This window comes from Pelodiscus sinensis, chromosome 2 (assembly GCF_049634645.1).
Source record: "Pelodiscus sinensis isolate JC-2024 chromosome 2, ASM4963464v1, whole genome shotgun sequence".
Lineage (NCBI taxonomy): Eukaryota > Metazoa > Chordata > Testudines > Trionychidae > Pelodiscus > Pelodiscus sinensis.
Window position 1 is genome coordinate 138737764 of NC_134712.1, and position 72089 is coordinate 138809852.

A 72089-nucleotide genomic window follows, 5' to 3' on the forward strand; every position below is an offset into this window, starting at 1 on the left:
GAGTCCTCCTTTCCAGTATTTCCCTTCTTGCAGGGACTGCAGCCCGAGAGTGCCTTACCTCCATGAGCTGTCAGGGATGGTGAGCTTCCAGATGGCGATGGTGACCAACTTCTCCAGGGGGATGGCAGGCCACAGGTCGGTGTCCCATCGACGGTGGGCAGGGACAAGCCAGGCATCCAGCTCTATGAATATGGCCTTCCTCATACTGAAATTTTGCAGCCACTGCTGGTCGTCTGACCGCTCCATGAACAGCTGGTCCCACCAGAACTGATATCCAGCCTCCAGAACCGTCTCTCCACTGTGGGGTGCGGTTGCTAGGGGCTTGCTTCTGCACATAGGGAGAGGGTCTCGCTGATGAGCTCAGCATTGAGCTCCTGCAGGGCCATGAAGGCAGCCTGCACAAAGTGCTACAGTACGGCCGTGTGGGAACATTGCATGCTCATGGGCAGCTCTGGCTATATAGTGAGGAGTATGCTGTGGCGTCCAGAAGCTGGGCAACCAAAGCATGTACTGCAAATGCTTTGCTGTCCCTTGGAGAGGTAGGCAAGCACATAGCAGAAGCTGAGAAATGGCTGTCCAGGGGGTCCCTTTAAGTGTGCATCTCAAATAGCCTTAGGCAACAGTACCCGGAAGCAACTGCTGACCTAATGCCCTTCCTGAAGTGGTTTTGGGTGGCCTTAAATGGGAGATAAGTGTCCAATCAATGTGGATACTATCTTTCGAAATAGCACATCGCTATTTTATTGCACTTTTTGTCTGTGGACGCTCTCTTTTGAAATAAGCTTTTCCAGAAGATCTCATGCAGAAAAGCTTATTCTGAAAGAAGCTTGCAGTCTAGACATAGCCTTAGCGTTGTTAAAACACACTGCAATGCAGGGACACATTTATTGTCCCATCTTTGCTACAAAATGGAACCCAGGTCAATGCTAGTTCATAATTAGAATAGTTAGTTTCAATGGGATTATCTAGGGAACTAAGCATTATGTATGATAATATCTGTAGTAAAACTGAAGTACAAGAAAGATGAACGAGGAGATCACCTATATGGAGCTGACATTTTGGATCTGGCTGCTCCCTGAATAAATTCACTCTTTCTGAAGCGGAACTTGAGGCAAATTCTGAGAATTCTTTAATCTATGAGGCTTCTGAGTGTCTGAGATCTGTTTCTAGATGGCTCCTGGAAATGTGTCTCCATATGAATCATAAGCTATTACTGCTATGGTTTCTCCAATTGTGTAGGATTTCACCAAGAAACCTCTCCATTAACCCCATGGTCTCTTTACCAACATCCATATTCAGTTTTGTGACCTTCTCAATCATGGAGTTTGTCTGCTTAGAGATGAATTCCACCTTCAAACTTCCATTTTCTTCAGAAGATACAGTTTCGGAGAGGTTTTGGAAGGGTTGAGATAAAATGGTATTTCAGTACAGACTGCTACATCTTCCCCATCACAAGATGGCACCAAAGGAAGCTCAATTATCTGGTCATTTATAAGTAGGCTTGTCAGAATTCAATTTTAATAATTTTGATGGATAATATCAATGTATATGTTTTGCTTTTTATTTAAATGTTCACACTTGTGGAGAAATTATAGGGAGGCCAGACAATGAAGGATCAGACAATAAATACTTTATGACAGTAGACATCAAAATTTAGAATATTAAAGCTTTATAATTGCTAAACCACAAATTGTCAACTTCACATGTATATGTATACAAAATAAATAGACTTAAATCAAACTCTAATAAATTCTCAAGCAGCATTTTTCTTACTTTGCTTATCTGTATAGTACAATTATTGTCAATAGAAATACTTTTTCATTGGTTTGTGTGTGTAGGCTGAAATAGACATTTACAGATAAATACCTAATCCTTCCACACCTGTAAAGAAGAACTTCCAGGATCTCTTATGTTGGATTATGTAGGAATTGGGAGTTGAATGCTCCATTGTACAGGAGAAATCCCTTTGATGTCCTGAAACTTAGAAAGGGGAAATGGCCAGTCCTATTGGAGAGGGTCTCATTGGGCCACCTCATGATCTATGACAGGTATTTGCCTCTTTGCACATGCGTACACACACACAAAGTGGGAGGAGGGGGGCTTAGAGGCTATATCACTTTCAATGGTATGGTTTCAACTTTTTTGAACACTCATTCTATACCAAAAGCTTTGGTTGTCACAGCTGTCACAAAACGGACAAGGCTAAGGAATGTCTCTTGTTTCACTTCATGAAGGAAACTGACTTTTAGGACTGGGAATCCCAATCTTTTTATTGAGCCCCTTCTGTGTCATATATTAGAACCCGGGTAACCCCATGATTGCTTCCCTTGCCACAGTTTGGCACAGACACTGTTTCCTAACCTCCTTTTTGTCCATTTTCTCACTCTTTTGTCATTTTATCTTTTACTAGCATTATCCATCCCGTTCTGACGATAGAAGTACACGTGGCCTCCTCCCTCCCCGCTGTTCCCGGGGGCAGGGAAGTGTGGGCTGGCTCAGGCCGCATCCCTTCCCACTACTCCGGGGCCAGGGAGGCTAGAGCCACGTGGTTTCCTCCCTCTCTGCTGCTTCTGGGGGCGGGGAAGCTTGGGCCATAAGTCTTCCCTCCTCACTGCTCCAGAGGCTGTGGGGGGGCAGGGATTGTGGTTGTGTGCCCTCTTCCCTCCCTACTACTCTGGGGATGCTGGAGTGTGTGCACAGTCTTCCTCTCCCTGTGGTGGTGGTGGTGCGCTCCGTACGCTGCTCCTCCTTCTTCCCTTCCCGTGGTCCTCAGCAGAAGGGGTGGGATTGTAGGTGGTGCCAGGGGGCTGCCTCACCCTAGAAATTTCTCTAGTCTTCTCAAATGTTCTCTGTGACAATGACATGATGGACACCTCTGCTTTTATAATAGTTCATTTTTTCCCCCTGTAAATCTGTTTTTCTGCATATGCTGTCCATTTTTATTCTAGCTTCCACTCCATACTACCTCTTTCCCAGTTCTCCTGTTCCTCCTCCATCTCCCTTTCTTCTCCTTTGGTCTTATCAAGTAGAGTGGGATAATTAGTATCCGGTGCTTCAGCAACAGTGTACATGCGCAATCACAATCAGTAGGGTAAGTGCGATTGAAGTCAAAGCCCATGTGTTTGTCTCTAGATATGCCTGTGACCTTAGGAGCGATCCAGTGTAAGACAGCAACAGGCTCCCTGGTATGTAACAGTAAATCTCAGCAAGCCTAATCAGCTCAATACATCTCATACACCTTTGTTTGTTCATTTTGTGTCTTGTAATATATAATTTGAAAATTAATAACTGCTTATTAATATAATTGTGAATGTTGTGCAAACACTGCATGTAAAAATACTTTCTGATGTTAAGGTGTGGAGATTATAAACAAAGGAAGCAAAATAGTTGTTTTTCCAGACAAAGTGGAAGGCAAACATCTCTTTAGTTGCAAACCATGCCAGGTGTAACCACAGACAAGGATGATGGGCTGGCTATTCACTTGCATCAGAGATTGCAGGAAGATTATTTGCACTGTAAAATCATAGGAGACTGCAAAAGTAACATGGCGTTAGCTTATGGTAATGCAAACAGCTGAGCAAAGGTGAAATCCCAGGAGGGCTTCTTAACTTTGAAATCAAAGGTAAACTGTGGTGCTCTGAGGAACTGTTGAAGGACACAGAGGGTGTCCATCTCTTGAGAGAACTAAGAAACCAGGATTATTCTGTGAGAATTGGATCCTAACTGGACCAGGCAGCTGTGCTGGATCACGCTGAAAACTTTGGATGAGCTATATACTAGGTTAGACAAAGCTGTCTCTTGCTAGAATTAAGTTTTAGACACTGGAAAGTATATTGTTTTTGATTTGTTTGTATCCCTTTGTATTGTTTCTATCCTTTTGTATTGCTTTCACTGGTGCTTGAAATCACTTAATTTGTGTTCTTTGTTAATAACTTATTCTTGTTTTAGTAGAAACCATCTCTGTGCTGTGTATTAAGATGTCATATACCACTCCATTGTATGTACTAGTTCTTTGGGGGAAGTACAGTTGGCTTTATCTTTGTGACTGACCTCTTAAACTGTCTCATGAGGGGATAAGTTAGAATCAAGATACACAACTTACAGCTACATTAATGATGTAACTTAAGTCAAAGTATCTTAACTCGAATTTTGGTGCCGTCCACACTGTGGGAAATCGAAGGGAACACAGTCTCCTTTCGACTTCCCTTACTTCTCCTAGAAGCAGGACTACTGGTGATGAGCGCGTCCCCTCAGTTCGAATTAGCTTGTCTTCACTGCTTTGATCTTATCCGTAGTGACACAGGACTACTCGCTGCACTTAAACTATATCTACACTACAATTTATGTCAGCACATAACTTAGGTTACTAAGGGGTGTGACACCACCCCCCCACCAACATAAGTTACATCAATGTAAGCACTAATGTGAACAGCTATGTTATTATATTGATGGGAAAACTCCTTTCAGCCCCTACAATTCCCCATTATTCCCCTTGCTACGTCCTGTCACTCTTTGGGCTGTTCCCCTACCAAGACTGTTCTTCCCTCTGCAATTTGGGAGACATTTCACCCTGTCCTGTTTGGAGACTGCACCTCTCCATTTCCCTCATGCCACAGTCTCAGCTTCTGTAGGGTTTCACCCATCCCTTTCCCTCTGCTGGTGCCACTCAGCACTGCTCTCTCTAGTCCTCTCAAGGACTTGGTATTGCATAAAGTGCTCCAGAGGCCTGGACCACTTCTTCCACTGCACTACAGATCTGAAGGCTACGTCTACACTGGCAGTTTCTTGCGCAAGAACTGTTTTGCGGAAGAGTTCTTGCACAAAAAGTCTTCCACAAGAGCGCGTCTACACTGGCATGTGCTTTTGCGCAAGAGCGTCTATGGCAGTGTGGATGCTCTCTTGCACAAGAAAGCTCTGGTGGCCATTTTAGCCATAGGGGTTTTTTGCATGAGAAATTCATGTTGTCTGTCTACACTGCCCTCTTGTGCAAGCGGGCTTATTCCTCGTGGGGAGAGGAATAACTCTTCTGGAAGAAGCCCTGTTTTCCAACGCTGTACTGTAAATTTACTTGTGCAAGAATGCACGTGCAGTGTAGACACCAGGCAAGTTTTTGTGCAAGAACAACTGTTCTTGTGCAAGAAGCTGCCAGTGTAGACGTAGCCTGTGATGTGGAGATATCCCCATAACTAAAAGGCAGTTAGGATCTTTAGCAGCAATTCCCCTTGTTTTGCCAGCTGTTTGCAAAGACATTTAAAAGTATTCTTTTATACATAAAAAGATGTGAGGAAAATGGTACTAGCTAATCACCTACCCTCTATTCTGTTTTATTTCACAGAACCTTATAAGAAAACATGAAATATGTGACTCCTAGGAAGAATGGTCACTATTTATCATGTTGAAAATAATGAGTTGAAAGGAAAAAAAAGACAGGGAATAAATCACAGAGCTAGTATCATTCCCCCAGTGGATTTACCTCAGCATTATACAGTGCTTTTAACAGAATTTTGATATGCTGTGTGCAGTAAGTGCTCTTAAGAAACTACCCATTAGCAGGAAAATCTCTCTTCTTCCTTTTAGTGCTCAGTGTTTCTAGCACTTAGTAACCACACAGGAGGTTGAACATTATTTGATGCCTAACAAAATATACTAGCTTTTTTATCTCAACAGAAACAAACATACAAACAAAAATTCAATTTTAAAAAAATCAATCAAAGACATGACTGTAAGTTTTGTGAATAGCTAAGCTCTACATTCTGCCCTTGGATGCATGTGTGTGACTCATCACTGAACAGGGATGATACATAGATCTGAGGGAGAAATTCTAATTTATGCATTTTTTTATCATGGTCGCATCCTAAGTTACAAATCAGTCTGTGTACAAAATAGAGTAAAAGGCAATTCTGTCCATAATTAGTGTTTAATTAAGGCAAGGCATACCAAATGTTTGTAACAAACATAGGAATGAAGGAGGGAGGATGAAGGAAAGCATAAGAAAAAATATGTTTTCATAGGCCAGCTATGTAAACAACTGGATGACTTTGAGGTGCTTAATTTGCCAAAATATAAACAAACAAACAAATAATGAAAAATCCCAACATGCCATTTTACTTAAGAGTCTCAGACAGTGCTAACTGTCAATTTCCCATAAGATGTTGATAGAAGTGGGTCTTGCGGAAGAGATTTAGAGAAGAGCGTAATAGCTTTATGGAATAATTGGGGAAGGATGTCCCACACAGTACATGTGGAGCCACAGAAAGCACAAAGATGCCTATGGGAGATTACGACAAAGGGGAAATGGAGGTTGGCAGCACTGGTGCCGGGGTGGAGTGGGTGAAGGGAACACAATGAAATTCTTTTATAAAATGAGTCAGATAACTTTTAAGTTTGATTAATGCATTTTTGTTTCTCCAAACGTGCTCTTATAGGAGTACTGTGTTGTACTGGCCCTACAACACTCTGATTTGTTGTTAATTCATTTGATTTTTTTCTTTCCTAATCCGTGCAGCTGTAAATCAAGCCAATACTCCACAAAGCACCACAAATAGTTAGAATAAGATTTTTTCAGTGCTGTTAAAATACAACCAGAGACTGTTCAACCATTTTGATTAAAAGCAATGGCCTAATCTTGTGTTAGGCATGTAATGGGAGAGTTCTGTAAAAACACATCATAATTTTTTTTTTACTGGACTGCATTTTACAATCAATAATGTCCCACTTTCAATTGAAAATGCTGCCAGAGCAGGCATAATGTATCAATAAGATTTCTAGTGTTTCATAGTACTACACTTATTAATTTGAAAGCAAAAGTAGCCTAAAATGATTGAATTCTTGAGGCAATGTAACGGTACTGGTGATTTTATTCAGAATGTACCCAATATGATTTTCCATTTGGAGTCCACATTTTTAACCTTTTTCATTATATTATTATAAACATTACTCCAGATTTTATGGAGCCTTATAAAGTTTTTAAATTATTGACAGACAAGGAAAATTAAATCTTAATGATTAAATAACAGGACATTTATATACATCAGTGGGTTTTCTCGAATACTGGGCTCAAAGTACATACAACGTCTGTTGAGTAAAAATAAAAAATCCAGCCATGCAAATCACCTTACAAACCAACTGTTCCACTTTCTTTGAAAATCTGACTTTACTTTGTTACTGGCACATTATCTTTAAAAGATTCATATAAGTTTTAAGGTTCATTTATGCTTTTTGGTTTTTGTATTGCCGCTGAAAAGCTGACAGGCAAACATGCTGTTGTAGGAGTACTGCATTGTACTGGGAAGATAAAAACCACTCTACCTTGAACTACTTTGAGCCCTATAGTGGGTGCATCTGGTATCTGAAATATCACCTGATCTAATCACACTGGTTGATCTCTGAACACTAGCGTACCACAATACCAGCATAGATAGCACAATTTGACCAATTGGGTGATTTCACTTAACAATTTTTCAACACCAGAATCTTTCATTGTTATAATTCTGCTTTTATGAATTAAAGGTCATATATAGAGCACAAATGAGGTCTAAATTTAGTCACAGCAGACCACAGCTCCACATAAAGACACATCTTCAAGTTATGTTGACCTGCTAGGAAACAAAGATAAACAGCACAGCAAACATGTACTTGCAATGCACTGCTTCCCTATTAAATATTAACTGCTTCATTTACATTTAAATGAACTGAGCAGTAATGGATGGAATTTCCAATACTGATGTCTGGTGCTGCTGTCATGGAAAGAGAATGAAGACAATATGGCCTGCATGGGGCAAATGACACAATCGTAACATCCGCTCTAAAGTGACTTAAAGATGACCATTCACCAGTCTTGAAACATAATCCTACACAGCATTTGTCTTCTCTCCCTCTGTAAACAGATCACATTATTTAAATGTCTCCTTGACATTCATGGTATATAACAGAAGCTGAAGTAGAAAAGGATGGGTGGTGTACAGCACTGAGGAGATGGCATAGTACTTGGTTTTGTTGTTTTGTTTAGCATTGATGTGCAGGTTGCAAACATCAGCCATCAGAGACGGGGGGAGTGACCCACCCATATTTTTCATGGGTCTTCACTAAACTCTTAAATGTTGCTTCAGCTTCCTTACGACTGAAGGACTTTTTTGATTTGCCAGCTTTTCTGCAGATCCGTCCCTGCACCAAACAAAGAAAAAAATAATTGAAAGTGAGAACACACAGGTCTACTCCGATGTAGCGCTGAACAAGTAGAAACAAAAGGCATTCACGAAAGGCATGCCATAAAACACTCCATTTTTATTAGTTATGTCCTGTGTCTGACCACAAATGCTTGAGCAGGTCTGACAGTCCAGCTAGGAGAGAGCAACATTGTTAGAAGATGGGCAGACACACAAAAGCAGCCTTTTATTATATCATCTTTAATTGCTGAATAACGGGAAGAGGGAAGAAGCTATAGGTGGCTTTCAGGGAATTTCCTACCACTATACAGGCAGATGCAAAAGCACATTTGTGAAGCGAGAGGGCTCAAGTTCTGTATCCTTCCCCCTCCACCGTGGTACTAATCTTTTCCTTTGCCCTTCCAAGTTCCCTCCTGCCAACCTACTCTGGAGCCTCCCTGAGGTGCGTCATCCCAGGGACAGGAAATGCTTTCTTAAAGACCCAAGAGAGTTTAAAAACTCAAACAGTGCCATACGTGATTATTGTCTTATACATTCATTCATAAATATTTACAGTTGATCAAATTACAATTTACAGACAAATCAAGGAGTATTAATGAATGATGTTCTTATTGAGGTTTTTAATGCCCTTCATTAAGAACCTCAATAAGAAAACCTCTCCAAATAGGAAAGATTATCTACAATGCTGTTTCTAATGTAAAAAATAGCTTGTAATATGAATGTGCTTTTACGTGTATCCTATAGAATAGTCACATGCTACCTAGCACACAATTCCTAGATATCTACTGTTAATTTTTATTTAAACAGACCATTTCCATACTAATTCAGTTTTAATATAAACATTAAATTTACCAATAAACGGCCCAAGAACATAAGAACGGCCGTACTGGGTCAGACCAAAGGTCCATCTAGCCCAGTAGCCTGTCTGCCAACAGTGGCCAGCACCAGGTGCCCCAGAGAGGGTGGACTGAAGATAATGATCAAGCAATTTGTCTCCTGCCATCCTTCTCCAGCCTCTGACAAACAGAGGCCAGGGACACCATTTCTATCCCCTGGCTAATAGCCTTTTATGGACCTAACCTCCATGAAATTATCTAGCTTCTCTTTAAACTCTGTTATAGTCCTAGCTTTCACAGCCTCCTCTGGCAAGGAGTTCCACAGGTTGACTATATGCTGTGTGAAGAAGAACTTCCTTTTATTAGTTTTAAACCTGCTACCCATTAATTTCATTTGGTGTCCTCTAGTACTTCAATTATGGGAACTAATAAATAACATTTATTTATCCGCCCTCTCCATACCACTCATGATTTTATATACCTCTATCATATCCCTCCTCAGTCTCCTTTTTTCTAAACTGAAAAGTCCCAGTCGCTTTAACCTCTCTTCATATGGGACCCGTTCCAACCCCTAATAATTTTAGTTGTCCTTTACTGAACCCTTTCCAAGGCCAAAATATCTTTTTTGAGGTGCGGAGACCACATCTGTACACAGTATTCAGGATGTGGGCGTACCATAGTTTTATACAGGGGCAGTAAGATATTCTGTTTCTTATTTTCTATCCCTTTCTTAATAATTCCTAGCATCCTATTTGCCCTTTTGACCGCCACTGCAGACTGCGTGGAAGTTTTCAGAGAACTATCCACGATAACGCCAAGATCTCTTTCCTGATTTGTCATAGCCAAATTAGCCCCCATCATACTGTACATAGTTGGGGTTATTTTTCCCGATGTGCATTACTTTACACTTATCCACATTACATTTCATTTGCCATTTTGTGGCCCAATTGTACACTTCTCTAGTATGTTGTGATTTACCAGCACATGTATAAGGAATTTATGCAGAGTCATAAGTGTCAGTCCTATTATGATTTTTGTGGGGAGACTGGAATCCTGTTTTTGATTAGCTCCTGTGCCTGCATGCCTTTCCTGCTGTGAGCTAAGGCTCATATACTCTACAGTGTGACAGCCCCACATTCTGCTGCCATGACCCATTAGGTTACCAGATGGTTTCAAAAAAATACCGGACACATTTGATCCTAGATCGGGCAGGGGGTAGAGACCAGCTGGGAGGGGAGCGGGGCTGGCTGAGGGAAATCGGGGGGGGGGGGAGAACCAGCCGGTGGAAAGCAGGGCTGGCCGGGAGGGTGTTGAGAGAAGTGGGGCTGGCTGTGGGGTGAGAATGGGGGGGGGGGGGGGGAACGGCTGGGGAGGAGTGGAGCTGGCTGAGGGGGAAAGAGCAGGGAGTGGGTGGGAAGGGAGTGGGGCTGGCCCAGATGCACGCAGATCTCAGGGTGCTGCCTGTCCTGCGCATGGTCCCAGTGGGGCACACAGGTGAGTTGGCCCCGGGGATTCCAGCCCGCCCCGGCTCTGCCCCCCTCCTCTTACTGTGTAGTTGCGTAGTGCCTGGCTGGTAGACACGCTCACGCAGTATGAGTGTGTCTACCAGCCAGGCAGTATGCAACTACGTACTGATACTCATGATAATAATAAAACTTACTTAATTAGAACATACCGGACATTTATATGTTTCTCAATTTGTTACCCAGACAGAAAGCTCAAATACCGGACTGTCCGGTTCAAAACTGGACACCTGGTAACCCTATGACCCGTCCTTCTGTGGCAATGTGGTATGTTTGACTAGTTCCCAGCTTCACTGAAACTTTTGTTTTCAACCAGCGCAGGAGCTCACATTTTAAATATTCATCAAATCACTGATATTCTAATTGACGACTCAGAAGTGTATTGCAAAGTTATTATAAGGGCAGTTGACGATTTTGGAACCTGGAAGGTATAGGATGCAATTTAATACTATAGAATGAGCATATCAGCTGTAAGTTTCTGCTTAAATGGTCAGTAATGTAATAAGCAATTATGACATGTAAAATATTATCCTATGGAATCAGATTTTACAGTTCAGTGAGATAAATGGGCAGCTTACAGCTGTCAGGATTACTGTTTCAGGTTGTCTGAAGACCTAAAAAAATATTTTATTTTTTTGTCAGCCTACATAGGCTGACATTTTAGTCTTGTTTTAAAGGTTATACTCACAGATGAGAAGACTAGAGAGATGCTTTTATATTTTGTAATCAAATTTTAGATTTTGGAACTCAATTCAGCAATAAATTCCACTTTAGATTTATACTGGTCTGAAGATGGTCAGTATTGGGCCTTACATATTTGTAAAACTAAATGTTTGCTGTTTAATAATATAATATAAGATTTTATCTGACTGGCATTTTCACTGCTCTTAGGGTATGTCTACACTACAAAGTTAATTCGAACTAACGGACGTTAGTTCGAATTAACTTTGATAGGCGCTACACTAGCGCTCCGCTAGTTCGAACTTAATTCGAACGAGCGGAGCACTTAGTTTGAACTAGGTAAACCTCATTCTATGAGGACTAAGCCTAGTTCGAATTTACTAGTTCGAATTAAGGGCTGTGTAGTCCCTTAATTCGAACTAGTGGGAGGCTAGCCCTCCCCAGCTTTCCCTGGTGGCCACTCTGGCCAACACCAGGGAAACTCTATTGCCCCCCTCCCGGCCCCAGACCCCTTAAAGGGGCACGGACTGGCTACGGTGCCCATGCCAGGTGCAAGCCTGCCAGCACCCAACTAGCAGACCCTGCACCTGGCACGGCTCGAGCCACCCACCCGATGCCCCCCCAGCCCTCTGCCTCTTCCCGGGACCAGGCTGGCGGCTCCTGGGAGCTTGCCCGGGACCGCAAGAGGTGGGCACCCGCCTGGTCTAGTGCAGACATCGTGGACCTCGTACACGACCTCCGCACTAGGCACAGGAAAGTGGCCGACTAGGGCAGGAGAGCTGCCAGCCTGGCCACCCAGGAACAGGTGTGCATGAAAATCAAGGTGGTCCACTGAGACCCCCGACCCTGAGTTTACAATGGCCGTACTGGGTCAGACCAAAGGTCCATCTAGCCCAGTAGCCTGTCTGCTGACAGCGGCCAACCCTAGGGACCCTGGAGGGGATGGAACGAAGACAGTGACCAAGCCATTTGTCTCGTGCCATCCCTCTTCAGCCTTCCACACTTTATCTCACTTCTCTTTAAACTCTGTTCTAGTTCTAGCCTTCACAGCCTCCTGCAGCAAGGAGTTCCACAGGTTGACTCTTTGCTTTGTGAAGAACAACTTTCTGTTACTACTTTGAAGCCTGCTACCCATTCCTTTCCTTTGGTGTCCTCTAGTCTTTCTATTATGGGAACTAATGAAGAACTTTTTTTGATGCACCCTCTCCACCCCACTCATGCTTTTATAGACCTCTATCCTATCCCCCCTCAGTCTCCTCTTTTCTAAACTGAAAAGTCCCAGTCTCTTTAGCCTCTCTTCATATGGGACCTGTTCCAAACCCCTGATCATTTTAATTGCCCTCCCCTCTCCCACCCTCTCTCTTCCCCTCTCCCACCTCCTTTTCCCAGTCTCCCCCAGTTTTGTTCAATAAAGAGAGATTCTATTTTTGACCACACATATTCTTGATTTTGTACATCAGGAAGGAGGACTAGGGAAGGGTAAGTGGAAGGAGGTGAGGGAGGAATGGGGTATGAGCCCCGGATGGGGAGGACTGGGCTGGCTCTGTGGGCTTCTGGGGCTGGAAGCTCTCCTGCAGCCCCTCAATTGCTCCCTCTCCCCAGATGGCAGCCTGCGGCAAGTGCAGCCGGGCTGATGGCCGAGTGCTGTGATGTGCCCAGTGTGGGCACTCAGGGCACTCCAAGCCAGGACTGATTTGCAAGCGGGACACCCCTGAGAACTGTCTGTCCGGGGTGGGGGTCGGGTCCCTTTAAGCACAGCCCTCGGCTAGCCTGAGGCAGCAGCTCCACGCTCTAAGTCCTCATCTGATGCCTTGCCAGCACTGCTTCCGGCCATCCTTTACCCCGGTTCAGGGTCCACTTAATGTGGACATGCTAGTTTGAATTAGCAAAACGCTAATTCAAACTAGTTTTTTAGTCTGGATCCGTTAGTTCGAATTAGCTTAGTTCGAATTAACTAATTCGAACTAAGTTAGTTCGAATTAGTGCTGTAGTGTAGACATACCCTCACTGTCATAACACTGTTGTAATGATGATAACATATGTTCATGTAACAGCAAAGGGCCTGATTTTGCCTTGCAGATGCGCAGACTGATCTCTCTCAACAGAAAGTGAGGGGTAGAGGAAGAAGTTCTCAGAGGTGCAATTGTGTTGCCATCCAATTACAGAGAAAGACTGCTGAACTGGAATTAACTTACAAATCTGACACTCTTACCCTGGGCTGAAATAAAGACATTCACTGGTTGGGGCATTACAAAGCCAATTTCTCCTGCCTTTAACATACACATTTTCACATCAAATGCTATGAATGAGACACCTCCAGTCCACTTAATTAGCCTCATTAATACGAGTCCTACAATTGACAAGTACTTTTGCTATTATATATGTCTTGGTTTCTGTTATTTCTACTCCAACTTTGATGAAGTGAGTTTTACCCACAAAAGCTCATGATTCTGTATATTTTTGTTAGTCTCTAAGGGTACGTCTAAACTACATGGCTCCGTCGACGGAGCCATGTAGATTTGTTTTTTTGGCAAAGGCAAATGAAGCCGCGATTTAAATGATCGCGGCTTCATTTACATTTACATGGCTGCCGCGCTGAGCCGACAAACAGCTGATGAGCTGTTTGTCGGCTCGCGTGCTAGTCTGGACGTTCCCCCTGTCGACATCAAAGCCCTTTGTCGGCAGCCCCGGTAAACCTTATTCCATGAGGAATAATGGGGCTGCCGACAAAGGGCTTTGATGTCGGCAGGGGAGCGTTTAGACTAGCGCGCGAGCCGACAAACAGCTAATCAGCTGTTTGTCGGCTCAGCGCGGCAGCCATGTAAATGTAAATGAAGCCGCGATCATTTAAATCGTGGCTTCATTTGCCTTTGCCTATGTGTCTAATCTACATGCCTCTGCCGACAGAGGCATGTAGTCTAGACACAGCCTAAGGGTATGGCTACACTAGCCACTCTAGTTCGAACTAGGGTGGCTAAAGTAGTCATTCGAACTTGCAAATGAAGCCCGGGATTTAAATATCCCGGGCTTCATTTGCATGTTCCTGGGCGCCGCCATTTTTAAATGCCCGGTAGCTTGAACTACCTGACCGCAGCTACACACGGCATGGGCTAGGTAGTTCGAATTAACACTCTTAATTTGAACTACTGTTACTCCTCCTCATTGCAGTTCGAACTAGGGTGGCTAATGTAGCCATACCCTAAAGTGTCACAGGACTACTCGCTGTTTTCAACTACTCACAGATATGCTCCAGAGGAAACTGCCAACATGGTAAATTGTCCCAGTGATAGCATGGTAACATCACTAAATGACAGAACATGTTTCCTGCTGATTCAACATAGCATTCCCCTCATAATAGCACATGCAAAAAATAAATGTAGCAACAGGACACTATTTCAAATGTATGCTTGGTAAGGCTATAGGTTAACAACATCTTATCATTTATAATAAATATAGAATAATTTTTCTCATTTAGTGTGGATATGAATTAAATTATTTCTGAAATCAGTAGGCTACACAGTAACTAAACAGTAATGTAGCTACAATGTTATTCTACTATATACTAATACTACTCTTTAAAATGCTACTTTGTATTGCATATACACAATTTTATTTAGATTATTAAACTACCACTTTATCATAATTGTTTGACAGTCTGACTTGAAAGCCTTTGTTATAACAAAAATGATCTGATAAGCAGCTACTCTTGTGATTAGAAGGAACCAAGTAACATATACTCTTTTTCGACACTTTACTGAACATTAAAGATGTCAATGAGCAGTCTATGACTAAGGCTATGTCTAGACTGCAAACTTTTTTTGAAAGAAGCTTTTTTGAAAGAGCTCTTTCGAAAAAGCTTCTTTCGAAAGAGAGCGTCCAGACTGCATTGATGCTCTCTCGAAAGAAAGCCCTGATTACTATTCACAGAATGGCCACCAGGGCACCTGTGCTTTTTTCGACTGCCTCTTCTTTCAAAAAATGTCACTGTTCTGCATCCACACACCCCTTTTTTTGAAAGAGCTCTTTCAAAAAAGGCGTTCTTCCTCGTAATTTGAGGTTTACCAATGTTGAAAAAAAATCCTGCCTTTTTTCGATTTAATTTCTAAAGAACATGATTGCAGTCTGGACACAGGTGAAGCTTTTTCGAAAAAAGGGCAGTTTTTTCGAAAAAACAATGTAGTCTAGACATACCCTAACTGATAAGAGTAGGCTTGTCAGTTAATCTAATTGACAACTTGTCTTTTCCTCCCCCCCCCAGCCTTGCTACCTCTTTATCAGAAGCAGTGACGCAGGAGGAGGGGCAGGAGCTGGTGCTGGGGGGAGCCAGCTTAAAAGCTGGTTCCCCCCAGCACTGGCTCTGCAGTGGTGCATGCCCCTAGCGGGAGATGGGGGGGAGCAAGGGAGGTTACTGTGAAGCAGCCCCTATCTGTGGGGGGTCCGAGCTCCCTGTGGACAGATGCTGGCCCCTGGCAGCAGCTCCTGTCTGCAAGGGGTCTGCAAGCAGAGGCTGCTTTGTGTCACCAGCCACTGTCTTTGGGGGGTCCGAGCTGGTTTTTAAACTGGCTCCCCTTGCAGACTGGCTCCTGCCTGGCACCCTGCACTGCTGCCTCTGTATCAGAGCAAGGTAGCAGGGGTTTCACCAGGAATTGGGCCAGAGTGCACTGGCTGCCAACCCTGCCCCCGAGCACTATAGAATAGTCAACTAACTGCTAAGAATTCATGCAGTTAGTCAACTATTCTATTACCTGCCATCTAATATCCCTACTGAAAATCAAATGTAGATCACAATTTTTAATTCCCATATTTTGTTTTTGATTTATTAGCTCTGTGACACTCAGTTGATAGGCAGACAAATGGAAATTGGTAGCAGGGAATTAATGTTCTTTGGATGAAGGAAAGATTAAAGGTTTTAGTGTTATAATACTTAATATTTATTGGCAAGTCTGCATTTCTTGTTGACTTTTAACAATAACTAAATAATTTGAACTGAAAATTGCCATATCTAACTACTTTCTATAGATAACACTGAATAAACAATTGAATTTTGAGTTAAAATCAAGAGTAAAATCAAAATTGAACAAACAGTCCCTTCCCACCAAAGACCTACATCCCGGAAATTGTTAAAAGTGTTTTAATACTCATAGGGTACGTCTAGACTACAGGGTTTTGTTGACAGAAGTTTTGTCGACAAAATGCGTCTAGACTACCTCAAGCCATAGACAAAACTATTTGCTTTGTCGACAGAGAGCGTCCAGACTGCAGGGCACTCTGTCAACAGAAGAAAGTACCCGGAACTGCTTTGCCAGGTCACAGGGGCAGCATGTACTTCCTGGTGCTGCTGCCTGCACTTTGCAGAGATGCATGCTAAAAGGGACACCCCCCGCCTCTCCCCGACTAGCCATTGTTCTGCTGCTGCAGCTGCCTAGAGGGATAGCAAAGGGTCTGCAGTGCCTGTTTGGAGTGCCCTGCTTCCTGGCACAGCACAGCAGTGTGGGGTTTTTTTTTTAAGGTTTTTCCAAGCCTTTGTTTACCATGGAGCGAGAGCTTCCCCTGGCCAGGCGCTGGCCCCACTCCACGGTGCTTCAAATGCTGCTGCAACTGCATGAGACTATCATGCTGTTAATGCCTGGTCCGGAACCTGAGCCCAGACTGGAGCCGCTTCTTCAGGATGCAGCAGCACTGTTCCTGCCTCTGAACTTTTTCCCGGACAGGCGATGTTGGAGGATGGAAACAAGTACGGACTGGTGGGACCGGCTCGTAATGGAGCAGTGGGATGATAAGGCTTGACTCCAAAACTTCAGGATGCGGAAGTCCACCTTCCTGGAGCTTTGCAACTGGCTTGCCCCCACCCCGCAACAACAGGACACCCACCTGCGCCCTGCCATCCCGCTGGAGAAAAGGGTAGCTATTGCCCTCTGGAAGCTGGCCACTCCTGATAGCTACCGGTCAGTGGGACAGCAGTTTGGTGTAGGGAGATTTACTGTAGGTGCTGTGTTGATGGAGGTAAGTCCCTTCGGGACAGGGGGAGAGCAGTCCGTAAGGGGACTGTAACCAAAAAAGGGTGGGTGGGGGTTAATGGAGGGGAGGTAGTGGAGGGCTCCTGTGTCTTACACCATGATACTACTGGGAGCAATCACTGGGGGCTGGGTTCTTGGGGGGGCGGATGGTCGCCAAAGGACTTGGGCAACCCCTCTACTTCATAATCTGTGTTTGTTTGTATGTGTCTATTTTTGCAGGTGATGAGGGCCATCAACTCACAGCTGCTGAATCGGATTGTCCGCCTCGGAGACCTAGACACGATCATGGCTGGTTTTGCAGGGCTGGGATTCCCAAACTGCGGAGGAGCGCTCGATGGCATGCACATTCCCATCCGTGCACCACCCCATCAAGCCGCCCAGTATATCAACAGAAAAGGGTACTTTTCCATTGTGCTGCAGGCCATGGTGGACCACCGTGGACTATTTACAGACCTGTGTGTGGGGTGGTCGGGCCAGGCACATGATGCGCGGATCTTCCGCAATTCACACCTGTACGAAAGGCTGCAGACAGGAACCTTCTTCCCCCAGCGAACCTCTGCTATCGGGGACGTAGAGATGCCGGTCTGCATTGTGGCCGATGCGGCGTACCCCCTCATGCCCTGGCTTATGAAGCCATACACAGGGCATCTGACCCCGAGCAAGGAAGTGTTTAATGCGCACCTGACACGCGCCCGTTTACAGGTAGAATGCGCATTTGGCCGGTTGAAGGGAAGGTTTAGGTGCCTGCTAACTCGCCTTGACATGGGGGAACACAATATCCCAGAGGTGGTGGCAGCATGTTGCATCCTCCACATCCTGGTGGAGAGCAAAGGGGAGGCCTTCCTCCCAGGTTGGGGGCCAATGGCTGAAGTGGAGGGCAGGCGGTTTGCGCAGCCTCGGACAGCTGCCATGTGCCAAGCCCATCAGGTGGGGGTTCGCATCCGGGAGGCTCGGCATGAGCACTTCTCAGCTGGAGGCCTATGATTCCCCAAGGTATCCCCAATGGGGTCTGTGGGCCTTCCCCCCCCATCCCAAAACCTTCCCCACAATCCATCCCTGCATCTGAACAGTTAAGGTGCACACACCATGTTAAACAGTAAAAATATGTTTATCAAGGAGTAATGTAAGAAATTAGATCTGTTATACAAAATATAATTGTTCAACAAATGTGAAAAATAAAGTTCTTTTTTTAACTAATAACCTGTGTTTATAACTGTGGTAGGAGGGGGGATTTCAACCTGGAGGAAGGGAGGGACGGAGGGAGGAGGGATTTCCAACATGGAGGGAGGGAGGGAGGGAGGAGGAATTTCCAATATGGAGTGAGGGAGGGAGGGGGGATTTCCAACATGGAGGGAGGAAGGGAGGGCAGACAACTTAAGGGTAATGGCGGCCTCGCCTGGGCCGCAAGGCTTTGCCACCCCTGGTCCGTGGACCCAGCCGTCCTCGGGCTCGAGTGGGGGCTGACAATGACTCGGCTCTAGCGGGGGGGAGGGGCAGGGCTGGAGGGGTGGCAGGGGCGGAGGGAGAAGAAGGGGGGTCAGAGGGGGCTGAGGGGAAGGACGGGGGGTCAGAGGGGGCTGGAGCTGGATGGGCAGGAGGAGTCCCCAGGGGGAGAGGGCCTGGCACAGCCAGGGACTCCTGGACGGTGGCACACATTCTGCTCCACTCTGGGAGGAAGTCCTGCAGCAGGCGAGTATGCCACCGAGCCTCCTCCCTCGCTCTTTCAGCCATGGTCTCTTGCATTTTGGCTATGATCCCCTCCATTTTTTCCATGGCCTCCACATGCCTCCTCAGGAGGTCATTGTAGGTCCTCCAATGCCTGCGGGTGCTGTGGGACCGGGTGGGTGGTGGCACAGGAGTTGCTCGGTGGACAGCAGCAGCAGGTCCAGCTGTGGAGAAGAAGAGGGAGAACCGATCAGTGTTAGCAATTCACACACAAGTCCATACAACAAGGGATGGGAATGTTGTTACTGGTAGGCCACGTCTGGCCTTGCCAGCCGCCTTGGCTGCACAGGGGACCCGTTGTGGCTAGGACAATGTCCACCTCCACCCCCTAGATCCTCCCGCCCTCCACTGTGACCGCCCAGGCCAGATCAGTGTGCAGCCACAGTAGGACAGGGGCCTGCTGCACCTTGGGTCTCCCATGCCCCCCACCCACATACCCACCATCTGCCCGCCTGCTTGTACATGCACAGAGAGATGCAAGCTGTCCAGGAGGGAGGACCAAGATGTGAACACTGCTCTGCATCCTCTCTGCTCCCACCTCCCCTGTGCTGTGTCTGTGATCCTGCCTGCACTCACCTGATGTTCCTTCTCCTGCATCAGAGGGTGCCTGCGAGGCTTCCTGCATCTCTGGGACAGGCTGCAGAGTCAGGGTAAGGGTGTCCTCCATCTGCTCCTCCTCCTCCTCCTCCACATCTTCCCTGGGGACCTCCTGCCGGCTCTGCTGCACTGGTGTGTGCAACCCTGTCTGCACGAGCACTGGTGCAGACATAGGTTCCTGGCCTCCCAGGATGTGGTCCAGTTCCTGATAGTAGCTGCAGTGCACTGGGGCTGCACCTGAAGCCGAGCTCTGCTCTCGGGCCTTCATGTATCTCTGGTGAAGTTCCTTCACTTTGGCCCGGACCTGTTGGAGTGTCCTGGGGTGGTGCCCTTTATCGGCCAGCCCCATAGCCATGCGGCTATAGATGCTGGCGTTCCTGCGCCGGGTGTGCAGGGCCTGGACTGCTTCCTCCTCCCCCCACAGTTCAAGCAGGGTCAGGACCTCTGTCCCTGACCAGGCTGGGGCTCTCCTTTTGTCACCTGTGGGCACCAGGGCTGGCTCCCTCAAAGGTTCTTGGGGGCCTTGTGGCGCTGGAGCTGCACACATGGCCACGTGCAGGTGACGCTGGGAGAGCTCTTGGCTGACAGGCTCTGTCTGTGGCCAGCTTCCTGTCACAATGCCTGCCAGGGATGTCTGTGCCTTTAAAACATGGCTACAGACAGGACCAAGAAGAGGTTTTTCCTGAAGAAGGACTGTCCAGCAGGGAGCTTGCCTGGAGGACTTTTTCTGTCGACAAAAGAAACCCCCGCGTCCAGACTGCCCTTTCTGTCGACAGAACTCTGTCAACAAAGACGTTATGCCTCGTAAAATGAGGTTTACCAGCGTCGACAAAACTGCTGAGTTCTGTCGACGTTATGTCGACAGAAAAGGTGTGCAAATTGCGCCCCGTCTACGCTGGGACAAATTTAGGAAAATCCTCCTCTTTTGAAAGAGCCCTTCATCCTCGTGGAAGGAAGAAGACAAGGCTTCCAAAAGAGTGCAGCTGCTCTTCCGCAAAGTTAAGCAGAAGAGCAGATGTGTTCCCTAGACACAGCGGAGTTTTTCCAGTATCCCGGAAAAACCCTGTAGTCTAGACGTAGCGTGACAGTTAAACTTCATCCAAATATTCTATAAAACATAAAGCAACATAAAGCAAGGAAGCTTTTTATAAAAGCATTTAAACAAATGTAGCTCCTAAAAGAGCCATCAGCTCTTTCCATGTACTAGTAAAATATGAATGAATCGTTTTTAAGCATGTGGTGAGGTCCTTTTCATAATGAGTTAATCAAGATTAAAATACAGAAATATAAAGATGAAAAGCATAGAGTGGTTTGTCCATTTATTTATTTAAGCAGAACTTGGAACAACTAGCTGCTTTTTAAAAAAAACCCTAATTTAGAATATTTAAACACAAGTCAAATTCTATTTGCCTTATGCTGATGAACAGCCAAACTGACTTCTCCATCAGGTTACACACAAAAAAGGCAAGCAGGAATTGGCCATCCACCACGGAGAAATCATAATTAGGTCCTATTCTCATGGAAGCCAAAAGCAGAACACCCCCTGACTTCACGATCAAGGATTCAGCCTTTAAATAAGATAGTCAAAAGTTACACAACAATATTAAAATATTAGCAGTGTTTCACACAGACCATTGCTAAGTTAGCCTGCATTACCAGCTTCATGGAATCATTTTTTACTTATATTTCATGCTATTGCTACTTTGAGAAAATGAGTACCGGCTGTGCAACTTTGGCTACGAAAGTTTGTCATGTTAAACAAAAAACTTTAGCTAATTATTTGCATTATATATTGAAGCCCCTCTCATCTCATGTTTAGAAAATATCTAATTTGTTCAAAGAATCTGTGGTTAAGTAAATGGTGAGGGGCAAAGGCTTTGATTTTGTGGAACACTGAGGCCTCTACTATACAGAGAAGTTACTGAATAATTCTGATATCCTCTATCTTAGTAGTAAAGTTAACCATCTCTTGAATGATATATTATCTAGAGTAGCAGGGATACCTAATTATGAAAGGTGAGGGTAATAATGGGGCAACCAGGGTTAAAGTTAAAATTGTAATAGTAAAACTAAAGATGGGGTACTGATTTGAGTATATGTTATAGATTGCCAAATCTCACTAGAGAACATGACAAACTGCTTCTTAAGCATGTATTCATAATGTGTAGAAGAAAAACTTGGGTTGTCATGAGTGACTTAACCTGGCGGGACATTTGCGGGACATCTCATGCAGCCAGTATCAAAACTTCCATTTAATGTCTTAAAATACATAACTGAACATAATATATCCTTATTTGGGTTACTAACTAGTCCTGACTCCTTTGACTCTCACCTGGTGGATGCTGCTTGGTTGGCTGCCTATGCCATGGCCATTATACTGGTGTTGTGAGGTGGTACACAAAATCTTCCATCTTGTATGGTTGGCTGGTGTGTCTGGCTCATACGCTCAGGGTCATAATCAGGATTTAGAGTGGGGCTGGCATTTACTTCCAGGTCAGGATAGCAGGAGGGACCTTAGGGATTCCTCTGGAGCATGAGGCCTGAACTAAGATCATCTGAACATATTTTGGGGTTCCGTGGTCCTTTGGCCTCTGCTGTTCTCTGTCTGAGGCACACAACAATTTTACCTCCTGAGGATTGAAATGTTATAGTTTAACTATGAAATTATGCCCATGAAAAACACACTTGACTCCTCCCACACATTTTCAGTATCTAGCCAGTGTTCCTCAAAATGGGCCACAGGCTTGCTTTGGGAAGGCCCCTAGCTGGCAATTCCGCATTGTTTATGTAAAGTTTCTGTAGTCACAGAGCCTTGCAGCTCCTGTTGGTTTCAATTTTGCCATTTCCAGCCAAGGGAAATGGCTGGAAACAATATCAGAAATGTTGTATTTTTCAGTTTTTAAAAAATACAGTATTTCCAGTATCAGTATTTGATTATATAAGACCTCTTTGTCTGCATGGGAGAGTAAAGGGGACTATATTTGGCTTCTGGTTAACCAATGTGGTGCTGCAGAAGCTCCTTTGTTACTGGTTTAGTGAATCCAATTATAGAATAAATCACCAGTTTGAGGGGGATTGTATGCCCTGTTTTTTGCAGACTTCCCTGAGTTTGTCATTCACAACGTGGCCCATCCCAGGCACCTGCTCACTTTTCCTATTATGGAAAGTCTTTGTTCTATACACCATCAACTTTAAATGTTAATACACAATTTTTGTAAACAAGAAGAGTCCCCTGACAGAAACAGCAGCACTCTTCCACTTACAGGTTGGCACTGGAGATACTTTGGCAGAGCTGATTGTTGGGAACTTTGCATATCACCTTCCTGTACTATCTTTTGCTCAAGGCCAGGGCTACTAGTCCTTCACTTTCACAAGCACTACATTAAGTAGTTTACATAATTGTACTAAATATAGCAATTACAAATGAAATGGCTCCTGTATAATCTAATTAAAAAATGTTACCATCAATAGTTCTCCTCAGCAGTATTTTGTTCCTCACTGGCTGCAAGGGTAATGCCAGCAAAGTGAAATAGAAAATATCTTCCATCAGAAGACTGAAGGTGACACATTGCACAAGGTTAAAATAGATTAATCTTTAGAGATTACTTTTGTATATTACATTTATTCCATGTTAGGGATTTACAGCCTGTGAGAGTAAGATTTTGGGTTTGATTTTGCAGTATTTGTGCAGGAAAATCTCTCACCAATGACAATGGAAATTTCTTGTGCATGGATGGCAGGATCAGGACCATAGGACCATGCTTCCTCTTTCTCCTTGTCTTTTGCTTACTGTATACATAAGGGTATACCTAGTTGCTCAAAAACTGAAAAACATGTTTATATCTATCTACCTGTGCAGTTATTTAGACAGACTCAATTTCCATAGTATTTGAGCAACTAACAAACACTAATGGATTTATCTTCACAACTCTCTTCTGAGGAAGGAAATTCGATCTTCAATTTATAGATGGCAAACTGAGATACAGAAGGTTAATTAATTAAAGTCACACACAGTCAGTGGCAAAGCTGGAAAAAGAAACTAGATCATCTGATCCCAGCCTTATGTCTTAGGCTATGTCTAGACTACAGGGTTTTTCTGGGATACCTGTATCCCAGAAAAACTCCACCGCACCAGGGAATGCATCTGCTCTTCCGCTTTTTTTTGCGGAAGAGCAGACACGATCTTTTGGAAGCCCTGTCTTCCTCTTCCCATGAGGAAGAAGGGCTCTTCCAAAAGAGGGTTTTTTTCTGAAATTTGGCCCAGTATATATGGGCCAAATTTTGGAAAAGCCTCTTCCGAAAAAACTATCGGAAAAAGGTACGCAAATTGCGCTCTGCAATTTGCGTACCTTTTTCTAATAAAGCCCCGTAGACAGTCTTAATCACAAAAATACCTTTCTCTCCTATCTACTTATAAAATGCATACATCTCAAATACAATCATTCTACAAAGGTCAGAAAGCAGTTGTTTTGACTAGATGGATATAATTTTCCTCTCTGTGGCTATTCAAACATTTGATGTTAATGGCCACAAACTTCTAAATTGACCATGCTGCTCTCTAATATAGATGGGATTTAGTACTACTATTTATGGGTTTTGCCTTAGTAACATTTATCTCTACTTCACATCCTAGGCTAATAAAAACTAACTATAAAAAGGGAACTGGCTTTAAATGATCTTGTAAAATAGGAGAAATGCTCACTCTCCCTCCCTTTCACCCACCACAATACTTTAGATTTTCAAATGGTCACAGTTCTACTATTCCATCAGCAACTGGTTGTATGGGTTCCCTGGATATTTGAGAACATGTGCAGAACAGGACTCGTTGGTCAAAGTAGCCTAACTAATAAACACCACAAAATCCTCAAAGCAGAGAGCAATGAAGGGAAGACAGTGTAAAGGTTTCTGAGGCAGTCATGAATGTGTGTGCATGTTTGTGTGTGCTTTACTGCCTGGCTATTATCTGGAGTAGCACAAGCTGTGTAGAGATATTGATTCTATTCTGAAACAGTAATAATTTTGCTATCTAACATATGGGTGCTTTGCAGAATCAGGCATGTTTACTTTTATACTCCTATGGGGCTCAATCCTGAAAGATGCTGAATGCCCACAGCTGCCACAAACTTGAGTGAGAGTTGAGGATGCTCAAAACAGCATTGAAGTGTTTGGCACCTTGCAGTAATGAGCCCATGGAGTGCAATTATCTTACTCACACGCTTAAGTACCACTTAAACCTGTGTCAGGCCAGACCCAAGAGGCTATGCAGTATCATAATGCTAACGAAAAATCTGTCATTCAACTAAACAATTGTGACAGTTCAATCCTTTGTACATTACATTTACTATACATTTTGGACCAAACTAGAAGTCCTCATTCAGTCTTCACTAGGTTCTTACTGAGGCAAATTTTTTGCCAAAATTAATGGACATTTCTCCTAATCAAAAACAGAATCAAAATTGTACTCTTGTGATCCTTCTGCATGGATCTCCCCTTTCCTCATGAAAAGGGGATTCGATAGCCTAATGGCCCTGTTTCCCCATTGCCAGATCCTGCTGATTGGGATCCTTAGGGGAGAGTGGGCAGGTGGGGGGTGAGTAATCCTCCTGCTCAGCCTGGTGGAGCTCACATTGGAAAATGAATACATCTGAGATTAGCAACACTCCACTTTTCAGGTGTCACGGGGACAGTCATGGCCAAACAAGACTAAGGCAATAAGACTCCAAATGATGAAAAGGCCAAAACTACTGCAGAAACAGACCCTCCACGTGGAAGTTCCCACCCAGCCTCATGTGGATCTCCTGAGATTTGTTCCAATCCTAGGTGATTTTCAGGGTTTGAGGGTGTCCCCATTGCTTAGTCCATCCCTGCCCTACAGAACTGTACCATTTGGCTGCTCCCACACACTTTCCTGCAAGAGAGGACAATTAGTAAGGCCTTCAAGATTTCACGCTTATTTCAGAAGTGCAATTCTTTACAATATTTGACAATAAAGCCAAATCTTACACAACTCATTGAAGTGAGCAGCCCCACTAAAGTAAATGGGAACTACTTGTATGATTCAAGCTCATCATATAAAATTGCATCTAACCAGTTATGATCAAATCAGATGTTTTTAAAGAAATTATGTATTCAGGATATCAGCCAAATACTGCAAGGGAGAACTGGTTCTATATGCCAGGAAAACATGTTTTAAAAACAATATTTTTCTCAATTTTAGTGATTTTTACTAATTTGATCATTATTTTTAACAATATAGTGCTACTTTAAAATATTTTAAAAACCTTTAGAATAGTTTCCCTATGTATGCTTTGAAGGGATAAAATGAAGATTATTTTCTCGCTGCTGTATAAAAGAATTAAGACATCTTCCTATCTCAAGACTTGTATCTACTACTGAGAGATTGACACTGCAGCAATTGATCCACCCCGGGGTCTATCTAACAGGTTTAAGCCCCACTAAAATGACAGCTGAATGAGCTGCCATCAACTCTGGTGCTCTATCAGAATGAGAAGCTTGAGGTAAGTTGGCAGGAGGGCACAGTGCCGACACTGCAATAAATTGACCTAAGGTATGTTGACTCCAGCTATGTTATTCACATAGCTAGAGTAGCATAACTTAGGTTGACTTTCTCCGGCAGTGTAGGCCTGCCCTTAATGAGTTAGAATCCCTTTGTCTCCATTCCAGCTCTGCAAAATAAATGTGCATGATAATACTTTATAGTCTGGACAGCAGCACACTGCATATGAACAAAATGTTGTTGTTTTTTAGCTCATAAATCACTTCCCAGCATATCAATGGTGCAAATAAAAAAATAAATTTAAAATCTGAGCTCAATAAATTATGGTCTAAAATAGCTCTCAGATAGATAACATAATCTGATTTTCTTCATGCATGTAAATGATATTCCTTATTTTTTTCTGCTTAAAGTTCACATATTCTATGTGATGTATCTACTCATTAATTATCATTAATTAATCTACTAATTAATTATAATTTGTCATTTCTTAGGCCTGGTCTACACTAGACCAGGAAGGTCGGCTTAAGGTATGCAACTCAAGCTATACAAAATGCATAGCTGGAGTTGGTTTACCTTAAGCCATGCCTGAGCAGTGTCCACACTGTTGGAGGCTGATGGGAACAAATGCTCCCATCAGCTTCCTTTACTCCTTGCAAAAGGAGGAGTACTAGATGCTGGCAGGAGTTGCCCTCAGCGTTCGATTTAGGGGTCTATACTAGACCTACTAAATCTAACATCAGAATATTGACCTTCGGAGTGTTGATCTTCCAGTGTGTATAGACATGCCCTTATAGACTTGCATACTACTAAATGTGTCTCTCAGCCATAGCTTCTAATCTAAAGCAACATTTGTCCTCATCATCCATGCCTGAAATCATTCACTTTGGTAAGCCCTGGAGACATAACCAATTAACAGAAAGCAATCACATACTCAATGTAATGTATAAAGTTTTGTGTAGCTTAGGTTCTCACTATCTGAAGCCTACGTGACAGAATTAAGTCAACCTAAGTTAGGTTAATGTACAACCTCCACAGTAATTACTACTGTAGTTCATATCTACACTATGTTTTCTGTGAGGTGATGCATATCCTCACCAACGTGGGGCAAGCTGTGAGCCTTGGACAGAGCTAACAGACAACAGGCTATGTAAGTAATGCAGTGTCTATAGATATTGCATCACCCCAACTACATTGACATAGCCTTTATGCCTCTCATGGAGGTGGAGTTATTAGGGCTGTGTTGGACGTGACTCACATCAGCAGGAGCAACATTGTAGTGCAGACGCTTACAGAGTTAGATCAACGTAAGGCAGCTTACATCCTAGTGCGTGAAGTGTAGACCAAGCTTCTGACTACTGAGATTCCTAGAGATAATCACAGCAGTGAAAATTAGCTGATGTGCCCATACTAACAATCCTTAGATTGTATGTCTAGACTAGAGGTTAGTGTAGACCCATGGATTTGGAATTCATTTTCACTATTCATATCTGAAAGAGGTAGAGTCTGTTGAGAAATCAATGTTTGATTAGACTTTTGCTTTTGAGGGTGGGTGTAGGTGGGAGATATTCAGGTTATGTTTAACAGCTGGATTCTGTGATAATCTCATTTTAATAAAACAGTAACTAATGTTATGGTGGTTTAAGTTTTATACATGCAGCGCCAACTGTGATGGGTGTACTTTTAAAAATGGAAAATAGATTAATTACAATTTACTTTCATTTAAATAGTATATGCTCTATATAATGTACACTCTTGTCTAGACAGTTGAAACAAATTATTTTTGAAGATGCCTGAATGTATACTTCATATTATAACCTGAATTACAAACCATTATATATTTAAAAACCCTATATTTATCAGCTTAAATCAAACACTAGATACTTAGACATAAAAGAACACTCAGGTTTACTTCCAGTTTTTATGGCATTAGGTCCTGTCTGCATTCTCATGCCTGTCCTACTTGATACAAGAATTATTAGCATACATTCTTCTGTACAACTATGAATCCTACAAATGCCATAATCTGCAGAATCATCATTTAGCTGCTAATTATCTTTTAACTGTTTTGTCCCCTTAAACAGATAGTGAACACAAGAAACACTGTGACTAAGTATTACTAATCCAGTGCAGGATCCTGAAACAACTAGGTAATGCTTTTCTGCTATTTCAGCAACTTTAAATTAAATGGGCAATTTGTGATTTCTTATTTCCACACTAACAGCAGTGTGTGTTTCCTGAATGCCTATGCAGCAGCTCAGGAGAGATCTGTATGCTGCCCAGCTGATTAGCAGAGTGCCCAGAGCTAGGATTTGTTTCTACTGGTAGTGCATATTCATGCATGTGTTGGTGACACAGAAAATTTTATTCTCCACATGGATGGAAAAGATTAGAGGGAACACTGACTGATACTACTTCCATCATTTTACTAAAACTGACTCAAGCACTATATATGAAGAAGCATGGCTTCATTTCACTATTTCGAAACAGATTTTTTTGAACATGTAACAATAAGTAGAGCCGCCCACAGATACAAAATTTAGATCTGTATCTGATTCCATATTTGCAAGAATAAGCTGCGGATATCCACATCCATATCCATGGATGCAGATATTCATGGATATAAAGCAGATACCCACAAATCTGCAGTGTTTTAAATAAAAAATCTGTATCCAGATCCGACTCTGTATCTGCAAAAATAAGCCATGGATATGCACATCAATATCCGTGAATATGGATACCCTTAGATATAAAACAGATATCCACAGATTTTCAGGGCTCTAACAATAGAAAAAAAATCTACTTAAACTATATTAGTTCACTAAAGAAAACAAGTCATGATTTTTTCATGTGAAATATAAAATGGAGGTATTTTTGCTTAGTTGATTTAAGGACTTAAAGTCCTCTTGTTGAGCCTTAGGGATGGTCATTATTGTATCTGATTATCATCTACAGTGTTTATACAGTTTGCAAAACTGCAAATAATACGGTTCAATTACTTTTATAGCAATGGTAACTGCTTTGGGATACATTTTGAAGAATGCTTTCTTTTTAAATGTGAGTTTGCTGGTAACAAGATAGCATCAGTGTTTGAAGGGGATATGCACTAATCTCAGTCATGCATCATATTATTAAATAAATGTGAGCTACAACAGACTCTCTGCTTTTTTATTACAACTATGACTGACACTAGTTCCATTTCCTTTATTCAGTGAATAATAGCATTTAATATTGTGAGGACGATACTTACTATTCTAGAATGATTTACAAATTCCTGAAGAAAAATAATTACGAAATATAAAAGGTCTTCACTTCATCTGCTGCAAGTTACATGTGCAGCTCCCTAAGGCTTGCCACCTAGAGGCAGAGGTAAAAGTTCTGTTGGGTCAAGAGTGCTTAGAGACATCAAACAACATTCTGTGCAGGACCTGACGTGGTATCAGATAATGATATTAAAATGTATTCTTCTAACGAAATCTCAACCCCACCAATGTCAATGGGAGTTTTGTCATTTATTTCAGTGGGGCCAGGATTTGAACTCTGGTGCAGGCAGCTAGGCCTGTTCTATACTAGGAAATGAGGCTGACTCACACCTCGGAGCATTGCAGTTAAATTGACCTAACTGCCCACTGTAGACACCAACACTATGTTGAAGGGAGAATTCTCCTGACGACATAGCTGCTGCCTATCAGGGAGATGGATGACTTACCCAAATGGGAAAAATCACTTCTGTCAGCATAGGTAATGTCTTCACTGAAGCAGTAGAGTGGTGCTCATGCTGTGTTTTATGTGTAGGCAAGCCCTTAGATTTTGCTCACCAATCTGTCAGCAGTGGGTACAGCAGAACCAATTAAACAACGGTACTACTGCATCTACTAATAAAACCCTTTTTAAAGTAGTTAGTGGCCTCATAATCTTTTAGAAAGAGAGATCCAGAGCTAAGGCAGAAAACACGGACCCAGCCCTTTGATAGATTAAAAACCTCCTACAAGGTGATAAGCACTGTGGACGCAAGAAATGAGGAAAAAAATTAACCATGTAACTGACAAATTTCTATTGGATACACAGTTAGATGTGGAGCTCCCTGGCTCCTGGCCCCATGGGGTTGCTGGGGTCAATACTCCTGGCCATGAGGGGCTCACACTGCTGGGGCAGCTGCGGCTCCCAGCCCCGCAGGGCTGCCAGCAAGTTTAATCGGTGCCAGTAACGGATCAGCGTAAGCTTATTGGTTAAACTCTTACAGCCCTACTAAGCACCCTCAACTCCCCATCAAACTTGGCTCATGCCATAGATTCAAACCCTTCTTAAGGAAGGGCTCAATTCTAATCCTCCGGAAGTTAAGGGAAGTTTTGCCATGACATCAATGGGAGGAAGACTGGGTCCCTATTACTTTTACATATCAAATATGCTATACCCACTAAATGTAAATAGCTATTTTTAAGAAAAAAGCTGAATCCATATAATTGAATTTCTGTCATTGTGGAATTCAGGTCATTAATACTAATTTGCACAAATCTACTATATATTTGAGAGCATTTGTATATCTGTCTGTCTGTCCATGAGTCTTTTTGTTCAAGAACTTCTCCTAAACAATAAAGAGCTAGAACCGCCAAATTTGGTTTCTCACTTCCTCTTATCATTACTTAAAGCAAAGTAAGAGTTTGGTTGTGCCACGACAATGGAATGTTACTGTTTTGAACCAGACAGTCCAGTATTTGAGCTTTCTGTTTGGAAAACAAATTGAGAAAATATAAATGAGAAAATGTAAATGTCCGCTATTTTCTAAATAAGATGTAATGTAGATTGTGATGTAATGTCAAGTGTGTCTGGTATTTCTGTTGAAACCATCTGGCAACCCTATGTGCTTGGAATCCAACTGTTTCTTATCAAACAAAGGGGGAGCTCTGATAGCAGGCACAGTTATGCTCCAGAATGACGTGACCACAGGAGAGCAGCAAGTGCACCAGCCCCGGGCAGCAGTTGCTGGATGGGCAGCATGGCTCTGGATGGCCCTGTGGAGCTTCCACACATCTCCCAACCCCCTTCCCTGAGACTCCTGCCACCCCACGCTCTGCCCTGATTCCTGCCTTTCTACACCCTGTCCAAAGCCCCTTCCACTCTGACTCCTGAACCCTTCCATACACTCCTGCCCTGTGCACCCAACATTGACAAGCTCCTGCCCTGACAATGCACCTCCCCTCCCCACATACACCAGCTCACTGCTCTGAAGGACAACAATGCCAGATAAATCTAGTGTTTCGTATAAACATACCTGGCTTTTTAAGATTTTTTAATACACAAAGGTAAAATCTAATTTCAAATATAAGCAATGCTCTGATATTAATTTTAATAACCCTTCTTTTGGGTCAGTATTAGTTTGTATACTAAAATGTCTAGATGGTATAAGTAAATACTCCATAGTAGATGTGCAGTAATCCAGTGGAACTTAAAGCATGTCTTTAATATGTATACTAAAAAGGCTTGCAAAGATAGCTTTATAAATATCAATATCAAGGCCTTTTTTATTTGACACAGGTAGTAATGCTGTTGACTCAGTAACTTATTTTTAATGTAATAGAAATGTAGCCGTGTTAGTCTGGTGTAGCTGAAGCAAAATATAATTCTGGAAATATAATTTATGCTATCATGTGCCGAAAGTGTCCGTCTGCTATGTACATTGGACAAACATCTCAGACACTTCGCCAAAGGATTAATGCCCACAAAACAGATATCACACAAGATCACAAAGAAAAAACAGTTTCTTGCCATTTCAACCAGAAAGGACACTCTCTCAATGACTTAACCACCTGCATTCTGCTACAAAGACCTTTTACATCTGCACTTGAAAGGGAATCCTCTGAACTGTCATTCATGTTAAAATTCGACACTCTCCGAGAAGGAATGAACAAAGACTCTAACTATCTTACCCATTACCAAGATAGCTTCCCCAATTATCACCTCTAATACCATTAGGTCACAGACATCTAACTCTCCCCACCTCTAATATAATTAATTCACAGACACTTACCTTCCTTCCTTCCCCCCCTCCCCCGCATCCCCCTCCTGTTCTGAAATGTGATTTGTCCTTTTCATATGTGTTCATTTTTTTTAATTGTATCCTTTGGTATATATGGTTGTGACTATTTTCTTCCACTACTTGATCTGAGGAAGTGGGTCTGGCCCACGAAAGCTCATCATCTAATAAACCATCTTGTTAGTCTTTAAAGTGCTACATAGTCCTGTATTTTATTTTTAAATGTGTGTTCTTTGAGATACCGATGATACTTTCTATAGAAGCCTATTTCGTTTTTCCAACTAGTCAAGTGTAATAATTACTCGTATTATTTATTTATTTGTTTATTTACGTGGTGTGCAAAATCCTTTTTTAAAAATAAAAACAAAGAAAACCAAAGCAGTTTTAGTGTTTGAAAACTCTAGTGATTCTTAAAGTGTGGTCCATGGACCACTAGTGGTCCACAACAGTCTTGCAGGTGGGCTATGGACTTGGGGCTTACTCCCCCTGCAACTGGGAGCTTGCACCAGCACTCCAGCCCCACGCCTCTCTGCGAGGTTGGAGAGTCAGTGCCTGCTTCACACTGCGGGGGCAAAAGGGGGAGCCTTTTAGACCAGATCTGGCTCACTATGAAGGAAGTGGCTTTACATGCTGCACTCTGGGAACATCAGCACAGAAAACAGTTTACCTGAAGGCTTTCCCCACTGCTCCCACTGGCCACAATCATGGCCAATGGGAACAGGGGGTGGTGGTACCTGGGAACAGTGGGAGGCATGAAGCCTGGTAAGTGGTCTCCCTTCCCCCTCATTCCCAAACCATGCACCCTCCCTTCCACCCAGACTCCCACACCTCTCAGCCCACTCCTGTACCCTTTCTCCCCTCAGCCTCTCCCATCCTCAGCCAGCTCCAGCACCCTCCTCCCCTTAGCTTCTCCCACCGAGCCCGCTCCTGCATCTTCCTCCCCTCAGCTTCTCCCACCCCAAGTCCATTCCTGAACCCTCCTTCCTCCTCAGCCCTCCCACTCCCACCAAGCTTCTGCATCCTACCTTCCACTCAGACCTTAACCCCCCCCCCTCATTTTTGTCATCAGGGATGGTTGGCTGGTGGTCTGCAGAAAGGTCAGGATGGGCCACAGGCCAAAAAGTTTGAGAACCACTGTTTTAGTCCTTCAAAGGGACTACTCAAGTGCTTACATTTAGGGAGGATCAGCATATTCAAAAGCAAGAGCTTGATCCTCTTCCACTGAAGTTAATGATAAAACTGTCCCTGGCTACTATGGTGCGGGATCAGGTCCTATACATACACAACTTTTTTATTTTCTGGCCCTCCTAAAATATATAAATGGCTAGAACAATTTACACAAAAATAGTAAAAATAAACAAAGTATGTTTCTCACTGAGATGATGTATGGCAAACTCTAATCCACAGCTGATTGTTAGAGCAAGCTATAAACTCTTGGAATTGGTGAATGTTAGCTGAACTCAATATTAAGTACAATAGGACTGGCTTTACAGTCAAGGTTCACTTGCTTAGTTTTTGTTATTTTTGACAAATGTATTGAAAGGTATTTTTATTTTCAACACAAAATATAAACATCCCCTTTACAGTGTTGGAAACTAACAGAACAATATCATTGTGCATAAATATAAAAAAGTAGGCTTAACAAGAAACAAAAAATGAAACTAATCAGCTTACTTTTATTGTTCAAATTGGGAAAAGTGAAAAAAACATCTCAAATGGTGAAAAGCACATTAAATACTTAATTCTGCATTTGCACACTTGAGTAATTTTTCTCTCATAAGGTATCTTTGAAAGATTTACACTTGTCTAATTGATTATGGGACCGGGGCAAATAATTTAGAATTCTTTCATGTGAAATACTCTACATTCCTAATAGAATGTTTAATATATATTATTATCTTAAGTCTTCTTTTAACAATGGAAGTACTACTTTTGATCCTGAGCCTGTAACTGATCTGTGGCCCAGATCCAACTCCCATTAAAGTCAATGCAAAGATTCCCACTGAATTCGATAGGAGCAGAATTTAGCTCATTTTGGGCCAGATCCTAGAAGAGTTCAGTTCATGGCAGTCCCTTGAAGATAATGCCCAATGGGTTATTGCACAGGTTAGCGGTTACTACAAGGCTGAAATTCTGATGCTGCATTATTCTGGCATGTTTTATGATAGCGACATAATCCTTCAATGGAACTGTAGGTTAGTAATTACCATTAACTCATGCACTCTCATTTCTAGCTTACAGAAGGGGCCTACTCTTTCAGCCCATTACTTAAATAATACTGATATTTAGCATTTTCATAATGCTTTGTATGTTAAATCATTGTATAGACATTAGTTAATTATCTGACATGAGTCATCCTTATTTGTGCAGGTAGTTTCACCGAAGTCAGTATCATCACTTGCAGCATGCTAAGTATTACCATGTATATGTTTGCAAGATCAGTGGTTATATATTTTCAACATCTTATAGTCTTCATGATTTTAAGATATATGTCCCTGTTAAGATTATATTCAAGAGAGAATAATGTTTAAATATACAAATGGAATTAGGATTGTAAAGTGTCTGCACTTTCAGCTGTTGCACTTATGCAATGGAATCAAGATTATATAACACGAGTCTGATTACAGAAAAACATGGCTCTCATTACACAGTGCCTGGGTTCGATTACAGGACACTAATCTATCACAGATTAACAGACTACAATTGACAAGTATATATTATATTACTGTTAATATTATATAATTAACTTGCATTGCATAGTGCTCAGCTTTCAAATTTCCTTTTTATGACTATTTGCCTATTGAATTATTGGCAAGCATTTTAAGTGAGCATTTTTACTTTATCTCACAAATACATACCAATTTACATACATGACTTTTTCATCTTAAATACAGAAATGCAAACTACTGGCAGCTCTCTAATAAATTTTGGCCTGAACAAAGGTTTATTTCAACAGAAAAAGAAAAACTTTGCTGTGAAGAACCCATCCTACCTTTGCAACCAGAAAATAGAATTTTATTTGAGATATATTTTTGGTGATTCAAAGAAAAAGAATGTGAAATGTCACAGTGTGTTTAAAACTAATATTTAATTGATAAGCAATGTAAATATTGTATTTAAAATGTTTCATATTTAGCCATGTTATGAATAAACAAAAAAATTAAAACAAAATGATGCCATTAAACCTTCTTTAGGCACCTTTTAGTTTAGGGGTAGAAAAAAACCACAGAAAAATATTACAGTTGTTTTAGAATTGGTTTGATAGATTTTAACAATACTTTTCAATCCTTAGTCAAACACAATGAGAAACATGACCACTGTAAAAAGAGTGAATAACAAATAATGGGATATAACAAAACAGATGGTACTGAGGTTTGATATACCATGAATATATTATACATTAAGTAAGTTTTTTTAATTGGTAGATATTTGTTTGAATCCCAAGGTGATCTATGGAAAATGACATCTTCAAGTGAAACAAAGCATACAGTATGAACTGATTGAATAAATGAGAAGCAGACCTAGAGCCTAACTGGAGGAGGAGGTGAGATCTGTGGAAATGTCTTTCCCAAAAGGGTCAGGCAAGGTTCAAGTAATCTAAATAAACACCTCCTTTACAGGCCAGTCTGCGAAGCTACTGATGTGCAGTTATTCACACAAACAATCCCATTAGTGAATGTGAATAAATCTGTAAAAATAAAGTAATTATTAAAATAAAACCCATCCAAAATATATCCAGTGAATGTATTTACCTTTGTTCGAAGGAAAGAACACCATTTTGCATTGTCTATTATTTCTAGAGGCTATGGACTGGTGTGTGTGTGAGCTAAGTGGGAAGACATTTCAAGGACACACAAAATGATCAAAAAAACCCTTACGTACACCTTACATAGACACAGGCAACTTGCCCACTGCAGTGAATATAAAGGAATGGCTAAACATCTCACAAAAGTATTATTTATTATAAATATTTCATGAAAATTTCACTTCCAGTGTTCTAAGGGAGAAAGAGAAAAAACACAATAATATTTCTTTGCAGCTATATATTGCATCCTCTGTTGGGGAACTAGACATAGTCTGCTCTGGCTGCGTGACCCAAAATATCTTTTTCAGTGCTAGCCATTATGACCCTAATGTATAGAAACATTAGGTTTTTGTTTTTTGGACAATAAGATTTTAAAGCTGCACAGTAATGTTGGTAACTTAGCAGTGGGCAGGAATTGCAGTCCTAGTGTAACTAATGTCAAAGGACGCAACCTGATTTTGACACACCAGGTGCTGAGGGAGTCCCAATAATTTCCTACTATTGCATGCAGTAGTTTATCTGTGCCATTCTTGGAGGGGGGGGGGGAGAAAGGGGGGCAGGAAGAAGCCAGACAAAAGTCTGGAAGCAGCATTTCAAGGCAGCGTATTTTAACCACAGAGATTCTTGTCTAAAGCAGGAGGCCAGGATGTCTAGGGAGGCTTTAATTCAAGCTAGAACAAAGGTCACCTGAAATCGGAAGAATTTGCTGAAGACCAAGGGGGATGTCTCTTGGAGCATCTTTCACCGCGTATCTAGCAAATTAGGCCAGCGGCAGCACAAAGTATATAGGAAGGATACAGTCATTCCTGTCATCCCTCTCCAGCCTCCCTAGCCCTTACCATTGGGTATAACTGATAAGAGAAGCTCTCCTGGGCTCTGACCCACACGACTGGCTCCATCACCTGTGCAATAGGGAAGTGTGATTATCCCCATTCCCCTGAGGCACAGGGGACCCTTCACCTTGGTATCTTGGCATGGCCAAGGTCACAGAGGGAGCCACTGGCCCAGGAAGCAGAGCCTGGAGCCGGCAAGGATCTCCTTCCCAGCAGTCACCACACGGAAGCCCCGGGTCCCGCAGCCCCCTTACCTGCCCTTTCACCAGGCTGGCTGCGAACTGCCTCATGACCGCCTCCACCGTGTAGGCGCTGGACCAGCCGCGGGGGGTGAGCAGCTCCATGCAGATGGCCCCGCCGTCCAGCACGTAGCCGTTTTCCAGGCGGGGGCTGAGCACCCTCATGAAGGGCGGCGAGAAGGGGAAGTTGTCGGGGAAGGTGAGGTTGAGCAGGATGAACTCCGTGTTGGTCTCCTTCATGTCCTGCCACAGCACCGAGTCCTTGTCCACCTGGTGCAGCTTCACGTTCCAGTCGAAGAGGCTCTCGTCCACCAGCTCCACCGAGATGAAGCGGTCGCTCAGCCGGGCGATGTCCTGCAGCTCCTTCATCAGCCGCCGGCTCCGCACCTGCGTGCAGTGCTGCTGCCTGCCCAGCGGGGCAGCGCCCGACGGGGGCGGCACCAGCGGGGCAGAGCCCGCCCGGCCGCCGCTGCTCCCGCCCGGCAGCAGCTGCGGCTTGGGCGGCTCCTTGGCGGAGCCGGGCTCCTTGGCGCTGTGCTGCGGGGGCTTCTCCTTGGGGCCGCACGAGCCCGGCGGCGGCTGCTGCTGCTGCTTGGAGAGCTCCAGCACTTTCCGGGCCTTGCCGCCCGCGGGGCTGCCCTCCTTGCTGGGGCTGCAGCTGCTGCTGCAGCCGCCGCCGCCGCTGCCGCCTCCCCCGGCGCTGCCCGGCGGCGGCGGCGGCTTGTTGCTGCTGTTCTTCTGGCTGCCCTTGGCGCGCAGCGAGGAGCCCGGCTGGCTGCTGCCGCTGCTGCGGTGGTGGTGGTGGTGGTGGTGCTTGGGATCCTCCGTGTCCCTGTTGTGCAGGCGGATGAGCCCGATTTTCCGGAGCAGAGTGGCCATGTTGTGCGGGGCGCTTGCTGGCGGAGCCGCCGCTCGGCGAGCCCCCTCGGCCTGAGTGGGAGCGGCGCAGGGGCTGAGCCCGGAGCGGGAAGTGCGGGGGAGAGAGGCGCTGAGGAGAGGCGACGCTGCTGTCGCCGCCTGGAAGATGCCCAGCCCGCCGCCGCCTGGTCGCTGCTGCTGCCGCTCCTCAGACGCCTCCTTTCGGCAGGGCTGCTGCTGGCAGCATTGCAGCACCGGAGCGGGGCCCGGGGTCACCCACGCCACGCGGCCGTGGCCATCAGCCCGCCCGAGAGGGGGCTCCCCTACGCGCGCACCCCCGCTCGGCGCGGGGCTGCTCCTGCCGCTGGCCCGCAGAGCCCGCCTCAGCTTCCCGTCCTAGGGAGCCGGGCTCTTCCCCGCTGCCCCCGGGCAGGCGCCTGGTCCCCCTCCGGCGGCGGGGGTGTTCGCCCGGCGCTCGCCGCCAAGGGTGGGATCTGCTCGGCTCCCGAGTGTCCCCTCCGCCTCCCGCACCGGCAGCTCCCGGCCCCGGCTCTTTGTTGTGGCGCCGGCTCCGGCCAGGCTGCGGGTGCCGCGGGGGCGAGGTTGGGCTGCCCCCAGTCACAGCGAGCAGGCGGGCGGAAGGGAGGGGGCAGGGCGATCCCCGCTGGCAGCGTCCTTCGCCCTGCCCTCGGCTTACCTGCTGCGGGCACAGGGGGAGCGAGGCCTTGGCGGGGAGCTGCCCCGGCACCACGGCCGCGCTGCCTTTTCGCTGCAGGCTCCCCGCTTCTGCGGACCTGACATTGCAGAGGCAGCTCGGTCTGGTGCTGCGCGCGGAGGAGGAGGCGGGGCCGTCGGGGCGGGGCCTGGCTGGTGCTCGCAGGGGGCAGGAGCCAGCGCCGTGGGGAGGATGGAAATGTTCCTTTCGTGACGGTGGGGAGGAACGGCCGCCGCTTCAGCCCCTCAGCGTGAGCCGCTTTCCCGGCTCATCGCTCCTGTACGTGGTTCCCCAGCCTAACAAGCCTCATCAGCCTGGGACTCCAGAGAGAAACGCATCAGAAACGGGATCGCTGGGTACTGGGTACACACAGATCTCCCCCCGCCCCCCATCTTTCCTTCCAAGGCTGGAATGGGAAGATAGAAACACTTTCAGCTGGGGAGGAAGGAAAGCAAAGGCTGAACAATAATTATAGCTGTTCATCAAAATTTCCAGTAATGATTAGTGTGGGCTGGTATTATATTCTATATAGTCTATGTCAAATTAATATCTGATGAAGGAATACATCTGTTACAGGAATAGATGTTCTCTGCCCCTTGGTGTGCCCTAAAGAGGCTTCCACCGTGGTTCCGAAAGCTGCCTGTATTGGGAAGGGAAGGAATTTGTGAACCCTTCTAAGCCATGTTGGAAACATGAAAGAAACTTAGCAGGCTTCTTAAATAATATGTGCACATCATGTTATGCTATCATCAGCACCCATACCTTTTGATCTGAGTAACTGCTTCTTGATAGGAGTACGGAATTTTGAAATGCCCTTTACTTTTGATACCTATTTTTTCTCCTTGCTATTACTTAACAGATCACTGGTTTTGGCAGGTGATACCACATATGTACAATTTAGCACTATACTCATCTGTAATAACCATTTTTTTCAAGTTATGTTGTGTAAAATGCAGCTCTCATATTATTAAAGGCCCTATCCAGTAGGTGAAATGAGTGATCCAGTGAAGTCAGTGAGAATTTTACCTTCAGTGGAAATAGGATAGAGTCCAAAAAAGGAACACTGATTGCTTTAAAAATCATACAAAACAAAGTGCCTTATCAGTTCTACAAATGATACCTTGATTATTAAAACTATAATAATTTTAAACATCTAATGTTGTTTGCTTACTGTTTCCTTTGCTTAAAGCTTAGACAAGGATAGTCAGTTTCAGAATGTTTAGGTTCTCCTGCCATTACTGTAAGGACCCTAGTGACCTTACAGTAGTGGAGGGTCATGCAAAGTGGGGCTTTGTTCTCCAACACCTTCTTTTTTTCATCTATGCTGGGGGAATAAAGTTGAGGAGGACACGAGGCAGAGATCTCACTTACACAAGAGTTCTCTGATGGCCATTTATGGCCAATTTCAGTCCATGCTTACACTTGAGTGACATAAAGTAGACACAGCAGATAGGAGAATCTGGCTGCTAGTGTAGACAATATTTTGGCAGCTGCCAGCAGTTTAAGCACTGTGTTCACTAACCCTACTCTAAACCATGATGTAATTTACTTTTGATACTTAAAACATTGGCTGCCACCGATGTGCTGTCTACATGAAGATTCTCAAAGTTGCTGGTATAAGTGACACTGGTATTATTGTCTCTAAGGATTTTTCTTTCACATTTCCCTAGTGTAAGCAAGCCTGGAAATAGCTGGGACCAAGCACAATGAGGGGTTCAAATATCATAACCAATACACTGAAAAGAGTCCACAACTGGATTAAGAGTTTGCAGAGTACACAGAGCACTTTATTATATTGCAAGAAATGGTAGATGCCAAATGCCAGCATACTGGTTCTTGCCAATTGCTAAACACATCCCAGTTGGCCACCTTGACTCCTGCCAATCTCCATACCATTGTTCACACTAAATACAAACTCCATCCTCTCCAGTTTCTGTGCTTTCTCTACACAGCCACACTGAAGGTCAATCACAACCCCTGTTATGGGCAAAGAGGTCTTTTCTAACTCCTCTAAGATCGTCTCATCACCATCCTAAAAGAGATACTCTGTCTTGCTACCAATTATTGGGCATGATGCAGGGTGAAAGTATATGGCCTGTGTTATAAAGGAGATCAGACTAAATGATCACAAAGATCTCTTCTGGCCACGGAATCCATCCAATCCACAAATTCAGTTAGCTTTGGCTCAGCACTTGAGGTTTATCTCAGAGAACTACTCAAAAAAGAGCAATAGTACTGGTATGAACACATTTTTAAGAGTAGTCCTGTGGCACCTTAGAGACTAAAAAAAAATATGTATAGGAATGCTATCTCTTCTGGGTTACCTGCCATACCACAAACAGGATGTGATGGTGGGGAAGAAGGTGGTCCCAGTGACAAGTGACTATAGTAAATAATTTTTGTTAGTGTTTGATTAAATATTCTTTGTCCTTTTGGTACCTGAGATGTAAATTTAGTTCCCTGGTCTGTGAGAATCTCCCAAAGCACCTCTACTTTGACAAAGATATTCATAAATTCAGCTGCAGTGGATTTGGTTTTTGTGAAGCATAATAGTAAGGTCTCAGGGATTGAGTAATATACTCCATGATTACCAAGAAATAGCATTATCCAGCCCACATTTTTCTTGAGTGGCCCAAATATGTCCATTCCAGTCCTCACAAATGGTATGCCAACCAAGAGGAGAGGGACCAATACAGCCTTTACCATTCTTTGGGGTGCAGTTAGTTGACATTCTGGGCAAGAGATGCAGAAGTCTGGAACCTTCATGTATAGACCAAAAAAACTGAAGCACCATGAATTGGGTTTGAACTTTCTCTGGTGATCTTTCTCTATGTAGTATAACCATTCACCCTGAATTTCAAAATGGGGGAATATTTCAGGTAGGAGGGCGTTCACTGTTTCTCCATTAAAAATGATGACTAGTACATAGCACCAGCTTAATGTTTCATCTCCCTTTTGCTCCTAAATTAATGTTGTAGAACCTAATCAGGATCTCGTATTGGATTAGGGGGGAAGGAAGGACTGGGATCCCAAGGAAGCAACTAGCTGTTTGGAACTTTTGACTTCTGGCCTGGCTATCACTACTGTATAAGTGAGGCTTATTGAGTCCCAAGTCAACTGAGGGGATGCCAGCAGTGAGGTCCCTGGTGCTCTGGAAAGATCCCAAGAATGCCTCGAGGAGGTCCCCAAAGTATTCCAGGGCTCAGTAACGACTCGGTTACTGAGTGATGTCATAAGGTTGGCTATTAAGGATCTTGTATGCTCCCCCATGGATAACAGAAATTGAGTGCGGAGGATATGGCTTTATGTATCCTTACAAACACTGCAAGTAAATGGTGCTGCAGGGCAATCTTGGGCTTGGTACTAAAAATTCCTTTATGAAAGTCTTGCTGCTCTGTGTCCCTGAGTCCACAAGGCCCATTACTTTTATCCAGTTTAACTAGGATGGTCAATTTAGTTGTCCCTGACCAACTTGTTTGGGCCTCTGCAGTCCAGACTTGCCATAACTGTATTCTGTAAATAGGCAGTCCTGGTACTAGTGCCAGGTGAGGTCATACATAAAACAAACATTCAGGACCTAGCTGCTGATATTGAAACCTCCTGCTTGTTTTTTGGCAATCTCTTCTTCTGGGGCTTTCCTATTCCTGATCTCTGAATTTCCCTTTTTTGAGACTGGGGCGAGTTGGATGATTCCGCAGCCAGAATGTTCTAATTCCTTAGTTTGAGCTGGGCCTCCTAAATCCTAGCAAGAGAGGCCCTGGGTAGGGTTCTTCAGGACACAGGTCACCTTGGCCAGGTTTTTCATTCACCAGAGCTTACCTCTTGATCAAAGGGCAGGGATTCCCTTTCTAGATATTGCTGTTCTAGCCACCGTAGAGATTTCCATTAGTTGTTGCCTTGAGCCTGTGATGTAACACTCAGTCTCTTTTCCTGACAGGGAGTACCTGTGAAAACTGTTTGAGCAGAATCATTTCCACTATTTGGACCCCTGCCATTGTCTTGGGTCTGAGCCATTGTCAACACCAGTCTTCCAGTTTCAATGCCACCATGTGAAGCTGCTCCCAAAATTAGTGGCTGAATGATTCCTCTGAGATAGCCAAAGAATCCAAAATAGCCTGTATGACTCACACGTAATCTTGTGATATTTCTGAAGCCAACCCACAATAGGCCTCTTGTGCCATCCCAGTCAAGTATGGGAACAGTAAAGTTGCCCATTGCTCAGATCCTCACAGTGCTGCTGCCGCTGCCACCCATTCATACTTGCTGAGAAAAGCTCCTAGATCATATTCAGGTCCCATTTTTGTTAGTCTGACTGGTACTGGGGTCTCTGGAAGATTTGTGTTGGAAAACTGACTATTGTGGGAGGCTGCAGTATGGTCACTGCCTGCTGACCAGCTGTTGTTGCTGAACAACTAAATCTTGGATCAGCTGCTGGTGCAGGATAGCCATCTGCTGGAGGAGGTGCTGTAGCTGCTGCTTCTGTGTTGTCTATTCCGCTGTATCACTCCTTTCAAGAGTTGTTCCATCTCCATATTGCAGCAGAGACTCCTTTATTTTTTAAAAGTCCTGACCTGCTCCCTTCCATAGGGGCAAGAGTGATGCCTGTTTTTCACCAATAAATTTGTAAATGTCTTGTTTAGGTAGTGTCCCCTTGTGTCCAATCATGGCATGAATTCCCCTCTGCAGGTCTCTGGAAGAGAAAATTACATAAAAATGGGGATGGGGGAAAGGTGTGGAGGGGAAGGGGAAAGGGGAAGCATAAGTAATGTATACATTTCAAAAGCAAAAATAATAAATACATTTTTAAAGTTGTGTTTAACTCATTTCTCCCTCCAGTATCTCAGGCAGAAAAGGAGAGCTGGAAGGGAGGAAATAACCAAACCTGGCTTCAGAGCTGAGCAAGTGGACAGAAAAAAACAACAAATGGTCTGGTAGCATTTTATAGACTAGCAAAACATGTAGATGGTGAAGTGGGCTGTGCCCATGAAAGCTCATGATACCATCTACGTGTTTTGTTAGTCTATAAAGTGCTACCAGATCATTTGTTTTTTCTGTACAGACTAACTCGGCTGAAGCAAGTGGATAGAGACTCTTCAAGCAGTTTGGAGTCCTGAGGTGAAAGGGAAACAGCCAGCAAGTTAATTATTTCATTTTTAACACTGGTTTGCATCATATATGAGCAGAAAAGTAAAATTCCCCAGTGCATACCATAGAAGTACAGGAAAAGGTATAATAAATTGTATTATATTTTGCAAATCACCGTAAAACTTCACATGCACAATCCCAAACCTCCCATTCACAATCTCTTTTGTCACAAAACTCCATGCAACCTGCCCATCTCCTGCACTGAATTAGCCCTTCTTTGACACTCAGCTTACATAGCGTGCACTCACATGACCCCTCAAGTCAACAAGAGTAGCATATAAGAGGCTTAAGAACCTTATCTCTCTTTCACACACACACAAACTGTCTAGAGACATATAAAGCTGACTTTAAGGGGTCAATCTTAAAAGGTGTGATCAACTCCTGGAGGTGCACAGTGAACTCAAAGCACCCATTGAAGTTAATAGTAGTTGAAGACATTGACTACTTCTGATTAGCACCTTACAGGATCAAATTCTAAATCCACGTATCTCTGGAAGGAAGTAGATTGGAACCTGGGTTTCACAGATCTAAGCCTGGTCTTGATCTGATTCTATCTGCTTCTTCAAGCACTTTGGTACATCTACACAGCAGCATTATTTCAAAGTAACTGACATTATTCCGAAATAACAAAGAGTGTGTCTACACTACAAGCCTTTATTCTGAAATAATGGTGAACAAGAGGACTTCTTCCTCTAACTCAGGGTAACCCTCATTTTATGAGGAGTAATGGAAGATGGAGGAAGAGTGTTCTTCCTTCGACTTCCTGCTGTGTAGATAGCGCCTAAAGCTGAAATAAGCTATTTTGACTGAAATAAGATTAAATAAGTGCCAATAGCTGAAATAAGATATTCTTATGTAGCTGAAGTTGCGTAGTTTATTCTGACTTTAGTCCTGCTGTATAGACGTATCCTTTGAGGGTTGTTCCTCCTAGCCATAGTTCTTCTGCATAGTGTACACGAAGGCTGTGTCTAGACTGCATCCCTTTTCCCTTTTCCGAAAGATCCCTTATCCCTCATTTTATTTTCCGAAAGATCCACGTCTAGACTGGCGCTTTTTTCCGGCAAAGCTCCGAGCCAGAAAAAAGCGGCAGCCATTTTTATGCTAAAGAAGCGGGGGAGATTTAAATCCCCGCTTCATTTACAATTGCGATATGTCTAATTTGCATCCCTTTTATGGAAAAGGGATGCAGTCTAGACACAGCCGAAAGGTATGAGTACACTGAAATATGAAATGTGATTAAAGAACAGGTAGATATATCCAGGGCTCTACAAACTATGTAATCTACTCGCTCGTGGCGAGTAGATTACAACCCGGAAGAGCCGGGTTCGGGCGGTCTGTGCATGCACAGATCACCGTACAGTGCAGCTGGTGAGCGGGGCTCGCCACGGCTCGGCGAGCCCTGGATATATCCATATTAGTTTTATCTGTGCTAGCATGACTAAAAACAGCAGTATAGACAAGGCATCACAAGTTGCTTTAAAAGGTAGGCTGTGAAAGGTTGTAATTGGTAAGTCTGTATCAAATATCAGTCTGACATTAGAAATTTGAAGATTGGATAAGTAAAAGTAGCCTATGTTGTTGTTATAGTTGTTTAGTTGAAATAATAGGGGCTAGTTTACCAAGTATCTAATGTGAAAAAAGAAAGAAAAAGTCATTGCTAATGCATTAATTAGACAAAGACTAGCATAATATAAATTAGTGACCATTCTGAACAAACTCTACAACATATTTTGACTGTTCATATTTTGCCTCTGGTTATTTGCTTTCTTTCTTCTGTCATTTATTTTTTGACTTCTCGTTTTGTTCCCTTGATCATAGTAATTTTCATTTAGAGATTCCCTAAGCTGCTGTGTAAAGTAGGAGCTTAAGGCTTGGTCTCAAATAATTCTTAGGGCCTTATATTTAAAGTTTTTCAGGTGTCTAAAATGCAGGTAGCCTCCTAGTGGTATTTTCCAAATTGTCCATGAACTCAGCACATTTTGATACTAATGGGAATTAGGAACCAACTCAACCTACCTACATCTCTAGAAGCCTAAATAGCTGTGAATGTCTGGCCTTAAGTTTCTATGTTACTTTTTAAAATAAGACATAGGAAGGGAAAATGACAATGTTTTCTGCAGTACAGCATGTCTGGAGTCCTATTAATTAGAACCTCTAATTTAAATGGAATGAAGAGGATAGAGTACCTTTTGGTAATTTAGGCCATGATTCTATAGTGATATCTGCTAGGATAGATACCTGTTCCTGTCTGGAGTGCCACTGTAGCTTCCAAGAAATGTAAAGCATGATACTAATGAATATGATTGTGGAGCAGGGGGTCTAAGGTTGTCATTCCATCCTGGGGGTCTGGGGATGTTATAATCCATAAACAATCCAAAAATATAATAAAAAAAAGTTAATAGTAAACCCCAATTACAAATAGTAGCCTCTATTAATAAACCTTGATTTCAAGAGTACATTATTTAATTAGAGATGGACCCATTTGTCATGGTTTCCTTGACTACTTTTAGCTTGTGCTGTTAATTTAACCCTCAACTCATTGCTTTTAGTGCTCTTTTGAGGCTTGCTCTTTTTTTTCTTTTTTCAAAAATGTATGTATTAGTTTGGTTGCCTATTTATGTTTTTCATGTTAAAGTAATTATTTGGCCCATGTTTACTTTCCCTTATTGTTTTGTATCCTCTCTTTCTCTTTTCTTTGTGTGTGATCAGCCCATGCTAATTTTTAATTAATGCTTTTCCTTTCAGTAATAGCTCATAACACAGCTTCTATGCAGGCCCTATCAAAGGCGGGACCAGCAGGACAGCCGTTTAGCCCAGGCTTCAGGAGACAAAGGGGCCTCAAACTTTGACATTTTTCTACCAAGTCATTTCCATTTATTATAGACCTTGCAGATATAACAGAGACAACAAAAGAAGCTATATATACCTGCAAAAAATTGATTTAAATCATTGTGGGACCTCGGGCCTTTGCCAATTTTTCAGTCATATCCGGGTTTTCATCTGCATGACTGGAGACTGGAGTAGCTTCTGTGATTAGTGATTCTATGTTATGAAATGCTTTTTACAGTCTCTGTACAGTTTAGAGGTTTTGAAAATTGTAATTTATTCTTTCACTGTAAAGTGATTTTGCTTGGTCTGAGGGTGAGTTTAACCTTTAAATTAGATGTTTATCTCTGCATAGGAGATTTTCATATTCCTGTTTTTTCTTGTGTGTCTTCATATACAATAACCATATCAGGCTCAGCTGTAAACTACCTCTTCATCCAGTTTTAGATTCACCTTTAAAGGCTTTTTTGTGATAATAAACTTTTAATTTTAGTTGTTTAATAAACTTTATATCTAATCTGGCAATCACCACGTGCTCATAATCATAATAACGCACCAGTTATTAGAGGAATTTAATAATGGGAACATGTTAGCAGACAAAATTTCAAGACTTTGAAATAATGATATAAGGGCTGTAGTAAATAACACCCCCAAACTGTTATTATATAATATTAATTGCAAAGTACATACAGTTAAAATTTTGTATAACTAATAGCCTTTAGCAAATTAATTTATTGTGTGTTGCTGTGTTTTAAAGAACCCCTTTATAAAATTGAAGTGCAGATTTGAAAGTGGTGCAAGTAAGAGATGGCAAAAGCCAAAGTAAAGCTGCAGTTAAGGGTTGAAAGCCAATAACATCATTTTCCGTAGAAAAGACGCCTCATCCATTAGACAGTGACAATCCTGACAGTGACACTTCCAGTTCTGATGATGAAAACTTTGTACCCACAAATGACATTTCAACTCCGCTGCCTCAAAATTAGAAGATCATTAATCAAGACACAGAAATGCTAACAGTAGCGATAGATGCAGAATCTATGCTGATTTAGAGACTGTGCAGGCACAAAATGAGGACCTTAGAGATGCTGTTCAGCAAGAACAAGAACTTACGACTAGCACAGGACACAGTGTAACAACAGTGGCATCAGAACCCAATATTGGACTTCTTGATAAGAACAATGTTGCTCAAATGCAGTTATTTCTCAAAGTTAGTTGTTTTCAGATTCTTAGTAATATACCAAAAGATGCTTAAAATCATGCTTTTCCCACTAGTCTGCTGACAAAAATCTTACAAATTGAGAGGTTTACACAAGAGACTAGCTCTGCTGGAGCATGGAAAAGCAGGCTCCATACTTTGTAACGTGTTTCAACATATCGGTGACCCTACAAACAGAAACTTTCCTGGTATACTTGAGCTTCTTAGCAAGTCTGACCCATTTTTATCAGGCCATGTTAATCATGTTTGTGAATCACAAGAGAGCAGAAAGCACATGAAAGTCCATTATCTGTCTACCAGAATACAAAACGAGTTTATTGAGCTATGTGGGACATTTGTGCAAACAACAATTCTTGAAAAGATATGACATGCAAAGTTCTTTTCAATTATTATTGATTCAACTCCAGACTGTTCTCATAAAAACAGACAACCATGATTTTCTATATGTTAAAATTGCAGGAAGCTCAAAGGTTTCAACTGAAGAACAATTCGTTTTGTTCAATAATTTCACAATAAAACCTGGAAAAGAAATTGCTGCTCATGTATTAGAAATTCTGGAAGGCTTCAAATTAATTTTTCTAGTCTGCATTGGCCAAGCCTATGACAATGGATCCAACTGGGAAGTACAACGGAGTACAAGCAGTCCTTCTTGAGCAAAATCCAAACTGTATTTTCTCCAATTGTGGCAGCCACACACTAAATCTTGTCAGCGTTAATTGCACTGAATTGCAAGGAAGGAATCACATATTTTGGGACAATCCAGCAATTGTACAACCTCTTCAGTAGCAGTTCTCGAAAGTGGGAAATTCTGAAGCAGCATCTGCCTGTTTCCCTTCACACTAGTTGACAACAAAATGATCAGCATGAAATGATGGCATTAAACCAGCTGTACAGCATTTAGACTCTGTGAGAAAGGCTTTACGTGAGCATAAATCTCTTACTTTCACAGCACAGGCTCGCAATGCCGCATTAAATGTTGAGAGGGATACATCCACATTAGAATGCATTTTATGTTGTCCATGTGGATGAAGCTGATAAAAATTATCCATGAAACAAATCTTATAATTGAAGCATCCAATGCTGCATTAGATGTTGAGAAGGATAATATTGAATGACTTCTTAAAGATATTCAAAAGATTAGTGATTAATAGGATGCAATCCTTTCTGAGTCCAAATCAGTAACACAGGGTATTGACATTTCATGTGAGTTTTCCACCAGTTGCAGCCCAACATCTAAATCTGATGCAGAAAGGCACTATCGAGTCAATTTGTTTTTGTTATTATTATTGAGTCCATCAAATCTGGTCTTAAACGTCGATTTGAGTCACTGCAACAAATTTGTACCCTTTTTGAATTCATTTGGGAGTTCAGAGAACTAAATGATGAAGATCTATATTCAGCAGCTGAACAGTTTCAACAATGGTACAAAATGAAATTTCAAGAGATCTCTGTGACGAGATCGTCTTCCTGAAACGTATACATTCCACCAATTTTAAATCGGACTACAAGCCAAAAGAACTGCTTCAAGAAATATTCGATATCAGCCTGTTAACTGTATTTCCTAATATCACAATTGCATTACATATTTTTGTCAGTCTCTCTGCATCAGTGGCATTATGTGAATGCACATTCAACATGTTAAAACAAGTAAAGAACTGTCATCATTCTAAAATGGGACAAGAGTGTTTGAATGGGCTCACAATGCTTAACATTAACAATGATGTTGCACGTAAATTAGATTTTTCTTCAATTATAAATGAGTTTGCACACAACAAGGCCAGAAAAGCATTCCTAAAATGAAGAGTTTTGCTTGCAGTAGAAACTCACAATTAAAGTTACATTTTAAATATACATGCTATTGATGTAATGACTTAATTGTTAACCAATAAATGTCCCAAGTGTTCATTTTAATATATTCTGTTGGTTTTAGTATGAGCCTGTGTATGAAAAGTTAGATATGTCAAGGGCCTGGGGTTGGGGCTGGCGCTGGAGCCTCTAATCTCAAAGTGTCCCGGGCCTCTGTCATTCTCTGAGAGGTCCTGCTTCTATGTCTCTCATAACAAAACCCTAGTCTGTAACTGCAGGATGGGATCCTTAAGAATCCATGCTGCTAAAAAATGGGGGGAAACTGGAGTAGCATAATGTTAGCTCTCTTTGTAGGTGCTCTGAGACCTATGGGGATGGTAATGGCTTTCACAATGGTCTTCAAGTCTTTCCTATTTGTGCAATTACACATTGTTCCCTTCTGAAGGGTAAAGGCAACAGCTGACCTGTGAGGTCCTGTCTACACTAGAATTAGGACTCATAATCCTTACCATACACAAAGATTATGGTATTATGTCAACTACAGCTACTTTAGTTCTGTAGCTGAAGTAGCTCTATAGTGCAGTTGAGTATACACAAGGCCTGAGTTTTGGAGGAATTTTGACCCTCTGGTGGGTCTTGCAGGGATCAGCTGCAGAGTTCTAAACAATGACAGCTGAAGATCCCAGTTGTCACCTCCACTGAGAGTGATAGGGATTTTTGCTTTCCAGTCTATGTACTGGAGAAATAGGGTAAGATTTCCTCACAAGCCTATTGCCTCCTGCTTACTCTGGGTACGTCTACACTACAGCGCTAATTCGAACTAACTTAGTTCGAATTAGTTAATTCGAACTAAGCTAATTCGAACTAACGCGTCTAGAACTAAAAACTAGTTCGAATTAGCGTTTTGCTAATTTGAACTAGCATGTCCACATTGAGTGGACCCTGAACAGGGCTTAAGGATGGCCGGAAGCACTCCCGGCAGGGCATCAGAGGAGGACTTAGAGCGTGGAGCTGCTGTCTCAGGCTAGCCGAGGGCTGCGCTTAAAGGGACCCGACCCCCACCCCAGACAGACAGTTCTCAGGGGTGCCCTGCTTGAAAACCAGTCCTGGCTTGGAGTGCCCGGAGTGCCCACACTGGGCACATCACAGCACTCGGCCATCAGCCCGGCTGCACTTGCTGCAGGCTGCCATCTGGGGGCAGGGGGCAATTGGGGGGCTGCAGGAGAGCTTCCACCCCCAGAAGCCCGCAGAGCCAGCCCAGTCCTCCCCATCGGGGGCTCGTACCCCATTCCCCCCTCACCTCCTTCCACTTACCCTTCCCTAGCCCCCCTTCCTGATGTACAAAATAAAGGACAATTGTGGTCAAAAATGGAATCTGTCTTTATTGAACAAAACTGGGGGATACTGGGAAAAGGAGGTGGAAGAGGGGAAGAGAAAGGCTGGGAGAGGGGAGGGCAACTAACATGATCAGGGGTTGGGAACAGGTCCCAGATGAAGAGAGGCTACAGAGACTGGGACTTCTCAGCTTAGAAAAGAGGAGACGGAGGGGGGACAGGATAGAGGTCTCTAAAAGCAGGGATTGGGTGGAGAGGGTGCATACAGAAAAGTTCTTCATTAGTTCCCATAAAGAAGGACTAGAGGACACCAAAGGAAAGGAATTGGTAGCAGGCTTCAAACTAGTAAGAGAAAGTTGTTCTTCACAAAGCAAATAGTTAACCTGTGGAACTGCTTGCTGCAGGAGGCTGTGAAGGCTACAACTAGAACAGAGTTTAAAGGGAAGTGAGATCAAGTCATGGAGGTTGGGTCCATGAGTGGTATTAGCCAGGGGGTAGGAGTGGTGTCCCTGCACAAGGATTGTGGAAGGCTGGAGAGGGATGGCATGAGACAAATGGCTTGATCACTGTCTCCGGTCCATCCCCTCCAGGGTCCCTAGGGTTGGCCGCTGTCGGCAGACAGGCTACTGGGCTAGATGGACCTTTGGTCTGACCCAGGACGGCCATTGTAAGCTCAGGGCTCAGGATCAGGGGTCTCAGTGGACCCCCTTGATTTTCATGCACACCTGCTCCTGGGTGGCCAGGCTGGCAGCTCTCTTGCCCTAGCCGGCCACTTTCCTGTGCCTAGTGCGGAGATCATGGACGAGGTCCACGATGTCCTCACTAGCCCAGGAAAGCGCCCGCCTCTTGCGGTCCCGGGCAAGCTCCCGGGAGCCGCCAGCCTGGTCCCGGGAAGAGGGGGATGGCTGGGGGACATTGGGTGGGTGGCTCTGTGCCGTGCCAGGTGCAGGGTCTGCTGGCTGGGTGCTGGCAGGCTTGCACCTGGCACGGGCACCGTAGCCAGCCAGTGCCCCTTTAAGGGGTCCGGGGCCGGGAGGAGGGCATACGAGTTTCCCTGGTGTTGGCCAGAGTGGCCACCAGGGAAACCTGGGGAGGGCTAGCCTCCCACTAGTTCAAATTAAGGGGCTACACACCCCTTAATTCAGACTAGCTAGTTCGAACTAAGCTTAATCCTCGTAAAATGAGGTTTTCCTAGTTCGAACTAAGCGCTCCGCTAGTTCGATTTAAATTCGAACTAGCGGAGCGCTAGTGTAGCGCCTATGAATATTAGTTCGAACTAACGTCCGTTAGTTTGAACTAACATTGTAGTGTAGACATACCCTCTGTCTTTTAAGTTCCATATTTATAGTAATAGCTTTTAACACTACTCTAGCTTGTTCCTGTACTGTCATCTTCCCAAACATCAGGTCAGGAGGGCATTACAGTTACTAACATCTTGAACCATTCAGTTATCTATTTAAATCTTTCATTGACAATCAATTTTTTTTCTCAAAAAAATAGGAATAGAGTTTAGACTCTCCAAGTTATTATTAGTGCTTTTAATAACAATATGTAACAATGCATTCTTGTCACTTTTAATCTTCAAAGCACTGTACAAATAATAATCTAATTAAATTAAATTAATTAACTCAGTAGGTGAAACGTTGTATAAATCACGTTTCCACATTTGAAATTCAGATTCTATTAAATCTCTTGCTGACAGATGTTTTAACTGATCTAGATTTGGCAATGGCTCTGAGCCAGATGCACTCATTACCTAAAAGCTAGAAGAAATCAGAACCCCAGCAGTAGAAAGTCCACAGAAATGGTTGTATAAGGGTATATCTACACTACAGCACTAATTCAAACTACCTTAATTCGAATTAGTTAATTCGAACTAAGCTAATTCGAATTAGTGCATCTAGACCTAAAAACTAATTCGAATTAGCGTTTTGCTAATTCGAAATAGCATGTCCACATTGAGTGGACCCTGAACTGAAGTTAAGGATGGCCGGAACCAGTGCCGGCAGGGCATCAGTTTAGGACTTAGAGCGTGGAGCTGCTCCTTCAGGCTAGCCGAGGGCTGTGCTTAAAGGGACCCGACCCCCACCCCAGACAGACAGTTCTCAGGGTTCTCCACTTGCTTGTCTACCTCGATGAGGGACAGCAAAGCAGTCCTGACTTGAAGTGCCCTGAGTGCCCACACTCGGCACATCACAGCACTCAGCCATCAGTCCGGCTGCACTTGCCACAGGCTGCCATCCAGGAGGGGTCAATCGGGGGGCTGTCGGGATCCAGGAAGCCCTGCAGGAGAGCTTCCACCCCGAGGAGTCCGCAGAGCCACCCCAGTCTTCCCCATCGGCAGCTCGTGCCCCTTTCCTCCCTCACCTCCTTCCCTAGCCCCCCTTCCTGATGTAAAAAATGTGTTCAAAAATAGAAACTCTCTTTATTTAACAAAACTGGGGGGGGGAGGGGAGGGAGGATTAACCTCTGGCGAGACTGGGAAAAGGCGGTGGGAGAGGGGAAGAGAGAGGGTGAAAGAGGGGAGGGGGAAACCTGGGAGGAGGGAGCTGGAAGGGGGAAGCCAGGGGAAGAAGGAGGAGGGGAAGTATAACTCTATGGTACACCATATTTTCAGTACTGTGGACAGATGTGGTCTCCTCACCTCAAAAAAGATATTTTGGCCTTGGAAAGGGTTCAGAAAAGGGCAACTATAATGATTAGGGGTTTGGAACAGGTCCCATATGAAGAGAGGCTAAAGAGACTGGGACTTTTCAGCTTAGAGAAGAGGAGACTGAGGGGGGATATGATAGAGGTCTATAAAATCATGAGTGGTGTGGAGAGGGTGAATAAAGAAAAGTTCTTCATTAGTTCCCATAATAGGAGGCTTACCCAAATGAAATTAATGGGTAGCAGGCTTAAAACGAATAAAAGAAAGTTCTTCTTCACACAGCGCATAGTCAACCTGTGGAACTCCTTGCCACAGGAGGCTGTGAAGGCTAGAACTATAACAGAGTTTAAAGAAAAATTAGATGAATTCATGGACGTTGGATCCATGGAGTGCTATTAGCCAGGGGGTAGGAATGGTGTCCCTGGCCTCTGTTTGTGGAAGGCTGGAGATGGATGGCATGAGACAAATCACTTGGTCACTGTCTTTGATCCATCCCCTTCGGGGCACCTGGTGTTGGCCGCTGTCGGCAGACAGGATACTGGGCTAGATGGACCTTTGGTCTGACTCAGTACGGCCGTTCTTATGTTCTTATGTTCAAAGCTCAGGGCTCATGGTTGGGGGTCTCACTGGACCAACTTGATTTTCATGCAAACCTGCTCCCGGGTTCACAGATGGCCAGGCTGGCAGCTATCCTGCCCTAGACGGCCCATTCCTGTGCCTAGTGTGGCGGTCGTGGACACTGGAGGCCTCCTCCCAAACCTCGATGAGGACCACGATCTCCGCACTAGACCAGGAGGGCGCCCGCCTCTTGCGGCTCCGGGCAGGCTACTGGGAGCCACCAGCCTGGTCCTGGGAAGAGGCGGAGGGCTGGGTGGGAGTTCTGACAGAGAGGGCTGAAGGGGAGTTCTGGCAGAGAGGGATCGGGTGGGGGCAGGGGATTGGAGCATTTATTTGGAGCAGTCCTTGGTGGAAACACGTGGCTCTGAGCCACCCTATGCTGGCAGGCACTGCCCTTCCCATTGCATGAGAATTGCGTCCAATGGGAGTGATGGGGGCAGAGCTTGTGGCTACGGCTACACTGCCAATTTTTGGCAGAAGAGGATATACAAATCATGCTCGCATTTGCATAGCTTCTTCTGATTCTTTTTGCAGAAGTGGTTTTGCCGATACAAAGCCCCACTTGTTGGGAAAAAAAATTCTTTCACAAGATCCTGTAAACCTCAATATTTGAGGAATAAGGGATCTTGCGAAAGAGGGGGTTTTTTTTACAACAAATGGCCCCGTGTACATGGGGCTTTTTATTGGCAAAACCTCTTCTGCAAAAAGAATCAGAAGCAGATATGCAAATGCGAGCACGATTTACATATCCTCTTACACAAAAAAATGGCAGCGTAGCAGTAGTCTGTAGGTCCCTGAGCTAGCTTCCCTGTGCTGCCATGCCCCCAGTCAGGGGGAACAGCAGTGCAGAGAGCCACTTCCTTCTCTCCACCAGGCAGAGCCAGCCATCCAGGGGCTTTAAAGTTGACCCCCCTGCTTCTCCCTGCAGTCAAGATCAAGAGAACCTGGGTCTGGATCCAGCTTTCCCTATATCTGCTCAAAGGCCCAGCCAGATGGGGGCTGCACTGAAACGGTGTGTAGAAGTTTTTAAGTTGACCTCCCTATAGCAGAAATTTTGGGCATAGGAAAGCTGAAGATTGTTAGATGCTATTGTTAGATATACCTTCTTGTACCTCTTTACTCAACGTATAGTTTAAAATTCATAATCTCATAAAAACAGAAAATGTTTATTTTGTCTTCCTTCTCAACTACTCACATGACATTCACTGTGGATGGAACCAGCACCCCTCATATATTCAGTATGAGAAGCATTTTAGAAATGATATATTTATGTAACCTTGTAAACAGTCTTGTTCAAATGGTATTCCACTTACCCATATAGAGGAATGGTCAGATTTCAAGACAGCCTGGGATCTCTTGACAAAGACAAGAACACATTCACTGCTTTTTTCTGGAAAATTCCAGTTAAGGGGTTTGAGAGTATTTTACTTTTTCTGTTTGAAGTTTATGTGGTACAGCACCATTATTTACATAGTACTTGCTTACATGTATTTGGTATTTAGCTCTGTACCAAGGAGTTCTGTTTTATTATCCTCACTTCCAGACAGCCTTCTGTGATGATTTTCGATTGTGAGGAGCATCACCTAGTAGTCAGGGGTTTAGGCCCTTTGGCATGAGCAGGGGGATTTTGGCAAGAGAGTCCAGACCCTCCAACTCTATCACACTCCAGCCCAGGCCTGTGTGCAAGGAGGCAAAAGAGTCTGACTCCCAGAATCATCTAAGGCTGCCCTCCCTGAGACACTTCTGACTACCCCACTTTGTCAAAAAGTCATAGTTTGCAACAGGAAAACACAGGGCTGTCCTTAGGCATTTTGCGAAATGCACAGCTGCACAGGGCACCTGAAAATTTGGAGCACCAAATTTTCAGGTGCCCTATGCAGCTGTGTGTTCCTGTATGCCTTCATTAATCTTGTCAGCATTGGTGAGACTGATAATGTCAGTTTGAAAATGACCTATACTAGTCATACGCAGCAAAAACTCCTGTGTACAATACACTAAATTTGAGGTACCACATTGGTGCCCCAAATTTAGTGATGTCCTATGCTAAGTATGCTTTGGGACAACCCCCTCTTCCCATGGACTCAGCATGAGGGGTCTGGTGGCCCTAGCCTTATTCCCCCACCAAACCAACACCATGGGCTCTGCAGCCAGCCTTCCACTCTTGAAGTGGCAGCAAGCAGCAGCAAGCAGCACAAGTCTGAGCCACAGGACTCTGGAAGACCAGGAGCAGCCATGCACTTGGCAGCTGGAGAGAAGCAGCAGTTTTCACTTCAAATCATGGTTTCTCTCCAGGCGACAGTGAAACCACCTGCTGCTCCTCTGGCTGGTGCTAGCAGTGCTCACCCCCACCTGGTGTTCTGAAGTACTCAGGTGAGTCTCCCTCCTTGCATTGCTCCAGGATTGCCAACTCTCCTGGTCTGGACAAACTGCAGCAAATGGTGTCCAGTCTGTCTAGTTGAGGAGAATTGGCAACTGCATGCCCCTCACAGCTTCAGCTCCCTCCAATGCAGAATGGCCACTCCACTTGCAGAGTATGTAGGGCCCCCACCGCTGGTAGTGACAGCTCCAATTTTTGAATCCAGGTCTTGGGTCCCCATTTTGAAAATTATGTTAAAAAACTGCAGTGGATGAAGAAAAGATTCATATTTGAGTAATGGAGATGATGCCTTGTTATTGAGATGTTGAAAAAGTTCAAACTATTTAGTTTATTCAAAAGAAGCTTCAGAGGTGAATTGTGTGCCTTCATGCTGTGAAAACGCTGAGTACGAAAGGGCTGGCTTATCTGGCAGAGAAAGGCATAACAAGAAACCCTGTGGCTATGAAAAGAAATCAGGAACATTCTCATTAGAGAAAAGCCCATATTTGAAAGAAGGTGATTCTTCATTGGAAGAAACTGCCCAGAAAACTGATGGATTCTTCATCTTGTGATGTTCTCTAATGAAGACTTGATGCCTTTCTGGAAGATGCTTCAGTAAAAAAGCAGCTTTTCTGACTGACAGCAGGCCTGAGAATATACAGGGGATCAGATAAGATACTCTAAGGCTATGTCTGGGACAAGGTTGAATTAAGATATGCAACTTCAGCTATGTTAATTGCATAGCTGAATTTGAAGTAGCTTAACTCAACTTTTGGCGCTGTCCACACTGCAGGAAGTCATAGGGAGAACACTCTTCCTTTGATTTCCCTAACTCCTTGTTGAAGCCGGACTACCAGCATGAACTGGAGTGACCCTCTCTGGTCAAATTAGTGTGTGTTCACTAATTCGAACCCTGGAAGATCACCAGTGGCAGCTTCGATCTTCTCTGTAGTGTGGAAATACCCTAATGATCCCTTCTGGCCATAAAGTCTCCTCTTCACATCTTGAATACTGCATAGAGATGTGGTCATCTCATCTGAAAAAAGATGTATTGGCATTGGAAAAGGTTCAGAAAAGGGCAAAAAAAATGATTAGGGGTTCCATATGAAGAGAGATTAAAAAGACTGGGGCTTTTCACCTTAGAAAAAAGGAGACTAAGGGGGGATATAATAGGTCTATAAAATCATGACTAGCATGGAAATAAGTAAATGAGAAAAAGTTATTTACTTGTTCCCATTACATATGAACTAGGGGTCACCAAATGAAATTAATAGGTAGCAGGTTTAAAACAAAGAAAAGGAAGTTTTTCTTCACACATCACATAGTCAACCTGTGGAACTCCTTGCCAGAGGATGTTGTGAAGACCAGGACTTTAACAGAGTTCAAAAAAGAACTAGATAAATTCATGGAGGTTAGGTCCATCAATGGCTATTAGTCAGGATGGATAGGAATGGTGTCCCTAGCCTCTGTTTGTTAGAGGCTGAAAATGGATGACAGCAAAGGGATCACATGAGGATTACCTTCTCTGTTCACTCTCTCTGGGGCATATAGCATTGGTCACTGTTGACAGACAGGATACTGGGTTAGAGAGACCTTTGGTTTGACCCAATATGGCTGTACTTTTGTTCTTATGTTCTAATTTATGAACAACTGAGTGTGGTCTGGGAAGCAGCCTCTGATGTTTCATGGGGTAGCCTGTTTGATCCCCAAAATGAACAGCCACAGAATGGAATGATCCAGGGGAAACAATTGCAACATCCTCTGTGGCTAGCCAGGAGAAGGACACCAGCACTGCAGGGGAGGGGTGTGTGCAGTGACCTCACAAGGGCCTTTGGCAGCTCCTCAGCCAATTGGTCAAAGGTGGTGGGGAGGAGTTGACCTCACAAAGAGAGGCAGGACAGGGCTGCAGGGCTGGCAAGTCTCCTTTGCAAGGTCTCTCTTTGAGGACTGAATGAGTGTTCAGGTTCACGTATGTGAGCCTGAGGAGCAACTTCTTTGGAGTTTTCTCCTCTCCTCTTACTGATCTTGCTACAAAACTGATGTCCTGGTTTAGAAGATCACAGTCTCCGAGAGATTTGGTGCCTGTTCAGTCTGATCCACCTGATGCCTGCTGAATTCTAGGTACAGAAAACACTAGATTGAGGTGGCAGAATTTTATTGCCCACCTAAGATATTGTCCCTTGGAGTCATTAGGGACACAGGTTTCTGCTTTTGGTTTTCCCTTTTCCTCCATAAATCACTTCCCTCTCTTCTTCTCTTGCTTCTCTTTTTCCCTTTCCCTGCTCCCTCCTACCACCAAAAACAGTGTCTTATGTGTGTGTGTGTTGTGAAGGAGCTCTTCTCCCTCTCTGATTTTGGGAAGCCCTCACAAAGAATTGGGGCTGGGATAGTGCTCTGAGAACGATTCCTTCTAGTGGTGATCTGGGCGATCTTGTGTGACATCTGGGGAGAACTGTCTGCCTCCTGCTTTTCAGATTATCAGTGCTCATTGGGTGAGCAAGAAGGCATTTGGAAGGAGGACAGAGGGGTCCTTTTATTCTCTTTTTAGAACAAGGAAATAAGAGATGAACTATCATGTATCTGCTGTGTAGGGGTTCGGTCCGCGCCCACAGCGTCGCTCGTCGCCAACTTTGGGGGAATTGGCTCTGCTGACGGCAATACTATCCGGTTCAGGCCACTGCCCTCTGACAGTGCCCACACAGCCTGGGCTTTCCCCCTTCCGGGGAATGGGAAATAAGGAAAAATTCGTCCTTCCTCAGTTATGCCGGGGGGGGGGGGGGTGCAGGGTAGGGAGGAGAGAGGGGGGCCTGGGCCCACCCTCACTCCCGGGCCCCAGCCCAGGGCCCTAAAGAACCCGGACCCGCTTCGGTCTGGGTCCGGTTGACAGGGGCGTCCTCCCCATACCTGTCCAAGTGAGGGGCCCTTATATGGCCCTCCCCTGGGCTACTTCCTCTCCGGAAGACCTCCCGGACCCCGTTGCTCCACGGCGGTCTGCGAAGTCCTGCCCTCCGCAGCCAAGAGGGGTCTTCCCCGCCCCCCCGTCCGGGGCGGCCTTTAAACCTCCCGCTGTGCCCGGCGCCGGAGGGTGACGTACTCCTGACGTCACCAGTTGACTCCACCCCTCCCGCAGCGTCGGTGCCGCCGCCGCCACCGAAGCAGTCAGCTGTTCTGCGGCGCGAGTACAGCCGGCACAATGCCAGTGCACGCTCCCCCGCCGCCCGAATAGGGCTTTTGCCGTGGGGGTTTTAGTGAGGGGTTGCGGGGCCCCGTCACATGCTGGCTCTGGCTGCTTCTCTCCATTCATTATCTCTGAGTAATTCCTGATTCTCACTCTAATGATCGAGTTCTCCTAAAAGATGTACTGAATCATTACATTTTAATTCAGACATATGCAAACCCATATTTCCAAGATGAAATAAATCAGGCTGCACCTCCCACCTGCTGCCCTGAGGCTCTCAGATGAGCCTCCCTCCCTGCCCTGCTCCAGAGTTGGCAACTCTCCTGGACCAGAGAGACTGGACAATATTTTAGAAATGGCATCCCTTCTTTCTTGTCTGAGAGAGTCTTCAACCTCTTGCCTCTTGCTTGTCTGTGGGATTCCTGCTCTACCTGGGTATGTCTACACTAGCTCGTTAGTTCGAGCTAGGTAGGCAAATGAGGGCAACCGGAGTTACAAATGAAGCCCGAGATTTAAATATCCCGGGCTTCATTTGCATGTTCCCGGGCACCGCCATTTTTAAATCCCCCTTAGTCCGAACTCCGTGCCTGTGGCTACACGCAGGGACAAAGAACTGTGGGACAAAGAACTAACAGCCCAGCACTAACACCTCCCCACACAGGGGGTATGTCTACACTAGCTCATTAGTTTGAGCTAGGTAGGCAAATGAGGGCAACCGGAGTTGGAATAAGGAGTAACGGTAGTTTGAATTAGGATCTCTAATTCAAACTACCTACTCCGTGCCGCGTGTAGCCGCGGTCACGGAGTTCAGACTAAGGGGGATTTAAAAATGGCGGTGCCCGGGAACATGCAAATGAAGCCTGGGATATTTAAATCACGGGCTTCATTTGCAACTCCGGTTGCCCTAATTTGCCTACCTAACTCGAACTAACGAGCTAGTGTAGACATACCCCCTGTGTGGGGAGGTGTTAATGCTGGGCTGTTAATTCTTTGTCCCACAGTTCTTTGTCTCTATTTTGAAAATTATGTTAGGAAACTGGAGAGACTGCAGAAAAGATTCATATTTGAGTGATGGAGATGATGCCTTACTATTGACATGTTGAAAAAACTCAAACTATATAGTTTATTCAAAAGAAGCTTGAGAGGTGAGTTGTTTGACTTCATGGAGAGAAAGCACTAAGAACGAAAGGGCCGATTTATCTGCAGAGAAAGGCATAACAAGAGACTCTGTGTCTGGGAGCAGAAATCAGAAACATTCTCATTAGAGAAAGACCCAGATTTGTAAGAGGGTGATTCTTCATTGGTAGAAACTACCCAGAAAATGGATGGATTCCTCATCATATGATGTTCTCACATGAAGACTTGATGCCTTTCTGGAAGATGCTTTTGTCAAAAAGCTGTTCTCACCAACATCAGGCCTAGGATATATAAAGGGGACACATTAAATAATCTAATGGTCCCTTCTGGCCATAAAGTCTCCTCATTTTTTAACAATGGACTGTGAGTAGGGCAGCAGCCTTTGATGTTTCATTGTATAGCCTGCTTGAGCCCCAAAATACACAACCATGGAGAACAAGGACCCAGAGGAAGCAGCTCTAACATCTAGTGTGACTGGCCAGAAGCAGGACAGCAGCACTGAAGGGCAGGGGAGTGTGTGTGGCAATGACATCATAAGGGCCTTTAGCAGGATCTCAGCCTATTGGTCAATGGTGGTAGGAAGGAGTTGACCTCACAAAAAGACCCTGACATTGGCCAAACAGGACAGGAGAGGGACAACCTTGGCAAGACTCCTTCTTGAGGGCTTCTGTGAGGACTCAGCGAGTGTCTAGCTTCAGATATATAAGCCTGAGGGACAACCATGTTGGAGTTTTCTCCTCTCCTATTACTGATCTTGCTACAAAACTGATGCCCTGGTTTAGAAGATCACAGTCTTCGAGAAGTTTGGCGGCTGTTCGGTCTGATCTACCTAGTGCCGGCTGAATTCTAGGTACAGAAAATAGTAGATTGAGGTGGCAGTAAATGGCATCTGGTTCAGGAGAGTCAGCCCCTTGAGAGCTTCAGCTCCATCCCCAGAGGACTACCCTAACCTGAGGAGGAAGGTGCTAGTGCTGGGCTGTGTCAGGCACTAGCACAATTAGGGATGGGCCTGGGTAAACGTGAAGATAATCAGCTCACTGCTTAGCACTTCTTTGTAGCTAGGTGTGGCGGTTTTCTCCATCTAGGGCCAGCAGCTGCCTTCTTCCTGTGCCTTGACTCTCCACCCAGGTCCATTCAAGTCCTTCCTCTTCAGAGGCAGTTCATAAAGTAAGTATCGGGAATCAAAACAAATACATTGGAGTAGTAGGGGAAGGGAGAGATGCCTCCCTTTCTGGGCAGGTGCTTCTTTCCCTCAGGAAGAGACGTTCAGGCACTTGTCACTGGGAGAGTTCCTGCCTTCTCTCAGTCAGTGTTCCCTCTAATTTTTACAGGCAGAATTAATTTTATGTGCACCAATATGGAGGTGATGTTTGGGAGGGACTTAGTGCTAAGGGATAGGATTAGGGTGCAGGGGATGAGAGTTCCAGATGGGAGGGAAGTCTTTGGGGTGAGACTGGGGATGTAAAGTTTGGAGTGTGGGTGGGGACTCTTGGCTGGGGCCGAGAGTTGAGGTGCAGGGGGCTGAGAGTTTCTCCTGGGGCTGCATGCTCTAGGGTGGGGATGTAGCTGAGGGGCTGGCTCCAGGCTTCCTTCCTTCACAGTTATGCTGGAATGTCATAACAAGTGGGGTTCCACAGGGGTCTGTTTTGGAGCTGGTTCTGTTCAATAGTTTCATCAACGATTTAGACGATGGCATAGAAATCATGATTATTAAGTTTGCAGATGATACCAAGCTGGGAGGGGTTGCGAGTGCTTTGGAGGATAGGATCATAATTCAAAATGATCTGGACAAACTAGAGAAATGGTCTGAAGTAAATAGGTTGAAGTTTAATAAGGACAAATACAAAGTATTCCACTTAGGAAGGAACAATCCGTTCCACACATAAAGAATGGGAAGTGATTGTCTAGGAAGTGATTGTTTAGGAACTGCTGAAAGGGATTTAGGGGCCCCTGGAAACACAACTGGTGATTACCCGAAAACATCTCAGACTTTGGGTAACTATAACTAGGGTGCTCTGAACCTATTACTATAGTGTGTGTGTGTGTGTATCCTAAGTAGTTTTAGGTTAAAACATTCTGGTTTTTATGAATCATATATCAGAAGGAGAAGCTGCATCCTCATTGATTTATTCCGACACTCCCTGGAAAAAAACAGCTAAGTTATCTTTGCTTTGGGTTCCGAAAACCTGGGATACCGGAGTGGAGGTGTCTTGGGGTATCTGCCCCTTCTTTTTATACTCCTTTCCTCACTTTGAGAAGCATTTACAGCTGGGAACAAGGTGACAGAAGTCTGTGTGGAAAGGAAGCCCTTGCTGTTTCTTTGTTATGATGTAGATTCCTTTTGCACTTGCTCCTTTTTCATAGAATCATAGAATACTAGGACTGGAAGGGACCTCAAGAGGTCATCGAGTCTAGTCCCCTGCCCTCATGGCAGGACCAAATACTGTCTAGACCAACCCTGATAGACATTTATCTTACCTACTCTTAAATATCTCCAGAGATGGGGATTCCACAACCTCCCTGGGCAATGTATTCCAGTGTTCGACCACCCTGACAGTTAGGAACTTTTTCCTAATGTCCAACCTAAACCTCCCTTGCTGCAGTTTAAGCCCATTGCTTCTTGTTCTATCCTCAGAAGCCAAGATGAACAAGTTTTCTCCCTCCTCCTTATGACACCCTTTTAGATATCTGAAAACTGCTATCATGTCCCCTCTCAATCTTCTCTTTTCTAAACCAAACAAACTCAGTTCCCTCAGCCTTCCCTCAGAGGTCATGTTCTCCAGACCTTTAATCATTCTCGTTGCTCTTCTCTGGACCCTCTCCAATTTTTCCACATCTTTCTTGAAATGTGGTGCCCAGAACTGGACACAATATTCCAACTGAGGCCTAACCAGCGCACAGTAGAGCGGAAGAATGACTTCTCGTGTCTTGCTCACAACACACCTGTTAATACATCCCAGAATCATGTTTGCTTTCCTTGCAACAGCATCACACTGCTAACTCATATTTAACTTGTGGTCCACTATAACCCCTAGATCCCTTTCTGCCATACTCCTTCCCAGACCGTCGCTTCCCATTCTGTATGTGTGAAACTGATTGTTCCTTCCTAAGTGGAGCACTTTGCATTTCTCTTTATTAAACTTCATCCTATTTATCTCAGACCATTTCTCCAATTTGTCCAGGTCATTTTGAATTATGACCCTATCCTCCAGATTAGTCGCAATCCCTCCCAGCTTGGCATCATCTGCAAACTTAATAAGTGTACTTTCTATACCAATATCTAAATCGTTGATGAAGATATTGAACAGAGCTGGTCCCAAAACAGACCCCTGTGGAATCCCACTTGTTATGCCTTTCCAGCAGGATTGTGAACCATTAATAACTACTCACTGAGTACGGTTATCCAGCCAGTTATGCACCCACTTTATAGTAGCCCCATCTAAGTTGTATTTACCTAGTTTATTGATAAGAATATCATGGAGACCATATCAAATGCCTTACTAAAGTCTAGGTATACCACATCCACCGCCTCTCCCTTATCCACAAGACTCGTTATCCTATTAAAGAAAGGTATCAGATTGGTTTGACATGATTTGTTCTTTACAAATCCATGCTGGCTGTTCCCTATCACCTTGCCACTTTCCAAGTGTTTACAGATGATTTCCTTAATTACTTGCTCCATTATCTTCCCTGGCACAGAAGTTAAACTAACTGGTCTGTAGTTTCCTGGGTTGTTCTTAGTTCCCTTTTTATGGATGGGCACTATATTTGTCCTTTTCCAGTCCTCTGGAAGCTCTCCTGTCTCCCATGATTTTCCAGAGATGATAGCTAGAGGCTCAGATACCTCCTCTATCAGCTCCTTGAGTATTCTAGGATGCATTTCATCAGGCTCTGGTGACTTGCAGGCATCTAACTTTTCTAGGTGATTTTTAACTTGTTCTTTTTTTATTTTACCTTCTAAAATTACCCCCTTTCCACTAGCGTTCACTATGTTAGGCATTCCTACAGACTTCTCGGTAAAGACCAAAACAAAGAAGTCATTGAGCATCTCTGCCATTTCCAAGTTTCCTGTTACTGTATCTTCCTCTTCACTGACCAGTGGGCCTACCCTGTCCTTGGTCTTCCTCTTGGTTCTAATGTATTTATAAAACGTCTTCTTGTTTCCCTTTTTCCCGTAGCTAGTTTGAGTTCATTCTGTGCCTTTGCCTTTCTAATCTTGCCCCTGCATTCCTGGGCTGTTTGCCTATATTCATCCTTTGTAATTTGTCCTACTTTCCATTTTTTATGAGACTCCTTTTTTATTTTTAGATCATTCAAGATCTCGTAGTTAAGCCAATGCGGTCTTTTGCTATATTTTCTATCTTTCCGACACATCGGAATAGCTTGTTTTTGGGCCCTTAACAATGTCCCTTTGAAAAATGGCCAACTCTCCTCAGTTGTTTTTCTGCCAAAGAAAGGACACTTAGCAAGTAATGGCCCACCAGACGTGCTTACACCTGGATAAGGCATCAGATTATCCTTTTTCTCTCTTTCCACATGATGATGGTGTTTACTGCTTAAGAGCAAATTAAGATGAGCACACATTCTTTAGTTTGAGACAGACTTGTTTTCTAACTTCTATCTGAGAAGGGCTGTAGTTTGGAACATATATTAACACCATACAGTGGCATCTGATAATTTCATATACAATCTTGCTACACATATTTTATCAAGACAATGTTGACCATCAAATTATGAATTTTTCTAATGATATCTTGCTTATAGAAGACATATCTTGTAAAATGACTATTCTTGTTGGAGGAAAAACTTAAACAACAAATAGTCTAGTAGCACTTTAAAGACTAACAAAACATGTAGATGGTATCATGCACTTTCATGGGCACAACCCACTTCTTCAGAAGACTGGAGTATTGACAGTCCAGATCCAAGAATAAATAAAGGAAGAATTGTTGTGTGTGGTATATGGATTTGGGGTACGTTCTGTCACAGTAGGGAAGTTGAAATTTTACTGAGTTATCCCAACATTGTTAATGGTCATTCATCACGATCTTCCCACTGGAAAAAATAATCTCCATATAAACAGATATTTAATGATACTTAAAATATCCCCATTATTTTTTATGATGAAATTTAATTATTTTCCTTCTGTCATGTCTCTGTTGATAAGCTTATGAGCAGAGGCAGGAGATGTAATGATGGGAATCTTTCATAACTGCTTACAAGTATAAAGAAAGTTGTTAAGTGACCAATGACTCAGAACATCTATATTTTGAATCAAATTACTTTTGCACTTGAAAAAACTCGTATTTTCCTCATTTCATGGGATTGAGTCATCCTGAAACCTTCTGAATTAAAATAAGAGAGGAAGTGTCTTGCTCACTTAATGTACTTCCTTGTTCACATCAAAGCTTCCTGAATCTAGACGATGATCAGGATCACAGGAGATACTGAAATAATGAAGGAAATAATAACATTCAGATGTTGTCTTGGGACTGTTATTCTTACCAGCAGTATCCTATTTCTATACTATTTAACGTAATGTTACTATCCACAAATCACCAGATGCAGCATTTGGTACATAATGAAAATCCATGTATTAGATAAGGTGGATTCATCAAATTGTATTGCAACACAAAATTTAAATAATTTATCCAGAACTGTTTGCACTTTGTGTAATGTATATTAAAACAAACATTTTTCTTTCTCTATCCAAGACTACAGGTGATAAAGCAATCTACTGCAGGTTGCAGATATGCTGGACTGCATAGTACCACAAATGGATAGGTATAATTGACACACTGACCTCTCAACTTTCCCTATTCCCTTCATTCCTCACAATGGTTCTAAAAATCAAAAAGAAGTCATATAAAAAGCGGAAACTAGGTGAAAGAGCAAAAGATAAATATAAGCAAATAAGTCTATAGGAACAAAATTAGAAAGGTGAAGGCACAAAATGAGCCCAATCTAGCTAGAGACATAAAGGGTAGGCCCATTGTTCAATGAAGAGGGAGAAACAAATAACAGAAAATGTGGAAATGGCAGAGGTGCTAAATGACTTCTTTGTTTCTGTTTTCACCAAAAAGACTGGTGGTGACTGGGTGACTAACACAGTGAATGCTAGTGGGAAGGGGGTAGGTTCAGAAGTTATAATAGGAAAAGAACAAGTTAAAAATTACTTAGAAAAGTTAGATGTCTTCAAGTCACCAGAGCCTGATGAAATACACCTAGAATACTCAAGAAGCTGAAAGAAGAGGTATCTGAGCCATTTGCTATCATCTTGGAAAAGTCATGGAAGTTGGGAGAGATTCCAGAAGACTGGAAAAGGGCAAATACAGTGCCCATCTATAAAAAGGGAAATAAGGACAACACAGTAAACTACAGACCAGTCAGCTTAACTTCTGTGCCAGAAAAGATAACGGAGCAAATAAGGCACTCATCTGCAAACACCTGAAAGACAAGGTGACAAGTAACAGTCAGCATAGATTTGTAAAGAACAAATCATGTCAAACCAATCTGATAGCTTTCTCTGATAGGATAATAAGCCTTGTGGATAAAGAGGAAGTGATAGATGTGGTTTACCTAGACTTTAGTAAAGCATTTGTTATGGTCTCGCATGACCTTCTTATCAATAAATTAGGGAAATACAACCTAGATGTGACTACTTTAAGATGGGTGCCTAACTGGTTGGATAACCATTCTCAGAGAGTGGTTATTAATGGTTCACAGTTATGATGGAAGGGCATAAGCGGGGGTCTGCAGGAGGTCAGTTTTGGGACTGATTCTGTTCAATATCTTCATCAATGATTTAGATAATGGTATAGAGAATATGCTTATAAAGTTTGCAGATGATACCAAGCTGGGAGGGGTTGCAATAGCTTTGGAGGATAGGGTCATAATTCAAAATGATCTGGAAAACTGAAGAAATGGTCTGAGGTAAATAGAATGAAGTTCAATAAGGACAAATGAAAAGTACTCCACTTAGGAAGGAACAATCAGTTTCACACATAAAGAATGGGAAATGACTTTCGAGGAAGGGGTACTGCAGAAAGGGATCTAGGGATCATAATGGACCATCAATTAAATATGAGTCAACAGCGTGACAGTTGCAAAAAAAATCAAACATGGTTCTGGGATGCATTAACAGGAGTGTTATGAGCAAGACACGAGAAGTCATTCTTCCACTCAACTTTGCACTGATTAGGCCTCAATTGGAGTATTGTGTCAAGTTCTGGGCACCATATTTGAGGAAAGATGTGGAGAAATTGGAGAAGGTCTGGAGAAGAGCAACAAAAATGATTAAAGATCTAGAAAACATGACCTATGAGGGAACACAGAAATAACTGGGCTTGTTTAGTTTAGAAAAGAGAAGACTAAGAGGGGATATGATAGTGGTTTTTAAGTATCTAAAAGGGTGTTATAAGGAGGAGGGAGAAAAATTGTTCTCCTTGGCCACTGATGATAGGACAAGGAAGCAATGGGCTTAAATTGGAGCAAGGGAGGTTTAGGTTGGACATGAGGAAAAACTTCTTGCCTGTCTAGGTGGTTAAACACTGGAATAAATTGCCTAGGGAGAGTGTGTAATCTCCATCACTGGAGATATTTAAGAGCAGGTTAGACAGATACCTGTCAGGGATGATCTAGATGGTGCTTGGTCCTGCCATGAGGGCAGGGGACTGGACTTGACATCCCTGGGTCCCTTTCAGTTTTTGTATTCTATAATTCTCAAGATTCTTTTTCTTCTATGGCTCTACCACAGGGGTGAGCAATAATTTTAGATGGGGGACCACTTTAGAAATGGGGTGCTGGAAGGGGTGGGGCTTTGGATGGAAGGGGCAGGGCCAGGACACTCCTTTGCCTCTGTAGTGGGGTAGAGTGGTCCCCCACTGAGCCGGAGGCGGAGGAACCCCTCCGGGAGCCATTTTGGGCCCAGCCTAGCCCCGCCCCCTCAGCTGACCGGAAGTACAAGGGCGGGGCTAGGACTATAAGAAGGCTGCCAGGGAGCTCAGTCAGGGCTCAGCCTCTGAAGGAGACGGAGGCCTGTCCAGAGCTCCTGCCTGGGGAGGCTAAGACCCGGGCTAGGTCGCCCTCAGCCACCTTCCAGGAGGCAGGCCAGGGCTTCCCTGACCGGACTACGGGGGCCTGGCCAGGCCCACCAGCAGAACCACCCGCGGACCCAGAGGACGGGACCGAGCCACTGGACCAGCTGGAACCCCGATGGGTACTGGAACGCCGGGGCCAGACAAGCCCGCGGGACGCTACAACGCTCCGACCTCTTGTCCCCTGGATTGGGCCGCCTGGACCCTGCTGGGACGACACCGGCCTCGACTCCTTGACGGACCTGCTGGAGCTACAGGTACCGGGAAGGGGGGAGATGAGAAGTGATCCAGGGGGTAGACCAGGCAGCTAATAGGGAAGGTGGAGGCAATCCACAACTACCCAGCGCCTACCACTAAGAAAAAAGTAAGGCAATTTTTGGGATTAGCAGGATATTATCGCCGCTTTGTGCTGCAGTTCGCGACCCTAGCAGCGCCCCTCACGGCGCTCCTCATGAAAGACCAGCCCCAAAGGGTAACGTGGACGGCTGAGTGTGAAACCCCGGTTAAGAATCTAAAAGCGGCTCTTTGTAGTGAGCCAGTGCTGTTTAGCCCCGACTTCTCCTGACCATTCATCGTCCAGACAGATGCATTGGACTACGGACTCGGAGCAGTGCTGTCCCAGGAAGTTGAGGGAGAAGAACACCCAGTGCTGTATATTAGCCGGAAACTGTTCCCGCGAGAGCGCAGTTATGCTGTAATCGAGAAGAAGGCCCTGGCGATAAAATGGGCCATCGAGGCACTGTGGTACTACCTCCTTGGAGACTCTTTTATCCTTTTTACAGATCACGCACCCCTACAATGGCTCCATCAAATGCGGGACACCAACAGCCGGATCATGAGATGGTACCTGTCCCTCTAACCATATGTATTTACAGTAAAACACCGAGCGGGGAGGGACAACGCAAATGCAGATGCCCTGTCCCGCATGGAGAGAGAACAGAAGCCCAGTCCCGGAAGCCGGGAACTGGACTTATGGGGGGAGGAGTGTAGTGGGGTAGAGTGGTCCCCCACTGAGCCGGAGGCGGAGGAACCCCTCCGGGAGCCATTTTGGGCCCAGCCTAGCCCTGCCCCCTCAGCTGACCGGAAGTCCAAGGGCGGGGCTAGGACTATAAGAAGGCTGCCAGGGAGCTCAGTCAGGGCTCAGCCTCTGAAGGAGACGGAGGCCTGTCCAGAGCTCCTGCCTGGGGAGGCTAAAACCTGGGCTATGCCACCCTCAGCCACCTTCCAGGATGCCGGCCAGGGCTTCCCTGACCGGACTACGGGGGCCTGGCCAGGCCCACCAGCAGAACCACCCGCGGACCCAGAGGACGGGACCGAACTGCTGGACCAGCTGGAACCCCGATAGGTACTGGAACAAGCCCGCGGGATGCTACAACGCTCCGACCTCTTGACTCCTGGATTGGGCTGCCTGGACCCTGCTGGGACGACACCGGCGTCGACTCCTCGACGGACCTGCTGGAGCTACAGGTACCAGGAAGGGGGGAGACGAGAAGTGGCCAGGGGGTAGACCGGGGGGAGAGCCGCCCGCGGCCAGCAAGTTACGGGCCAGAGCCCTGCTGAGCCAGTCGTGGCAGCACGGCTGCCATCAGGGCCCCTGGGCCGGGGCGCAGTGAGGTGGGTGGGCCTGTGCCCCCCCTGCCACCTCGTAACTGGGTGGCAGTCTCCCCCCTCACCGCTGCTGCTGCTGCTGGTGCCCTCCCGGGCCCGCTCCTGACGGAGGAGCGTCTACAAACGGGAGGTTGGGTGCCGCCACGCCTGGCGTCAGGGCCTGGCCACCACTTACCGCCCGTGCATCGGGCAGGAACTCTTAAAGGGACAGGACTAGAACGGTTGTCCTGCCCAAACTGGATGATACTAGACTGACAAGTGGTGGGCTTATTTCTCGGCGGCCCGGACCTGAAGCAAGGCCGGGCGCGCGAACAATTACCTCTTGGCCCGACCTGAAGGAAGGCCGGGAAGAGACTCGCCCGCCCAGACTAGTTGAAGGCGCGGTAACGCAGGGATGCAGGCACGTCTCTCCCTGTGCTGGAGGTGGAGGAGCCGCCTCCTGAAGGCCTACCGGCCTATCATAAACTGCCCCCGGAAGGGGGGAAAAGCTCAGGCTGTTGTGGACATTGCCGGAGGGCAGTGTCCTGAAGGGGATCCGGCCACCTGCCCCCAGTGCTAATTCCCCAACTCGGCGGCAGGTGGCGCTGCCTCAAGCGGGAAGCCGCTACAGCCTCCCTGCCCACAGAGCCTGATTGGCCTGAGGGTGGGGGGAGTGCATGAAACCTTTGCCCCCATCCTTTCCCCAGAGAGAACCACCAGCTGTTCTGAACAGCTGGTGGTTTCTTCTAATTGCCAAGTGCTCCTGGCAGGGGAGAAGACTTCATGTGCTCCCCTGTCCCCAGACCCTGATTGGCCTGGGAGCAGGAGAGCGGCAGGGCATTCATGAGCCAGATCAAGATATTTAAATCCCTGCTTCATTTGCACTTTCAAAGCGCTTCATTTACATCCCTCTGCCAACAGACGGATGTAGTCTAGATGTAGCCAGAACGTTGAGCATCTCTGAAGACGTGTGCATTTTGGGCTAATTAAAATGTTTGGTTTCAATAAAATCATTTTGTTCTGATTTTGATGTATTTTCCTGAAGCTATGAATTCTGTAGTGCTGGACAGGCATTTACAAGTACCATTTGCTTTGACTACCATCATTAATTCTGAATTATTTTTTGTGAACTAATAAAAATAATTTCATTTTCCAAAAATAGTAATTTATTGAGTGGGGGGAAACAGTGCAGAAAATTAATGTGCAAAAAAACTGACAAGCCATGCCACACGACTTTATTTTAACTTACCAGGGTGAAATTTAAAATTAAAATTAGCAAAGAAGTAAACATTTGTGCCCATTTAAGTAAACACATGTCTTCAGTTGTGACTACATGTTTCCTGACCTGTGAGACTCATGACTGGTGTATATAAAGCTGTGATTTTCTTTGTTGGTGGGTCAGTGGTCCCTGTGATCCATGTGGTATGTTGGGGGTTGTAGCCTACAGTGACAAAGGCCTGCAAAATGTGGAGAGTCTAGAATTTTTTATCTGTAGGTCAATCAGGATTTGCAGCATTTGAATGATGGAACAATTTGTTTAGTAGGGGTGCTGAGAGCCATTGAATCAAACTGTAAACCCTGTATATAATGGAAACCAC

The 72089-nt window shown here is 44.3% G+C and overlaps 1 protein-coding gene across 2 annotated transcripts; it reads right to left on the bottom strand.

Annotated features, from left to right (window-relative positions):
* Positions 1-6839: 6839 nt before the first annotated feature.
* On the bottom strand, positions 6840-38695 carry UBE2QL1 (ubiquitin conjugating enzyme E2 QL1). Of its 2 annotated transcripts, none has more exons than XM_075921502.1 (2): positions 36985-38694; positions 6840-8163 (listed from the first exon to the last, which is right to left on the bottom strand). In XM_075921502.1, exons 1-2 carry the CDS (start codon positions 37846-37848, stop codon positions 8032-8034), a joined length of 996 nt encoding a protein of 331 aa, XP_075777617.1. In that variant the 5' UTR covers positions 37849-38694; the 3' UTR covers positions 6840-8031. The 2 variants fall into 2 exon arrangements, with proteins under 2 accessions (XP_075777617.1, XP_075777618.1); XM_075921503.1 differs by lacking the exon at positions 6840-8163 and adding an exon at positions 33125-35780 and having other exon boundaries at positions 36985-38695.
* Positions 38696-72089: the final 33394 nt, after the last annotated feature.

Bases quoted from the DNA above. Each gene is read 5' to 3' on its own strand.
- UBE2QL1 (XM_075921502.1), bottom strand. From the start codon at position 37,848: ATGGCCACTCTGCTCCGGAAAATCGGGCTCATCCGCCTGCACAACAGG. The intron at 8,164-36,984 runs GTAAGGGGGCTG...TGTTTGGTGCAG, and splicing joins CCAGCCTGGTGAAAGGGCAG to GGACGGATCTGCAGAAAAGC.